General features: G+C 32.4%; 4 protein-coding genes across 13 annotated transcripts; 2 read left to right on the forward strand and 2 right to left on the reverse strand.

The window, feature by feature from the left end:
• The first annotated feature begins 1,107 nt into the window (after window positions 1-1,107).
• On the forward strand, window positions 1,108-4,841 carry LOC137830994 (Acyl-CoA N-acyltransferases (NAT) superfamily protein). Of its 3 annotated transcripts, XM_068638458.1 has the most exons (6): window positions 1,108-1,468; window positions 1,563-1,634; window positions 1,705-1,792; window positions 2,932-3,064; window positions 3,324-3,362; window positions 4,560-4,841. In XM_068638458.1, the coding sequence occupies exons 1-6, from the start codon at window positions 1,270-1,272 to the stop codon at window positions 4,638-4,640; spliced, it is 612 nt and encodes a 203-aa protein (XP_068494559.1). In that variant the 5' UTR covers window positions 1,108-1,269; the 3' UTR covers window positions 4,641-4,841. The 3 variants fall into 3 exon arrangements, with proteins under 3 accessions (XP_068494559.1, XP_090159314.1, XP_090159313.1); XM_090303187.1 differs by lacking the exon at window positions 2,932-3,064 and having other exon boundaries at window positions 1,135-1,468; XM_090303188.1 differs by lacking the exons at window positions 2,932-3,064; window positions 3,324-3,362 and having other exon boundaries at window positions 1,120-1,468.
• A 17,683-nt stretch (window positions 4,842-22,524) lies between these two features.
• Window positions 22,525-36,138, forward strand: LOC137830992 (zinc metalloproteinase-like protein). 3 transcript variants are annotated; one of them, XM_068638454.2, is made up of 13 exons: window positions 22,525-22,682; window positions 23,291-23,540; window positions 24,690-24,899; window positions 28,084-28,164; window positions 28,292-28,378; window positions 28,474-28,569; window positions 28,713-28,766; window positions 28,858-29,287; window positions 29,375-29,479; window positions 34,831-35,038; window positions 35,186-35,234; window positions 35,345-35,384; window positions 35,683-36,138. In XM_068638454.2, the coding sequence occupies exons 2-13, from the start codon at window positions 23,298-23,300 to the stop codon at window positions 35,838-35,840; spliced, it is 1,761 nt and encodes a 586-aa protein (XP_068494555.2). In that variant the 5' UTR covers window positions 22,525-22,682; window positions 23,291-23,297; the 3' UTR covers window positions 35,841-36,138. The 3 variants fall into 3 exon arrangements, with proteins under 3 accessions (XP_068494555.2, XP_068494556.2, XP_090159247.1); XM_068638455.2 differs by having other exon boundaries at window positions 22,582-22,682; window positions 28,858-29,218; XM_090303121.1 differs by having other exon boundaries at window positions 22,582-22,682; window positions 28,858-29,479.
• A 10,521-nt stretch (window positions 36,139-46,659) lies between these two features.
• On the reverse strand, window positions 46,660-50,022 carry LOC137830991 (thymidine kinase a). Of its 2 annotated transcripts, XR_016521791.1 has the most exons (5): window positions 49,815-50,011; window positions 49,561-49,705; window positions 48,727-48,848; window positions 48,243-48,627; window positions 46,660-46,784 (listed from the first exon to the last, which is right to left on the reverse strand). XR_016521791.1 is itself a non-coding variant. In XM_068638453.2 (4 exons), the coding sequence occupies exons 1-4, from the start codon at window positions 49,955-49,957 to the stop codon at window positions 48,363-48,365; spliced, it is 675 nt and encodes a 224-aa protein (XP_068494554.1). In that variant the 5' UTR covers window positions 49,958-50,022; the 3' UTR covers window positions 48,099-48,362. The 2 variants fall into 2 exon arrangements, 1 of the variants encoding a protein (XP_068494554.1); XM_068638453.2 differs by lacking the exon at window positions 46,660-46,784 and having other exon boundaries at window positions 48,099-48,627; window positions 49,815-50,022.
• A 12,561-nt stretch (window positions 50,023-62,583) lies between these two features.
• Window positions 62,584-65,598, reverse strand: LOC137831006 (uncharacterized). Of its 5 annotated transcripts, none has more exons than XM_068638486.2 (8): window positions 65,506-65,598; window positions 65,302-65,375; window positions 65,074-65,165; window positions 64,220-64,339; window positions 64,013-64,091; window positions 63,643-63,729; window positions 63,364-63,426; window positions 62,584-63,084 (listed from the first exon to the last, which is right to left on the reverse strand). In XM_068638486.2, exons 3-8 carry the CDS (start codon window positions 65,127-65,129, stop codon window positions 63,007-63,009), a joined length of 483 nt encoding a protein of 160 aa, XP_068494587.1. In that variant the 5' UTR covers window positions 65,130-65,165; window positions 65,302-65,375; window positions 65,506-65,598; the 3' UTR covers window positions 62,584-63,006. The 5 variants fall into 5 exon arrangements, with proteins under 5 accessions (XP_068494587.1, XP_068494590.1, XP_068494584.1 ...); XM_068638489.2 differs by having other exon boundaries at window positions 64,028-64,091; window positions 65,291-65,375; XM_068638483.2 differs by having other exon boundaries at window positions 65,291-65,375.
• Window positions 65,599-72,089: the final 6,491 nt, after the last annotated feature.

Raw genomic sequence — 72,089 nt, forward strand, 5'->3', positions numbered from 1 at the left:
TTGCGGGCCAGCCCGCGTTTTTTTTTTAAAATTAAATATTTATTTTTTTACATTTTGTTATTAAAAAATTGTCAAATTAAACCTATATATTTGTTATTATCAAACCTAATTTTTTTTCTTTCCTTTTCAAATATAGTCAAACATCAAAACATTAAGATAAATATCAAATATCACTATTCTTCCACTTCCAAAACATTAAAAATACCTAATTCCAAAACATTAAACATAAACATTAATTCAAAAACATTAAACATAAACATTATTGACATTCTTCCATTTCAATAACATTGGATGCCACCTTAGTAGAACCTTCATCCATTTTTTCATAATTATAATCTTCCCCGTCATCTGCATATATTAAAATAATGACAATTAATTAATTAATTTTTCATAAAAATAATACAATAAAAATAAGATAACTTTTGGCTCAATTGAAGGCTTGGTTATGGGTAACTTCTCCTTCTCTAAGTGGTGTCTTGCTCCTTTATCGTGTTTGAAATCGATTTAATTGGCATGACCCAGTTTAGGTTGCCCTGCTGCTACTAAGTGCCAATATTTTTTTCTTGCGGGTTTGCGGGCCAGCCCGCCCCGCCCCGCTACTGGCTCGCGCGGGTTGCGGGCTAATGCGGGGCGGGCTAATGCCGGTTGAAAAGATCATCCCGTCCCGCATTTTTTACTTGTGGGACGCGGGCCGGCCCGCACGGCTCGCCCCGCTTTGCCATCCCTATTATGATATAACTTTTATAAAAAAAATTAATAAAATGATCTAAAACATGATACTACATGTTCCACTTTCATCTGATAGCTTCTAACGTTAAATTATGATAATAATTTTTAAATATTTTATATTTTAACAAAGATAGTTTCAAATTATTTAAAGTCAATATTAATAATAATTTAATATATATATTTTTTTATGTTAACTCTCCAAGTATAAAACTGTGACGAAATTCAAAGTAGATTTTATTAATATAAATAAGAGGTCAATTATATAAGATTAGGATTAGGATTAGGATGAATGTTTATGTTATAACAATATAATAATATTTTGAATAAAAAATAAATTAAATAGAATTAAAATAATAATTTATTAGATGAATGTTTCTTAGGGTGTGTAGTGTGAAAAATATGAGCAGGCAATTAGAAAAAGATTTGTTTGATGCAAAGCATTGTATATAAATTTGTTAATGTGGGTGGGTGGAGTATATGATTTGAAGAAGTAGAAGGTATATAAAGAATTTGATTATTGAAGGTGGCGTTTGAGAATCAATGGGGGAGAGTGACAGAGGGAAAGGGAATGTGAGCTTGGAGGGAGAGAAGGTGATATTGGTCCCTTACATGGAGGACCATGTCCCCAAATATCACCAATGGATGAAGGACCCTTCTCTCCTTCAAGCCACTGCCTCAGAGCCTCTTACCCTCCAAGAGGAGTACCGCATGCAGCTCTCCTGGTTCCAGGACCCTACCAGTTAACTTCTCTCTCTCTCTCTCTCTCTCTCTCTATCTAACTACCCTAACCCTAACTCTTTCACTGTCACTTCATCCATTTTCAATTCTTGCAGAGGAGACCTTCATTGTACTGGACAAGGACTTGGTTGTTGGACAATTCTCGCACGGACAACCCCACCTTGAAGGTCACTGCCCTTTTCTATTACTATTTCCTCAGATCACTTTTTTTTTTATATAACCAAATTTTAACTGCAGCCATGGTTGGTGATGTGAATCTATTCATGAATGATTTGGATGATCCTCATGTGGCAGAGGTTGAAATAATGATAGCAGAACCAAAGAGGTACCTAAATGGACTTCCGTTTCATCCACTGATTGTAAAATGTAGCACAATTGTTATAGTCATATGCCCCTCAATATCTTCCTCTTTTTCTTTACTGTATAATGGTTATCATAATTGGTTTACCTGCTGCTGCTTCTTAGTCCTCGTTGCTGCCTCTGCTTCATAGTACACTTGTTTATCTTATATGACAACTGGATTTCCTTTCTTTGTTTGAGAAAAGAGAAAATTTTGGAGTGGATGAGGGTGCTGATATACATGTGTTGGAGAGAGACAGAAATTAAGACCATAGGCAGAGCCAATTGAAATAAGTTGAGATTGTTTAGTAGCAGTACACTAGCACTATCTATGTATAATCCCTGTTCAATGGCTTAATAGGTATCTATCTACACAAAAGTCTAAGGTGGGTAGGAATAGGCAAACTCAAAACCAAGTTACTTGAATATCACCTTTCTGAATTTTCATCTCTTTGTTCTGTGAACCGTATCTTTTTGTGAATTTTCATCTCAAACATCTGAAGAAAATTTGAATTTGTTCTGAATTAATTGTATTTGGCTTATGCCTATCCTTTTTTACTGGTGAAATTTGGTGTTTCTGTTGCAATTTTGAATGATACCTCTATTCAATAATTTTCCATGTTATGAGCAGAATATATAATTTCAGACCACGAACATACTTCTTGAAGTTTATGTTATTTTTACTTCCCTGCTCTGGGATCTATGCTCCGACTTTCAATTCACCTGATTATGCAAGTACAAGAGATAAAAACAGTTCCTCTGTCTTCATCTAACAGCCTAAGGTTTTGGGATGATTTGGTTTTTTGAAGCTTGGGCATGTCTGGACGAGTTTTTCTATACACACTTCTGGGAGAAAAAAGTAAAAGGAAAAAATGAAATGAGTTTCTCCATATGTTAAAATAAGAACATGCATAAGTTAATTTGTAGAAATTGCCTCATATAAGTTCTCTAAATTTTTATTTTTAACTTGTGCACAAGTTAATTTTAGCTTGTTCAGAAATTCGTTATATTTTTCTTCCTTTTTTTCTCTCCAACAAGTGTTTATAGAGAAGTTCTCCAAACAAGTCCTAAGTATTAAATCTCTTCATTCTAACCTCTGCGTCAACTTTGTCTTTGCTGGCATAGCCGTAGGAAGGGACTTGGGAAGGAGTCTGTTCTGATGATGATCACCTTTGCTATCGAGAAGTTAGGAATTAATATCTTTCGGACTAAAATTGGGGACTCAAATGGAGCATCCCTTGATCTGTTCCAAAAATTGGTTTGTTCGCAACTTTTTCTTTTATCTTTCCTTTTATATTGAAGGAATGTTGCCTCTTACAATTGTACATATAACTTATTTTTGAGCGGTTGTGAGATAATGATGCTTTTGAACAATAACATTTTTAAGTTTGCTCAACATATTCTTTAATTTTAGAGATAGGATCATTCAATAGATTGATTTCATGTACTCCCGTGTCTCTCTCTTCCATGGGTTGTTAAGTTTTCTAAGTTTGACTCAGCTCATGGATTTTGTGTAGGGATTTGTGCAAACTTCATATAGCAGCACCTTCAAGGAGGTGAGTGCATTTAAATTTCAATGGATTCCCTGACTGTCAGGCTAAAGAAACTGCAACATTATTATTTAAATTTAGCTTAGGAATCTAACTTTCCTTTTCTCAAATAAATTCGGGTTAAAATACATATGCTTTGTGCTTATTTGGTAGGAGGTACAAGCTAATTGATTATTGTAAATTCATCTCGGGAAAGAAAGTTTCCTTCAAATCAATCCTATTCTCAACTATTATAGACTTATGGTGATGTTGAGTTTATAACACATAGAAACCCAGGATTAAAAGAATTAAATTACAACAACACACTACAGATGTTCCAGCTTTGTACACAAGAACAAAACCATTCCCAAAATAATAATTAACACACTGTACGCATAGAAATGTTTGTGTCATTTACAAATAATCTAAATTGATATCGGATGTTTGCATATTTCTGCATGTTCACTTTCTTCCTATAGTAATGAGTCTTCTAAAAAATAGGCTAAATTTTATTTTTGCTCCTTTATCTTATTTATAAGTTGTAGTATGGTCATATATCTTTTAAAAACATCATTTAAAACTTGAGGCAATTTGTTCTTTCTAAAATAGTTACCATTGGCAATTTTAGGATAGGATTTTTTAAACCAAATTTTTTCTGATTCAAAACGTCATACTTGTTCTACTAAATTCACTTACATGGAAATTATAGAAATCGACATTTCTTCAAAACAAAAAGGGTCATAGACACGGTGAAATGAGTCCCACAAACAGCAAAAAAATTGAAAAATGCAATATTAGATCTTTCAGTTATTCGGGTGAATTTCATTGTGTATATGGTGATTTTTGTTTCAACATCAGTTGTAGGTTTTATCTAGGTGAATTTAACAGGATAAATTTGATGTCTTGAATTATTCAAAATTCTATCTTAAAATCGTTTATTAGTGAAATATATCCTATGTACGACTATGTTAGGGAGGTGTTGGTATTAGAATAAAAGTCCAACATTCCAACACTTTAACCAAAAGGAATAGATTTTAACCATTTTTCAGAACATCATAAACATTCCAACACTTTAGCTGATGTATATCTTGATATCTAGTGCCTTAATCGTGGTTTACTTTTGATTAACTTTGTGTTCTATATAATGTTTCCCATTTATATTACGAATCATGGTTGTCTTCGTCCTTCTCTAGACTGTAATAATCGGTCGTTCCTATTTTACAGGTCACTTTGGAGTTGCAGATAACACAGCCCAAGAAAGAGGAGATACTTGGTTTAATCAAAATGGTAATCAAACATACATAAACGTAGCAATATCACTTCCAGTTTATTTATTGGTAATCTGTAACTATATTAAGGGGAGACATGCTTATGTTTTTCTTTTTAGAAGGAACAATAGACACGATGCACAGGAGAAAATGCTTCTGAACTGGTTATGTTTTTCGGTTATTTAAAGTATCTTTCAACTTCCAAGTCCAATAAGATAAGATAAAGTCAATTATCACATCTCAACTATTATAAAAAATCTTTGAGCTCTGGAAAGTGAGATTTTTAGCTGTATTGGAACAAAGTACTTCATTCTTTTAATCAATTTTCAAAACATGATAGATTTGTATGATAGATTGATTGTTAAAATAGCGTGAAACTCTTTGTGAAATCACTTCTTTAAAACAAATAAGTGAAAAACGTGTCCTTGCATAGACTTGCAAAATTGGTTTGATGGGTCATGATAGTGTCCTATTAGATTTATTTAATCTCATATTACTATTTATTGTTTTTTCTTATTTACTTTTTTTAAATTTTTTTTTATAGAAATATATGTTAAAAATGTAGGTTCAATTATGTTTATAATTAATGAAATTTGGGATAATTTGGTTTTGATCCCTCATATTTAAAAACTTTGTTTAATTCCTCAAAATATGAAAAAAATCAGTATATAAGTTCTTAAATACTATATTAGTTTAATTAAGTTTTAATAAATTTGGGTATTTTTAATTAAGTTCGTATTAAATTTTTGTTTTATTGATTACTCAAATTATTTATATTTTTTAATTGACTTGTCGTTTAATTCTGTTAATTGAGTGATTGAATGTTATATTATTGTGCTGACATCCACTTTAGCTGTCTTCACCTGTGAAGTTTTGTGATTAACATAAAATGATATTGTTAATGTAAATTGACAAGTGTTTTTATGAAAAATGTGTTGGATTATCATAATTCTGGATGACTTTAACATCATTACCTAAAATGATCAAGGAACAATCTTTATCACCACCATTTATGTAGGTTAGGATGACAATTCCTTATTATCTAACATAGTTTTCAATGAAAGTTATATTAATTGCAATAACCACGTGGAGAACAATAATAATATGCAAGATAATAACTACGTTACCAAATTAATGAAAAAATTAAATAACAAGTACTGAATTGAAAAAAATATAAAAATTGAGTATTCAATAAGCCTAAAATAATTAATAGGAATTCAACTAAAAATACTTATAAACTTACAAGAGATTTGAAACTTAGTTAAGCCTACTATATTTGAAAGATTAATATACTTTAAATCCTAAAATATATAATTTTTAAATCATTGCTGGAATTATTTCTTTTTTATGTAGAACATAAATTGTTATTTATTATGAGCAAATATATCTTAATAAATATGTATTTTTTTAAAAATTTAAAAACAAATTATGTATAACTTAGATAACATGTTTGTTACTATTGTTAATTCTTCTTTTATTATATGGTAAATTCAAGTTATTTATTATGAGTAAATATATCTTAAAAAATATGTATTTTTTAAAAAAAAAATTAAAAACAAATTATATATAACTTAGATAACATGTTTGTTACTATTGTTAATGCTTTTATTTTATGGTAAATTGTCCTGTGTGTGATAAAGATAATATAAACGATTGTGATATGCGATAAAACTCAGATAAACAGACTATATGTTAGAAGTTTCTTAATAAAATAAAATGTGGTTAATTGAGTTAGTTAATTATACTTCTAATTATCAAAAGAATATATGTTAGAAGGTTCATAATAAAATAAAATGTGGTTAATTGAGTTAGCTACTTATACTTCTAATTATCAAAACTTTCCATTGAGAAATAGTTTAATGCTTTTAAACATGGATTATACCATATAGGGTGAATTTCCTCACGAATAAAATGTTTTAGGTATTTTACAAATTATGTAGAATGGTTTAAAATGAAAAAGGAACTTATCTATTGTCTCAATCATAAGTGATCATAGAGAATGTTTTCAATAGTCTTATGGTGATAGCAATATTTGTCACAACTTTTGAACCCTATGAACACCATAACAAAATGTTGTAATAGAGAAGAAAAATATATTATTATTGTTCCTGTCGGTTGACTCGCTCCGCCGATTGACTCAAACAGCTGCTACGGCCCTTCAATCTTGTCAGAGAATCATGCTTTCTTGTTCAAGAAACCTCTCACTTGCAAAAGACAAAGGGTGCCCTAGCGGCCGTTTGCACTTCGACGCTCAAGTCAGTATTAGGGCAAAGAAACACAAAGTGTGTATATTAGCTCCAGTCTCAAAAATTGCGTACCTTACTAGGGTTCTTAGCACCCTTTATATAGGCTGAAACTAGGGTTTACCTGTGTGCTGCTACCTTTGACTAGGGTTCCCTCGAGAATGCCCTTGTGTCGCTATTCATAGAATCTTAGTGTATCTGGCGCATGAACTTCCCTTAACTGGAGTGCAACGAATGACAGAGTGCCCGCTTGGGTACCAACTTGTGCACCTATTCTCTAGCGCCATCTGCTTCGTGGGTGCCCTAAGTATTCACGTGCCATGCATGCAACTTCCTTAGAAACCCTAATCCTAATGGGCCTTGCCGCCCCCTAGGATTATCCACACGTGTCGCGCCTTCATGCGTCATACACACCATGTGCATGGATCCCTCGTGACTTAGGCTTCTCACATATCTCTTGTCTTTAACTGGTATCTTAACAAAACTCTAGGGCCCACCTTATGCGACCCTCTACAACGTCCTGACGATCGATGTCCAATCTTCTCCTTCCACTGGTGAGGTCCGATATCGATCTCCAACATCGGGCTTAGGATAGCAATCTCAAAGACTAACCAAACCCCTGGTAGGTGCGTCTGGGGCCCACCTCACGTGGCCCCCTTCCATTACCAAGCATCAGTGCGCGATGTTTGAGGTCAGCCTCTGGGTCGATGACCGAGGACTGGTCGGGACAATTACAATAAATTTTCTAGAACAATATCAAATTATTATTTCAAAGTACTCATTAGCTGAACAAGTAAATATATATTATTATTTACAAAAGATAATTTGCATTAGACTTATCCTAAAAAATTCTTATGAATAGTACATGGGTTGTAAATCTTACATATCATATTTCTATATTTTATTTTATATTAGTGTTTCATCTCAAACACCAAGGAAAAAAGGGATGAGAAAACTATGTTCGGATTCTCTAAATCATAGGGGTGACAAAGTGAGGCGGGCTGGTCTGCGACCCGCTGAAAAGAACGCAGGACAACTTGACCTGCATAACTTTAAAATATATAATTTTTTATCTGCAACCCCATATTTTCCTCATTTAGCCTCATATTTCACATTCTGAAATTTTTAATAACATCTTACTACACATATCTCGTGAAAATAATATTATGAGACCATTTACCTAATGCATCTAAATAAAGAAATAAAAAAAAATTATTCAAAAAATTATTTTTTTTTAAAAAATATTTCTATGCGAGTTGGCCCGCAGGCCCGCGGGCCAATCCTTATGTGGGACGGGCTAGAAAAATCAGCCCGTAGATTCTATATGGGGCGGGCCTACCCAACTCGCTTTTTGCGGACCAAGTGCAGAACGAGCCTATGCAGGCGGGCCAACCCGCATTGCCACCCCTGTTAAATCATCATGCTTATAAAAGTTTCTAACTCTAGGACAATGATAATTGAAGAGGCATTTCATGTTAGATTCAATGACTATAAACTCATAAGGAATTATTAGAGTTAGGTGATGCCTTGTAATTGAGCCAAGTGAAAAGAAAGAACGATCATCTACCTAAACATTAGACAATGAAGTAAAAGTGTTTATAAAATAAACAAATCAACTAAATAGAGTTAGCTAACAAAAATGCTCATATGATGAGAGATCATCCATCTAAAGCTATGTTAGGAGATCCAACTGAATAAGTAAGAATAATATAAACCTTTCTAGATAACATTACATTCATGATTGTTTCTTCCTGTACCTCCATATATTCTTCTGACACCCCATACAAAACATTAAAATACTTTTTTATCCTTCTTGTGTCACCCCCATATTTCAGATTATATAATTCAGAATGGTATTCTGGATTATATAATCTGGAAGCTAATCTCATATTAGAAAAGACTTTCGGATCATGTAATCCAGAAATTAATCATGCATATGAAAAAACATTTTCGAGTTTGTAATCCGAAAGCTAATTATGAATTTGGAAAATGACTTCTGAATTACATAATCCAGAATATTATATAGGGATATTTTTGAAAATACGAAAATTTATGGAAATGAGAGAAGAACATATGGAGGTGTAGAAAGAAACAATGTGCTAGATAGACTATCTACGAGATGCTAAAAACAAGGATTGAGCAATTTTAGAAAATTGATGTTTGGAAACTTGTTGATCAAATAAAAGATGAGTCAAATTTTAGAGCCTTAAGGATTTTCCAAAACAAACTAGAGAAATAAGATAACATAATGAGAAATAAGACTAGACTTGTGCATAAAACTTACTCACAATATATACTCCAAACCTTCCTCATAATTCAAATCTATGTAGATGATGTTACATTTGATGTTGCTAAAGAATCTCTTTGTGAGGAATTTGCTAAGCTAATGAAACAATGTGCTAATATTCGGTGAACTAAAGTTCTTTTTGGGACTTCAGATAACGTAGACGAAGAAAGATGATAAAGATAACGTAAACGAAGAAAGATGTCTATATCAGACAAAGTACGTGAAGAAACTTTTGTAAAGGTTAAAATTGAACGGTGCCAAAGAAATGAATGCCCTATAAAGAAAACTACATGTTGAGTTCAAGAGGGAATGCATTGAACAATGAAATATTTTCACAATACAGTGATTAATTTTCAGTAAATAAAATTGATTGAGATTATAAAATAAATTTTATAAAAGTGTGAGATGTTGAGTTAAGGGTTCTTTTAAGTACCAATAATGTTAATGTATATGTAGAATAATATGTAAAAATGGAGATATGAGGAAGAAAAAAAATGAAGAATTATACTGGTTCACCATTACAAGATGGCTAAGTCCAATTGCTTAATCACTTTGATTATACCAATACACTATATTTTCACGTTTTACAAGAACACTTTAAGAAAATAAGAAAATATAGCACATAATAAGATCTTGAACCTTATAAGTTTTTCTATCACCACTTGTGAAACCTTGTCACAAGTAGCACTGTTGACAACCCTGGTCAAGATCAAATGCACCAAAATAATTATAAAAGGAACAAAATCACCTTGGCAAGTTATAGTGCAAGATAAGAAGAAAATATACAAAGTTGATCAACATGTGATATTTTCAATATATGATCTTGAAGTCATTGATTCACTTAATTAACTCCAAAAAATATTTTTCTTTTATCTTGTAAAGCTTATCTCAATGTTCAAAATTTATTTAGAATTTTTTTTCAAATTGATTTTCAAAGATAGATTGAGATAACTCTTATATAAACATGTCAATTTTAATGGATTAAAAATTGTTTTAATCAATCAAAATAGAAATTGATGTTAGAATATATGACCTTAAACGAGAGGGGGGTGAATTTTTTAAGAGGGATTTTCGCAAACTTTGAAGGTATAATGAAAATCAATGCTGAATTACAGAGAAAAGAATCAAGGAAACAAAGAACCAAAACTGTTTTAAGATGATATCAGAAAAACAATCGGTTGTTTTGTCGAAACAATCGGTTGTTTTTAAGAGCAGTTTATAAAAACAACTTAAAAACATAATTTAAAGAGTTAAGGGTAAGAGATAAGCACGCAAGCAATTTATACTGGTTCACTCTTACACCAAGAGCTACATCCAGTCCCCAGAAACCACTGGTTATTCCACTATGCAATCAAAACCAGATTACAAACACCACACACCAAAGTAGTGACCTTGAACCCCTCAAGAAACACACTACCTTTGGCAAACCACACCAAGAGTGTTGATCTTGAACCCCTCAAGAACACACAACACTCCTTGGCAACACAAATACAGAAATACAGTAATCAAGGAAGAAGGGAATAGAATACACCTGGGTATTACAAAGCTTAAAGTTCAGAATTACAACCCAATCCTATTCCACACACTTAAGAATGATCCAAAGCTCTTTCAAATCTTGGAAAAACTGTTTTGATAAACTCTTTCTGTTACTCCAAGATTAGGAGCGTAAAACTACCTTTATATAGACCAACCAAGTGGTCAAAAGCATTTAATAAAGGAGCCAAGTTAGTTAGGATCATTTAAAACATATTAAAACCGCTTAACAGAATTCTGTTAAGGTTTGCAGGAAAACAATCGGTTGTTTTGTTGAAACAATCGATTGTTTTGGTTTGACAGCAAAGTCAACCAAGTTTTTCAAAAACAGCTAAGGTAAAACAACCTGTTAAATTTTTGACAGCTTTTTAGAAAACACATCTTTTCAAAAGGTTAAAGATTCAAATGAACTTTGATCAACTTAAGGAGTGAATTAACAAGTTTCAAACAACTAGACAACACACACACCCAGCAGCAAGGTCTTCAAGCTTTCCTCTTGGATTTGGAGACATCAAAGCATATTGTTCAACAATTGATGCCTTCCAATTTAATGCATTAAAATGTTTTAATGGATCAAATATTATTTTAATAGGTTTACAAGGCGAATTGCCCTTATACAAACCACTTTACAAAGGTATGATGGGAGGAAACACAAAAAGAAGGAGGACCCCTATGAGGAAAGTGATGATTAAAAGAGAGAACAAATCCAAATGCTTCGAAGTTAGAAGAGATATTTATGAAGAAAGACATTTTTCTTGAAGAACATTTTTAATAAACTCTTTTCTTCTTTTTAAAATGATCAGAAAATAGTCTTTATGTAGACTCTAAAAAGATGGTTAAAACAGTTTGATCATTAAATAATTTTGTTAAAAACATTTAAGAAACAATTTGAAAAAATAACAACATTATGTTAAAATAAATTAATTGATATTTAAAATAAACGGACTGTTTTCTTTTTCTGTTAAAATCTCAACACAAAAAAGCAGTTCACTTATTGAATTTACTTACTCATTTTGTTTTACAGAAAAAACAAATGAAAACAAACCTTTTTAAAAATCCTAAGTGTTATTCAATCGGTTGTCGCGATAAATCAATCTATTGAAAAACTTATTGTAGTCATGAGACTTGAACATAATCTTTTTCAATTGATTTAAAACACAAATCAACTAACTAAAATTAACACAAATTTGAAAAACAAAACTTTTAAAAGAGATTTCAAATCATTTGAACTTGGATCATAACTAAGTGCAAATTAACAACTCAAAATCTACCGCACTAGAAACCTTTCATGAGATAGAGGTTTGGTGAAGATATCAGATAGTCATAATTATTATTAATGTTGGAAACAAACTGCAATTTTATGGACGGGACTCGAAGTCAAGTCCCTTAAGTGATCAAAGAAACTTTAACCACTACATCAGACAAGTTCTTTTGTCATATTATTATTTTTATTATACTTATTATTATTATTAATATTATCAATAATATAAATATTATTAACATTATTAATATATGAACTCATATTTTTCATGTTTAGCTCACACCTTCCATGCTAAATCCTCTCCACTCCTAGGTTTCCCTGTGGATGTCCAAGTGCTCCATACCAAGGTGATTTTCGTCCTCTAATATACCCTAGACGTTTTAGGGTTACATTGGGCTCAAAGAAGGCTAAATGTTACCCTAACTAGTCATTTTTAACCTTAACTAGACCTATTTTACTATTGGCCCAAATACAAGCCCAAAAACCTATGCTACTTAGCCCAAATATTTGGTCCAATTTATTTATGCTACTAGGCCCAATACACGACCCATGAAACCCTAAAAAACTTTATACAATTTATTTAAGCTAAAGCTTGGCCCAAAAATAATGTTGAATAGTTAGCTGAAACTCAATCTTCTTGTGTTCTTCTAACCAAAACTCTAGTTTATGTTTTGATGAGTTGGAAGTCTTCTTGGATATGTTTGTACATTCCTTCATCCTAGAGTAGTCCTCTTGATTGGGCCTACAAAAATAAAAAAAATCCCAATTAGATCCATATTTGAAAATAAATCCATAAACAAACTCTAGATCTTCATCCTCTTATTATGTGGTTGTGTGTAGCTGGGGGCTCTGCTATCAATGTATACAAGAGTGTCTCTGCCATCAGTAGCAGAGTCCCAATCTTCTTGTATTCTCCTTGCCATAACTCTAGTGGTTAGTCCTAAGTTGAGGCCTCTGCCATCATCCATTCCCTCTTGAAGAGGATCTGTCCTCAAATCGAAAGTCTCTACCTCATCATTTGTGCTACCTACAAAAGGTGTTAGATTTATAAAATTAAAAGTAGCATGTACTCTATATTCTTCATGCAAATCCAACTGATATGCATTATTATTGAATCTCTTGAGGACTTGGAAAGGACCATCTCATCAAGGATTGTACTGGACCAAAGCGCTCGGAGCTCAACACTCGATGGTCGGACCTCAGCACTTACCGTAGACAGGTCATCTCGGCTCGGTCAAGTTGGTGGGCCATGTGATTAGGCCCCATATGTATGTATTAGATCTTTTTTCGTATGACCCTTTGTGAATAAGGCCTAGGCGACTAGCGAGGGGTAGTTTTTTACCTAGGGGTGTGCTTAGTGCGTAGGGGACTAGCTTAAGTAAATGTTTTCTCTTAAACCTAAGCCCATGTGTGCTAAGGCACGTAAAGGTTAGGTTGCATGTATTCAGAAGAGGAGCGTAGCGCCACACTGAGGGTGACTACGTAAACAGATTTGACCCATGATGTTGGTATGAGTTGGTACTCTAGTGGTTATTCTGTTATTATTTTATGCACTCCCTGGAGGAAAGATTCTGTTCTGTTGCAACACCGTGAGGGTGTGCCCTTGAGCAAAATATTTTCCTGTTGAGTATGCTTTTAGTTGAGATTATATTCTCGTGATAGAAAGTTGTTACAAGAGGTAAACTATAAAATGGACTTGAGATCCCAGTTTAAGGTACGTTGTTTCTAAGACTTAAACTTACTACTTTTTAAATTCTTATAAGTCTTGTACTGACTTGATTGTCGGAGTGCAATCAACAGGTAGGGCCACCTCTGTTTCAACGGAGCTACATTCTAGAGCAGCAAGAGATAGGACAGATCGTGAAAAAACAGATGGAGCTAGAGTTTGTCATCAGAGTCAACCGGCGAGCAGGTTAACCGACAAGAACATTTGGCGCCTACTGTGGAGCTTGATAAAACCAAATCCCACCCGCAATTGTACTCAGGCTTTTAGGCGTGATGAGGAATACGAGTTAGGGTCCGTTAGGATCTGAAAGGAGTGATAACCCCACCATAAAACAGCTTATGGAGACCGTGAGTGCTCTCCCGGAGACGATGTCGGCATCAAGGGCTGACTAGGAGAGGCTCATGGCGGAGGTTCAAGCCAAGTAGGTGCTTAGGTAAGATCACTTCGTGGCAAAACTAGACGCATCACGAGTGAGTAATAAGGAGTTATGTAAAGCCAACGAGGAATTGCATAAGGACCTACATCAGCTGGGCGAACGCTGCACAAGGGAGCGAGGCCCGATTATTCAAACAAGGGCTCACCCCAGGCCATTCTCATAGGTGATTATGGAAGCTGTAATATCAGCTAGTTTGATAACTCCCAAGATTGTTTTTACAGGTACAAAAGACCCTGAGGCCTTTCTCACAGCATTCAATGCTCATATGATGATCTCGAGAGGAACGAACGCTATGCATTGCAGGATGTTTATAGGCACGTTCACAAGCACGACGATGCAATGGCTTGTTGTCCTCCCAGACGGTCATATCACCACTTTCGATCAATTTTCTGGATTGTTCAGGGAGCAATTCATCGTCAACCAAGCTCCGTCGCCTGTCCCTTTCGACTTCTTCGGTATAAATCATAGATAGGGAGAGCCTTTGAAGGATTTCTTAAATAGGTTTGAGGCATTCGTAGTAAAACTCCAGACTCAGGATGAGGTCTTGATGGTCCATGCCTTTGGGAAGGGGATCATGTCAAGGCTATTCAGCGACTCGCTGATCAGAAATCGGGTCAGGACGTTCGGGGAGATCCGACGAAGAGTTATTGTCCACATCGTCGCGGAAGAGGCTGTAACAGTGAAGCGCGGTAGAACATACCCAGGGCAGGCCAAGCCCAAAGAAGGAAGTTGAGCTCAACCAATGAGAGTACATGAAGCCGTGACCGAGAAGAGGTCATACACACGACGAGCACCTTACACGCTAAGAAAAAGCCAACCAAGTTGAAGGCGAAAGACGACCTGCCTTTCCAACCCAAGTTTAGAATGACGTACAAGGAACTGTTGGCCATGCCGGGAATGGCAGACAAGCTAAGGTTCTCCCCGAAATCTGATAGGAACTTGGGACCGCGCAAGGAGGTCTGGTGTGAGTTACACAAGGCATTCGGAATGATGTGGAGCACTGTATAGCCCTAGGCTACCAATTAGCAGGATTGATAAAGGATGGGTTCCTGAAGGAATACCTGGAAGGGATCCAGGAAGGGTCGAAGGAGGAGCTTCCTCCAGCGGAACAGGGGCACGAAATACATGACCACAGGGAGATCAATACTATCTCAGGAGGGGGATGCACCGCTTCCAAACGTAAGAAGTACGTTAGGGAGGTGATGACAGTAGAGGCGCGGGAGCCTAATCAGCCGGCCGAGCCCGACCTCTGATCTACCAAAGCTGATTTGGGAGACGTAGTCCCATATGAGGATGACCTAGTAGTGATCTTGGTCGTCACAGTGGGAAGAAGGGTACATAAGGTTCTCATCGACCAATGAAGCTCAACCGACGTGATGTTTTGGGTGACTTTTAACAAATTGTAGTTGTCACTTGATCAGGTGAGACCATACGACTGCTTGTTTGGTTTTGCTAGGGATCAAGTGGAAGTAAGGGGGCATGTGGAGTTGAGGACGACTTTCTCGGATGGCACCTCATCTCACACAATCAGTATCAGGTATTTAGTTGTTAACACAACTTTGGCTTATAATATGCTTTTGGGCAGACCCTCCTTGAACAGGTTAGGAGCAGTGGCCTCGACAAGGCACATGAAGATGAAGTTGCCCACCCTTGAGGGGAGGGGGGGGGGGGTAATCGTTATCAAGCCTCACCAGAAGGTGGCGAGGAAATGTTATGAGAACAGCTTGAAGAGCAGAAGGGAGTATGCACAGTCACTACCCAAGCACATGTTCCTGATGTAACCACCCGGGCAGAAATCACCAGCGAGGGGCAACCTGAGCCCACTGGTGAAGTTAAGGAGAGAGAGATCAAAGGGAAGAGGTTCAAGCTAGGCTCATCACTGGACCATGAGATGCAAGACCAGATCGTCGAGGTGATAGCGAGGCATCTGAACGCTTTTGCATGGACTGTCGCGGACATGCCTGGCATCGACCCTGGCTTCTTGTGTCATAGGCTCACTATGGACAAGAAGGTCATACCAGTAATACAGAGGAGAAGGAAGTTTAATGAAGAGAGACGTCTGGTCATCAAGGAAGAGACCTGGAAGCTTTTGAGGGCTGGCCACATAAGGGAAATTCAGTACCCTGAATGGCTAGTAAATGTCGTGTTGGTAAAGAATGTCAATGGAAAGTGGAGAATGTGTGTCGACTTCATAGACTTGAATAAAGCCTGTCCTAAGGATTCATACCCGCTGCCCAACATTGATTCATTGGTGGACAATGCTTCAGGTTGTCGACTTCTGAGCTTTCTAGACACGTTCTCGAGGTACAACCAGATCTGCATGCATCCTCGCGATGAGAGCAAGACCATGTTCATGACAGAGCTCTCCAGTTATTGTTATAAAGTCATGCCTTTTAGGCTGAAGAACGCCGACAGTTCTCAAAAACCATGACTTTGAAATTTTGTTGACTCATGGCACCAAGACACACAAACTTGGTCGACCCTCTAAAATCAACAAACTTGACTAAGTCCAAGCCCGGCCAACATGATTCCTCTTGCCCTCAAACTTTTCCCAGATCAATTTGCATGCTTTTGTGAGGTTTCGCTCGCAGCATCTCTCAAAAACCATTACCTTGAAATTTCATGACTCATGGCACCAATGCACATTAATTTGGTCGACCCACCAAAATCACCAAACTTGGCTAAGTCCAAACACGACCAAGATCAATTTCTCTTGCCCTCAAACTTTTCCCACCTCATTTTGGATGCATTTGTGAGGTTTTGCTCGCGGCATTTCTCGAAAACCATGACTTTGAAATTTAGTGACTCATGGTACCAAGGAACACAAACTTGGTCGACCCACTAAAATTACCAAACTTGACTAAGTTGAAACCCAACAAGGATTGATCCCACTTCCTCTAAAATTTTCCCACCTCATTTTGGATGCATTTGTGAGATTTCGCTCGTAGAACTTCTCAAAAACCATGATTTTGACATTTCATGACTCATGGCACTAAAGCAAACAAACTTGTTCGACCCACCAAAATCCCAAACTAGGCTAGGTCCAAACCCCACCAAGATCAATTCCTCTTGCCCCCAAACTATTCCCACCCCATTTTGGATGGATTTGTGAGGTTTCACTCACGACACTTCTAAAAAACAATGACTTTGAAATTTCATAACTCATGGCATACAAACTTGACCAACCCACCAAAATCACCAAATTTGGATAAGTCCAAACCCAACAAAGATCAATTCCTATTTCCCCGAAATTTTTCCCAACTCATTTTGAATGCATTTGTGAGGTTTCGCTTGCGACATTTCTTAAAAGCCAAGACTTTGAAATTTAGTGACTCATGGCACCAAGGCAGACAAACTTGGTCGATCCATCTAAAATTACCAAACTTGGTTCGCTCCCAACCCAACCAAGAACAATTCCTCTTGCCCCAAACTCTTCGCACCTCATTTTGGATGCATTTGTTAGTTTTTGCTCATGACACTTCTTAAAATCCATGACTTTGAAATTTGATGACTCATGGCACACAGACTTGGCCAACCCACCAAAATCACCAAACCTTTGATAAGTCCAAACCCAACCAAGATCATTCCTCTTGCCCCGAAACTTTTCCCACCTCATTTTTGATGCATTTGAGAGGATTTGCTCACTACACTTCTAAAAAAACCATGTATTTGAAATTTCATGACTCATGGCACCAAGGCACACAAACTTGGCTGACCCACCAAAATAACCAAACTGGACTAAGTCCAAACCCAACCAAGATCAATTCTTCTTGCCCTCATACTTTTCCCACCTCATTTTGGATGCATTTTTGAGGTTTCGCTTGCGGCACTTCCCAAAAACCATGACTTTGAATTTTCATGACGCATGGCACCAAGGCACACAAACTTTGTCGACCCACCAAAACCACCGAACTTGGCTAAGTCCAAACCCAACATAGATCAAGTCCCTTTGCCACCAAACTTTTCCCACCTCATTTTGGATGCATTTGTGAGGTTTCACTTGGGGCATTTCTCAAAAACCATGACTTTGAAATTTAGTGCCTCGTTGCACAAAGGCACACAAACTTGGTCGACCCACCAAAATCATAAAACTTGGCTATGTCCTAACCCAACAAGGATCATTTCCACTTTCCCTAAACTTTTCCCACCTCATTTTGGATGCATTTGTGGTTTTTCGCTCACGGAACTTCTCAAAAACCATGACTTTGGCATTGCATGACTCATGGTACCAAAACACTGGAAATTCATTAAAATAGTGTGCCAATTAATTGCAATAAAATTTTCAATTTCGCTACTCAATTCAAATTTTCCAGAACCATAGAAATCTCTATGAATTTCCAAAATGAGTCAATCCAACGAGGCTATCTCATTAATTACAATATCCTCTAATTCCTGTAACCTAAACCTAACCATTCAAAATGAAGATCACTCTTTATTTGACTAGGAAGAAGAAGAACGTATAACCAACATAAACTTCCTTAGAAAAAGGGTTAGGCTACAAGTTATCCAGGAAAGCACAAACAAGGCTTTCAAAGCCCTACTGAAAGATGTATGAGAACCTGAAGTAGACCAAATTGAAGTGTGGCTGATAAACAAAACTCCGGAGATGATAAATACATCCACATATACTAAATGTAGGCAAGTCAACCAGCACATTGCTAGGCTTGAAGAAAGGATAAGGAAGAACATAGAGGAAGATTTGCTTATTGTCCAACAGATGGAAGCATGTTGGAAGACAAGACTAGACAATCTAGCCATTATCTTCTCTGACCAAATTAATCAGGCTCTTAGTGGAAATCCCTTTAGTAGCCAACCCTTTCAGCCACCTCGTTCCCTGTAGATATGATGATCTCTTTCACCCGCTCTTTCTGCTAGTGTTAGAAAGGGGGAGAAAGTGTTTTAAGTGTTTTTGTTTTTCTTGTTTTTGTTTGTTTAATTTCAAAGAATTTTGAACAATTTATATACACGAGCTATTCTTTTATTAATTGTGCATAAATCTCATATATACTTGATTGATATAAATCGTGACAAAGCAAAAGACATTACCAACTACATTGCACTTATAGTTTTTTTCATCATAAAAAAGGGGTAGATTGTTAAGTCTCTAGACGATTTAGTCAAGTTTAGACAATCTCACAATGAGAATCTCTAAGCATGTTTTGAAGATAACAAGAAATCTATAATGATAAGATAACTCCCAAAATACTTTAAAATGATAAAATGAAATGCGCTAGACCATAGAGGCACACAAACATTAACAAGAATAAGCTTAACATCAGAAAGAAGTAATAAATGATGATCATGCTATGAAATAATTGCATCAAAGGTCCCAACAAGATTGTAGATGATGTCTACAAATGAACTCAATGAACTATATTGTCAGGCAAGACACTTGACAGACATGAGAAAATCAACAACGCATCAGACAATGATCAAGTCATACACATGATAGATGATGACGGGCAAATGAACAAGGAATTTTCCAAACTCAGAATTACCATTCCATATATATGTTCAAATGTTTGTTATATGCTTTTATACTCTTTTTGATATTATGAATTCATTGAAAATGTTTTTAATCAAAACAAAAAACTGAAACTGAAAAATAGAATATGTTTTCAATATTGATACAGGACGTAGTTGCTTCCATGAATACATTGTGCTTTAATGATTCAGCAAAGGAATATAAATTCCTAAATATTTACAAATTGATTTCAAATATAGTTGTACTGTTATTGATTGAATCAAAATCTACATGAGAAAATTTTCAAAAAAACAAAGTGTATATTTGATTATACTTTAAAGGAATATATTATAGATAAATTTGGACTTATACTTGAATTTGAATTAAATTTGAGATTAGAAAGGGTTGATAATGTTTCTGAATTTATATCTAATAATAGAAAGATTTGATCATTCAGAAATAATTTAAGATATTCATTTTAGCAATATCCATGCTTTAATATATAAATTATATTGATTGCTAAGTCTCACAAAATATTTCTAAATGTATTTTAGGAATATCAAAACACACATGTCAAATATAGAGTTTCCATACTCAGTGTCTAACTATGAGAAATCATGAAGTTGATGAGCGAGATTAGTGCAATCAAGCATTAAAGTGTCACTCAGTCATTTCCTAGATAAAGCATGTGCACAAAAATCAAATATAAAGGCAAATAAGCATTTAGAGCTTGTATCAAAACATGAAGGTGAGCCTTATTTATAGGGAAACAAGGAGTAAGTTTCGTGTGCAACAAGCTACCCTAACCCTAGCTTGCATAGTAAGTTAGGCTTAGAGTATGCTCATCTTCCCATGTTTCTCATAAACACTAGTTTGCATGGCAAGTTAGGGTTTGTATGAGCTCTTGTCATGCGCCTTCTAACCCTAGATTTAGGGTTTTTTATACCTATTCTATTTTATGTTATGCATGACTCAGAATATAAAACCATAAACTGAAAATCCTACTAAACTATTTATAGTTTATACAAGACTAAGAGAAATAATGTTTCTAGTTGTACATTATGGTATGCTCATCTCTTAGTCTACGTTGTGGTGGATGAATATGGTTGGATATGGCTGGATGGTCATCCATCAATACAAGTCCATTTTTAATTTCTATAAGTTGAGGGAAATTTATTCATAAGGGAATACTCCCTTGGGTTATAGGTTCTAAAGGACTACTAAGTTAGGTGGAAAAGTCAAGATGAACACTCTAGTACTAGTTTAGTAATTTTTTTCATTTTTTTATGGTAGAAGCTTCACGTAAGTAAAGCCTTTTTACCTTAATTTAATTATTCTACAAACCAAATAATATAATCTACAAAAGGTGGATTCTCCCTGCACCATACCATTTTTTACCTACACCCAACAACACTTTGTGAAATCTACTGTGTGCCCTTAATGAACTATGTGAAATGTTTATTGTATTTTTAATGAAATAAAAGCTAGGTTTCCACTACCTAAGGCACGACGACACCAAACACACACCACTGAGTTCCTAAGGCATAGCGACAGAGAGGAGGAGAAAAGTTGTGGTTGTGAGAATTGATATTCAGTGTAGTGCAGTGCAGTAAGTTTTTGCAAATTCAGTGACTTTCAGATATCTATATTTGGAAGTGTTTTTTCTATTCCGGACGTGCATATTTGGGGTTGTACCTGATGCTTATGTATGGAAGGTTATAGTTATTTTTTTGCCTCTGGATATGGATATTTGTAGGCATTCCAGATGTGAAAATCAATAAGTGCAAGGGTTCCGGATGTTGAAATCTGGAAGTCAGTGTATGTGCATTTTTTTGTTTTTGATTTGATGGTATTTTATGATTAGGAACATGGTGAAGACTAGAGGATGATGATCTTCTAATATGGTTCGTGTGCGACCAACTGCATCTGTGAGAAGAAGGCATGGTGGTCCGAGTACTTCAATTCCAAATGAGGACTTTGAAGATTATATTGAACAAGAAGAAGTTGAATTGATGAAGAAGTTGTTTTGACCTTATGAACACCTTTTAATGTTGATTTTACTTATATTCTTTAAATTGTCTGGTTTAAAGGGTTTTAATCCATTAAAAGTACCAAAATCATCACACTGCCAAATAAAAAGCCGAGGATGATTGACTTCCGGATATGTATATCCAGAAGCATGATGGTGTCTTTCGGATAACGATATCTTTAGTCAAAAAGTACAATTCTAAATGACAACATCCATAAACAAATATAATACTTTCAGATGTCAATATTTATAAGCGTTTCACTTCCAAATATGAATATCTGTACGCAAATATATGACAGAAAAAAATTGGATTTAAAAACTGATGTTGGGTGTATATAGAAAATGATATAATGTAGGGAGAAATTGCCAAAACTTGGTCAGACGACTGAACCACCACTAATTTGGTGAGATGGGTTGATATTTTAAACACACCAGTTTGTTTTGCCTATACCGCCTGATCCGTAAAACATACTATTCTTGTTTTGAATTAAAAATTAGAATCATATCGTAGTTTAAAAAATTAAATTTTTTATATTATATTGATTGAATGATAGAATGTAGAGTAGTATAATAACTTAAACTTATTAACACTTATAAACTAAATTCTAATTATTAATTAGAATAAAATAATTTAACATGTAAATATAATAATATTTTTAACTTATTTAATTAAAGATATCAAATGACTAATTAAAGACTAAAGAAAATATATAAAGATAAATTATATTTCATTAATCAAATATTATAAAGTTATAAAAAATGAAACAAAATATGAAATTCTGTAATTAACATTCATTATATTATTAAAAAATTATGAATTTATTTAAATATAAGTATTAATATAAATTATACTCATAAAAATTGATATAGGGATCGCATGAGTCTAATAAGCAGTATAATTTATTCATCCATTTATTACTAACTTTGACTTCCACTTATTTCGTAATGGAATAATTAATAATTATTTATTAATTAATAACAACATATAAATAGGGATCTAGATTCTTCCACTTGACGCGGATGTGCTTAGTGCACACGTCCATCTCCCTGTCCTATAATTTTCATTGACCTTCCATCAATTTTTGACTCCTTCGCCTCAGGTAACTCAATCTTCCTCCTGCTTATGTTCTGTACAAATTCAGTTCTGATCATGCCAATTTTCTCTTTTCTCTATACAATTTTATGGATCTGTTTTCGTTACAAAATATGTCTTTGTTTTATTCTTAATTTTATCGGTTTTCTGGTTAGAGGTCGGCGTTGAATTGTGAATTCTCAAATGGGTTTCTTTTAATTCTCCAGAATTTGGTTATGGAAGTTGTGAATCTCTTAAAATGTGTCAAATTACTTATACTCATTTTGAGTTAATTTGTTGGTTTGGTATGATTAAATTTTGTCAAATTTGGTTGTATATGTATCTACATGAAGTTTTTGAGTTTACTCTCTTATGAATTATGGTTCAATTTTGTTGTGTTGGGATCCCTAGCTGTTTTCAGAGTTTTGGAAGTGCCCTTATAAAAATTGTTCAATTTAATTTTCCAAATATATGGAAAGGGGAATTTACTCGGTAATTTAACCCTACGTGTATCCCTGTACTCACACCTAGACAGAGAGAGAGATTTGTTAGGTGTCTATAGTATTCCTTCTGGGACATTGTTTGTACCAAAATATAATCAGTGGAAATTGACTAGACTTGTTTTGATTCTTGTAGATTGAATATGCAACCTCAATCGAATCTGCTTAACATCTCTGTTACATGGAGGGGAAAGAAATTTGTTGTAGAGATGAATATAGGTGCCAATGTGAAGGATCTAGGACAGGAATTGCAAAAGTTAACGAATATCAATGAAGATACGATGCGGTTCATTGTTCCACAGATTTCTGGTAGAGCGTCAAAACTGCTGGCTCCATTTTCAGCGGAGCATGCACTTTTAACTCTGCAGGAAGCTTCAATTGCTGAGGTACTGCCATTTACATATTTGGTATCATGTGGGTTAAGATTTAACTACATGCAAAATATTTTTCTTACCGTCTTCATTCTCAGGGATATAGTTTTTATTGTTCTATGAATCATTGCATTGCATTGTATTTGCTGCTTTCCTTGATGGTTTTTTTTTTGTGCTACGGTTTCCCCTTGTCCATTAGACCAGAGTTTCATAAATTTTTTGTGCTATTTATCTAAAATTTAGGTATAAATATTTTTCTTGAACCAAACTATCGTTAACTATCTAGGATGGAACCTCTAATCCCGGGATATGAAATTTGATTGTTTGACGCACATTCTTCAGCAGAATTGAGTGGATGTGTCTCTTTTAACATGCTATTTGATAGGAGCCCGAGCCTTGAACCCATTGATCAATTGTCATGTGAAGTTGTCAACAAAAGGTGGCCCAAATATGATGGAATGGTGGTAAAAGTTACAAGTTAAGCTTACTAAGAAGCGTGTGAGAACATTGTGAGTGAAAGTTAGTTGTTTTAGTAGGTCCTACGGGGCATCAGAAGGGGAGCTTTAGTTACAGACTTTTTATCTTAAGTGTACATTGGGGGAGTGACATTTAGGAATATCTTAGGCATTTTCTTTAGCCATTGTTGAGGAAGCTTTACTCTTTGTAATGAGCATTGCTCTTGGGAATATCTAAGCTGAGATAATCCTTCTCTACTTTGCTTGCTGTGACTGTAATTATCCATTTTTTTTATTTCCATTGACTGATTTTCAATTATTATCACTATTCTACAAACTATTTTATCATTTTATATTTATTCCCTTCCATCCTGGATTGCAATTGTACTCGATTTTTTTAATATAGAAAGGAAAAAAATGCATGTTACTACTTTTTGTTATTTGATTAAAGTGTCAAACTAATTTTCACTCGTCCAATTAGCCTTTTTCTGTTGAGGAACACTTTACAGTCAAATGGTGGTGATATTTATGTTATGATCCTACTTCATTTCTTCACAAGGGGATTCATTGAATTGGTTATCCATATACGTCCTTTCTGTTTGTTTTATCAATGCTTGTAATTAGCATTATTGAACCATTTGAAATGGTTGATATGTTGACTTAATTATTTGGCGTACTATTCCCTTAAGCCCCTATTTTTATTCCCCAGGCCAGGTCAATTATCATGATGGGTGTGTCAACAAATGAGGTTGAAGAGGTTCTTCAAAATTCTAAAACAGATTTAAGAATAGTTGGATTTGAGGATGAAGAGAAGAGAATGAAACAGAGAATTTCACATGGACCTCAGATTTCATTGAAACTCCCACAAGGGCAGTACATATTTTGTGAATTTCGCACACTTCAAATTCCAGGATTAGAGGTACTATATTGCTTTATGATTTTTAATGTTTGTGTTCAATAGAAGAATCACACAACTCATATTTATCTTTTATATCACTTTATACTCTTGCATTTACATTGTTACTAGTAACTAGTAATAGGGTTTTTGGTAAAGTATTCCAAAACTGTAGACATCATTTTACTATATGATTATTATTGAAATGATAAAGTTTTAGGGATAGAGGGAGAGAATAGAGGCAAAATACTGTGAAATTGGTATTGATTTGATATGACATGACTTCTTAGAATGTGATGATAAGATATATAAAACCTAATGCATTATATCAGTTTCCACGTCTTCATTTTGCCTATACTTCTAATAGTCATTTGTTACCTTTTTGTTCATTGTAATAAACCATGTATCATTTTGTTTGTTCTTCTAACATATGTACCACTATTACCTAATGCCTTCACTTGGCATCTTAGGTTAGTGCATCAAAATTCTCATGTAAGGTGCCTTGTTTTTTGAGAAGTGTAATGTAATATGTATCAAACTTAATTTATTTCTCCTCTTGAATTAGTATAAAGTGACTTGTGGGGACCGTTTTCCATTCCCTTTTTCAAAACTTTTTCTTACTATATTTTTGTTGATGTGTATTCTCGCTTCACTTGGATTTACTTAAGAAAAAACAAATAGAAGGTTTTTAACGAATCTAAAGTCCATGGTTGAAGGTAGTCTTGTGAAATTGTGGAAAACCTCAATCCTGGGGTGTACAACTTGCTTCTTCTAGCCACTTCACTAGTCCGTCCTATTTTTCATATTTCCACTTTAAAGAAATGTATATTAGAGGTAGTGGCACAACAATGAGCTTTGGTAGTTGATTGTGAATTATATGCACAACCAAAGGAGGTTCTCAACACTTAAACAAATAGCATGGGGGAGCTGCAGGTTTTCATAAATTACAAGATTACTAGAGGTTGAGAACACTTAGGAAGTGGCATAAGACTTTTAGCAACAATCCCTCTTTTCGCCTTGAGGACGAGGCAAGAGGATGGGGTGTTGTCAGGACTCCAATAAAATAGTGAGGAAGTAAATGGTAAGCTAAACAGTAGAACTTTACCATATGCTAAGGTGTGTGTGAAAAAGAATAAGAGAAAGAGGAATGACATGGGTGCAAAGTGTGGCATGAATTGGAGTGTGGCATGAATTGGAGTAGTGGGTTTTGTAACTAATACTTGAATAATGAGAGGGAATAAAGAAATATATTATTAATTTCAATTTTGTTAATTATATTCTCAACTCTATTTGTAGTAATCACATTCTCTTAAGAAAGGAAATATAATCTGCTGGAATGAATGTGAAGATTCTAAGGATATTTTATTCTAATTACTATGGAGATATTATGGTATCTTTATCCTAATAATCCATTATTTACAGCACTCACCCTCTAGTTGATAAATGAATATTTATCATTCCTAACTTGCCTACAAGATCTTAGAATCTACGTTAAGGAAGTCCCTTAGTGAAGATGTTCCCTAACTAGAGTCTTGTAGGGACATTTGTAACCATTATTGCCCTGTCAAGATTATCTCTGATGAAGTGTTTGTCAATTTCAATATGTTTGGTCCTATCATGTATTGGATTATGAACTACAATCATGACTGACTTGTTATTACAATACAATTGCGTAGGGATGTAAACTTGTATTCTCATGTCATCTAGTATGATCTTCATCCAAAGTCCTTCATACACTCCCAGAGCTCAAAACTCAACTTTCTCGCTTGAACGAGATACCCTATCCTATTTTTTTCCTTCTCCACGTGACTAGACTTTCTCCCATAAACATACAGTATATAAAGGTAGATGTCAGTAATAGAACATGCATAATCTACATTAGTGTGTATCTTCGTGGTCAAAGTGTCTTCTTTCTTGAAGATTAGTCCCTTTATTGGGCTTGACTTCAAGTACCAATGAATTTTCTCAACTACTTGCATGTATCTTTATCTTGGATTATCCATAAATTGGCTTATCACACTATTTTGCATAAGCAATGTCTAGTCGCATGTGATAAATAAACAAGTTTTCCTACCAATATAGGATATTGGGTCTTTTCTACATTAGTGTTTTCTTCACTTGATTTTTTCAATAGGAACTCTTGAGGTTCTACATCTCCACTTGTTTCTTTGAGGAGACTTGTTACATATTTTCTTTGGGTAATGAAAATTCTCATTTTTGAATAAGCAACATCTATTCCAAATAAATACTTAAGTTTTCCCAAGTTTTTCATTTCAAATTGGGTTGTCAATTTTGACTTTAAAGCCACTTTCTCTGTTTCATTTCTCATGCAATAATCATGTCACCACATAAACTAGCAATCAGGTGGGTTTACATGTAACGGAGTGCTTTATACATAAAGTATGATCTCCTTGGCTTTTCTTATATCTTAAGGAGATCATTGCATTTGTAAATCTTCCTAAGAAAAAGAGATATATTAATAAGGAACAAAACTAATATCTAATAATGGGAAATATTTTGTAAGAAATTTCCTTGTCAAACTATATGATGTCTCCTTATTTAATGTAATAAAATCATATTATAGACATAAACAAATCATATCTCTAACAAAATATAAGGCTGGAACAGAGGAGAGAGTGGTCGATACTCTCTCTAGTGATGCTTGGTTGAGAGGCAGAATTCATGATTCATCACAAGAAGCTGGGTTTCATGCAGGATTTGAACTATAGAGGTTCAGGATGCACTATATGGGGAGGCTAGTATTAGATAAAGACTCTACAGGAATTTCATAATTCCAACATGGGAAGCCAACTCAGGCATTTTATAATTTACTAGAGGATTTCAAGCTTATTATACTGGAAAGGAGGAATAGAGGGGTAGATCCAAAAGTAGAACTAAGAATGCGATGTTTGTCTAAGAAACAAGGCTCAAACTCTGTCCCCTGTTGGTTTACTGCAACTATTATATCCTTATACTTTGATATTTACATTGCAACTAGTGATATATTGTGTTTTGGTAAAATTATCGTATATTATTTTTTGGGACTGGAAAAGCATAATCTATAAATATGATATTTTGCCTTATTAACTGATTGTTTTACTGGTTATTGATTTTCTATTACATTCTTTGCTTCCTTTCCCATAATGTAAAATTTTTAATGGAGGTTTGGCAACTGATCATGGATGATTTTGCTTTCCCTTATTTTTAGTTGAATCCTCCTGCTGCTGAAGCACTTAAAAGAATGCACATGCTTGCTGCAGATCCTGGAATTGTTGCTGTCATGAACAAGGTACGCTGTTCATACCCCAATTAATTGACTGAACTGATATATATATATATATATATATATATATATATATTTGTGCTATAATGAAAATATGCTGTAAGTTCTGAATATTTTTTTTCATCTTTTACAGCATCGATGGCGTGTTGGAATTATGACTGAGATGGCTCCTGTTGGTTATGTTGGTGTGGACCCTAAATGCATTCTAGGTTTTAACAAGGTATTGGATTCTACAGGATGACAAAATATGACATTTTAAGTGTTTGGCATTGTCCTGTTGTTGATTTCTCCTTGTTGTTTTCGTTCTTATTACAGAATCATGGAGAGGAAATATCACTGCGGCTACGGACTGATGACCTCAAAGGTTTCAGGAAATATGAAAGGATCAAGAAAACTCTACTGCATGAACTTGTAAGCTATAGCGCACATCAGATGAACAGTTTTTTTTCTTCTGTTGATCCTAAAGTAATTAAATATGAACATAAGGAAAAACATAAATTTCTACTGTCTATTTGACAAATGGAAGTTATTGAAGAAAGTTATTTTAATTTCAGGCACACATGGTATACTCTGAACATGATGCAAACTTTTATGCACTGGATAAGCAGGTGTGTGCATATATGCTTGAGTGTTTGGGTGTCAATCCATTATTATGCTCTCATTTATTGCCATATGATAATTTAGTTTGTTCCTTGACAGTTAAATCAAGAAGCATCTAGTTTAGATTGGACTAGATCTGCAAGCTACACTTTGAGCAGAGTAAGGAATACTGCAACCTATGAAGAAGACATTATAGCTGACAATAGCAGTATTCCTCATAAGCTTGGAGGTAACAGGACAGATCAGCTAATAAGTGCACGTGAATCTTCAATTGTTGCTGCTTACAACCGGTTGGCTAATGTTTCTCCAAACAAACTGGGAGGGTTTGAATTAAATCAAGAGCTAGATCCTGGTTATTCTAGTCATAGTTTGAGTGAAAAAAAATCTGATTGTGCGATATCTGCCTCCAACGGAATTGAAGATATTGAAATGGCCATCACTGATAAGAAAGAACATAGAGGTGAGCCGGACCCTGATGATCATATTATCAATGGAAAATATGAGCCTGATCCTGATGATTCTCATCATGGTAAAGTTGTTGATTATGATGTTAGTTCAGGAATCACTGATAGCAAGAATTTTGAACAACAACCTAATGATTTTGGTGTACTGCAAGGTTTGCATTATGAGTCAAGTACTGGCAATATGTTAGCAACATACACATCCATTGCTAATCCAGATACTTCAGAAGCATCTACAGAATCTATTGCTCCAATTATAGGTAATTGTTCGCCGATAATATGTAGTTTGTGTAGGCATATCCAATCAAGGATGAGCATTCTAAAATCATAAACCTAACAATGATTACATGGAACAATAAACAAAAATTTCAAACATGAAAACTATTGGACTAAAGTATTGAGCACACACACGCACACTTATTATTTACTAGAATAATTTTATTTATGGACATATTTGAAGAACATACACGAACTGGACAAGGTATTTCCTACTGAGGTGCTTCCACCTTCAATTCCCCACATAAACAAGTTTGACATTTTACTGAGGTGTAATTTTGCTTTTCCTATCATCCACTATTATATCGGGGGCCAAGTCATGTGTCATCTTTTGGTTTTAGATATTTTGTTATGTTCATTGATTACTAGATGTACTTGGATTTATCTAATGAAAGATCGTTCTGAATTTTTGGCTATTTTTATGTCATTTTAATGAAGTCAAAAATCAGTTTGAAGAAGTAATCAAAATCACACAGAGCGATAATGGAAAAGAATGTTTCCTCTGATATATCTAAACTCTTAAGCTCACACGGCATTTTGCATTAGTTTACTTGGCCTCGTACACCTTAGCAAAATGGTATAACAAAAAGGAGAAATACACATTTGGTTGAAACTACTCATACCTTATTGCTTGGTGCAAATATGCCTATTCAGTAATAGGGTGATGTTATCCTAAATGCTTGTTTTTTCATTAAATGAATTTCTTCCCTTGAAAATAAAGTTTCCTACTCCACTACGTGTTTTTGGTTGTATATGTTTTGTTCATGATATGTCCTCCAGCTTAGATAAACTCTCAGCTGAAGCCATTCAATGTGTCTTCAAAAGGGATATTGATGTTACTCTCATAAGACCAAAAAATATTATGTTTGCCAATGTCACCTTTTTTGAACCAACTCCCTTCCTTCCTCTTGATAAATAGGATTCTAATTCCCTCCAACATGTTTTTCCTATGCCTTTAGTTATGGTTTTGTTCCTTTTACTCCCAACACCCAGAATACCATACAAACTCTTCCTGAACCATCGTCACTACCCCTTATTACCTACCAACACAAGAACAAAATGACTAGTCGAATACCCCCAAGGTAAGTCCTCTTCAACAGGTCCTTCTCAATCATCACCTAATATCACAACTCCTGATCTTAATGACTAAAGTTGGCCCATTGTCCTTTGCAAAGGTACTTGATCTACTTGTAATATTTATCCTATTTACAATTTTCTTAGCTATCACCAAGGTAGTCAAAATTGAGATATTACTTAGGATCGAAAAGATAAACATGAATCGTGAATCGGAAGATAGTAACACGGATCGTAAGATCCTAAAAATTTTATGAAAACATATATACACATACATATAACCGCGAGAGGTGCCGGTGCGAGGTGTGTCGCCACGAAAGGTGCCGCGAGAACTGTGAGATTGCGAAACTCAAGGATCCCACACAAGTTGCGATTTGCAATGTCAATCCCACGCGATTTGCCAGAATCGTACTTTTCTGATGATCGCAAATCGGCAACATGAATATATATTGTAAAATCATACGATCTTACGATGCAACTCACGATTTTGACTACCATGACTACCACAGGTTATCTCCTTCCTATTTTTCCTTTATTTTTTTTTCTCTTCTATTACTATTCCTAAAAATGTGACAGAAACACTTCACCATCTTGGGTGGCGACAAGCTATGATTACTTAAATGCAAACTCTTAAGCATAACAAAACATGGGAGTTAGTTCCTCTTCCATCTAGGAAGAAGACAATAGGTTGTCGTTGGGTCTATTGCATTGAGGTTGGACCCAATGGTGAAGTTGATCTCCTCAAAGTGCAATTGGTGGCTAAAGCATATACTTAAATCTATGGGCTTCTTGACTACAAAAGGAGGTGGCATCAAAGTAGAGTCAAAAGTTGGCCCAACTGGAAGGTGTAAATGTTGTTGATGATGATAAAACCAAAGGTGGAGGTGGTAGGGCTAGGGACTCACCAAAGATGCCGGTGGTATCGAAGACAAGAGGGGTGGTGGTAGGGCTAGATAGTCTCAAAAGGTAAGGAAGTGGACTCAAAGTAAAGAAGAGAGGACTCAGAGAAGGTTGCGTTAGCAATGAACAAATAACAATGAAGGGAGGTGAGAAACATTATATCCTTTTTTAGACCTAGGGTAGCCTAAAAGGACACACTTGTGAGACCAAGTTGACTACTTAACTGGTCCAGGACTAAGATTGTGGACAAAACAAGTAGATTCAAAGACTTGAGGAGAAAAGAGTTTGAGGAGGGAACAAAATGGAGTGATGTATTTTGTTATTAGAATTTAAGCCCAACTCAATCTCTCAAAATCAGTTTATAAAGTGAGGCTTGCACTTATTTATATATTATAATTTTATCAGTTCTCTAGCCAATGTACAACAAATTGAAATGTGAAAAGCAACTTAGAATGATATTTTATCAAAAACAACTAAGTGCATTGAGTATAATCATCAATGAAAATTACAAAATTATAAAAATCCTAAAGTAGACCTAACACGACTCTGTCCCTAAATATTCGAGTGAACTAGAAAACAGAAGGAGACAAAGCTTGCTTGGGGATACTCTTAGGAAACCAATTACAACTATTTTTCCTAAATGACACAACTAACACAACAAACTAGACAATTTAGATAGACGTGGTACAATATGTTGAAGCTTCGTAAGGTTAGTATGACCCAATTGTGCATGAATGAGAAGAGGGGAATCCACCACCAAGCTAGCATGAGAAGATGCTCGTAGTAGATGAAGGCCGCCATGAGACTCACATTGATGTCAATCATTTGCTTGGTTCGGTTTTGTAAGAAAACAAAAACTTAAGTAAAAGAATAAGGCAATTAAGAGAATGGGTGAAACAACTAAGGGATAATAAATTAAACACAAACCTAGGAACATAGTGGAGATCGTCAAGGGAGAGAGAAGGGAGAAGACGGATGGTACCAACACCATGAGAGAGTGTAATAGCCATTGGTCATATTGACAGAGGGTAAGAGACCACAAGTGGAAACAGAAGAGAAAAGAGACTTATTGCCTCATATATGATTAGTGGCACTAAATCAAGACCCAAGGGTCAAGAATGGTGGAGTGAGTGAGACCAGCAAATGAGGTGCCTCTGGGGTCAAGACCAACAATGTTCTACATTGCAAAGCGTTTTTTAGAACCTCTTCTGACAACAAGGAAAGTGAAGTTCCATATGTTGTGTTTTGGTAGGAAGAGCAGGTTTTTGGGAGAGGGAGACTGTGTAAAGTTGTTGCACTGCATGGTGGGTACTTGAAAGGGGACATGAAGTTTGATGAGATGAGATTTAATCCATAGAACTTCAGAGGTAGTGTTAGCAAGGCTTTTGTATTTATTTAGCTTTAGTGCTAGAGTGCCACAAGAGTGTTTCTTTGACCATCATTAAGCAAGGTTAGAACCAAGATATATAAATGATCCAGAGGTGGATTTCCCATCGTCAGGGTCTAAATCTCAATGAACACCTTAGTTGGCAGTAAAATTGGTATGGGCTAGTGGGGAGAGCAAGGTTGAAGAGTCATTCCATAGTGTAAAGTTCAATTTAGGTAGCGAAGGATGTGTTTTATTGCTTTCTAGGGCTGAAATAGAAATTATAGGGCATTTGTTTATAATGTGGCTTATTTCAGGGCATGTAATGGTGGCATACTGAAGGTTCCCAACATTAGAGTGATAGAATTAGGATTCAACAAAAGGATCAATGCATATCTACTAAGTTTAGTGTTAGTGATCATAGGTGTATCCAAATTTATGGCATCTTCCATCTTGGCTTTGGATGGTAAGTCTCTATGAATACTTGGTTTGGAATTCTAAAAGTTAGCCATTTTAGATCTAGCTAATAAGACATTCAAGATTGCCAACTTCTTTTAGTGCAAATTGGGCTTTATTTTTCAAGATGCAATGCTGAGAGGTAGATTGTTTCCAATAAATGATGATATTGTCAACATTAATGAACACGGGGACATGATTTTCTTGAGAAAAGGGGAAATAAGGAAGTGTTGTGGAAGTAGCTCAAACAAACTCACTAGATTGTCTACCAACACAAACGAATCCGCAACTAATAGCTAGATGGCTACCAAGGAAGAGTAAGGAAGAAAACACACAGAGAAATTAACATAGTTCAATTGAAGTTTTAACGAACTTCAATCCACATCAAGGGTCGGAAATCCACTATAACATAGATTACAACGTGAAGTTACTCTCTAAGTGAACTCTCAACTCTTGGTTGGTTAAAAGAGTTAAAATAGGTAATACAAGGTTCAATTTATACAGAAATAATTGTCAAGACTAACTTCCTTAAATCATCCTAAACTAGAGGAAAAGTCACGTAAACAATGCTCCCTCCTCTAAGCTTGAAACGTTAAAACGTTAAGTAGGCAGACTCTCTTATGACAAACAAAGCAAGTTACAATTGATGTAAAGTAGATGTTCTGACACACTTAGATGCTTTGAAGAGATGAAGAAGACAAATGAATTGGTCAAGACAGACAGTCTTGTACCACCAAAAGCTCTTGAACTATCAGATGGTCTATTGTATCAAATGGTCTAGGAACCTTAACATGATTTTACTAAGTCAATCTTCACAAGAAGGATCATATTTTCTGGAGGTAAACCCAAGATGTAGCAGTTTCAGCTGTTGATACCATGCTTGCACTGTCTTTTTGAGCCTATAGATGGCTTTATGCAATCTGCAAACTAGAGATTTATTCTTTGCTTGAAATCTAAGGGGTTGCTGAATATACACACTTCTTCAGTAAGAATACCATTAAGAATGGAATTATTGAGAGCAATTTGTCTAAATATACTGTTAGGGTATAAGGAGGAAAAGCTAGTTATTGTATTTAGAATATTAATTAGCTACTTGTATCTGTGTTTGTAACAAGCTCAGTGCATAAGACATGTACACTCCAACTTGAGGGGGGCGTTAAAGATTTTAATATGCAAATAGGAAAATATTAGATAGGCTTAATTTTAGTGATTATGTTTTATATTTCTTTTGTTTCCTTATATTGTATCAATACTATTGCCTATAAATAGAGAATCATGTGTGTGCTGATAACACAATGTTCCTTTAATCCTTTAGCTACTCGGATAGGACAAGGATCTTGTGGTATGAGGTCTCGTATCTTGAAGCATGCTACCCTTTACTTTTTTCTTTTTACAAGCTACTTACCCTTCTGTCCCAACCGTTGCTTCATTCAATTAGCTCCATGCTTTAGTTAAATATTGGATATGAAGTTAATGAAAGAAATGCTTATAACCAACCTGAACATGGGGATTCTTATGTTGAAATAAATGTGATGGCAGAAACTGTTCCCATTGATGTGGTTCCCACACCAGAATCGTCTACATTGCAAACTAACGAGCCTGATCCCGATGATCAAGAATTTCAGAGAATAAATGATACCTCAACTGCTGTTTGTAACCGTTTGTTGAAGGCTATGGAAATGCTAAGAAGTGAAGTTAGTGCAACGCAAGCCACTTCAATCCTTCAAACTCTCCTGAAAATAATTAGGTATTGTTGAACTATCATTGGTACCCTCGATGAGTATAGAATGAACGGCTTGCTTTACAAAGTTTCAGAAAGTAATTCTAGTTATTCTATGTGTAGTTATGCTTTAAGCTTTTCCTTTTCCGTATATCTGCTTCTATCTGATTGCAGGAATGTGATTGAACACCCTTTGGTGGAAAAGTACAAGAGATTACGGAAGGTACATATAACCTATGTTACCTTTTGGCATGCTTCCTGAAACAATGCTATAATATCTTAAGATTAACTTTAAAAGAATTGATTTTTATATAAAGAACATTTTGATTGCAGGCTAATCCAGTCATTGAGAGGAATATTGTAAATAATAAAGGTTTGTACTTTCTGACCATGAGTTATAATTTAGTAGTACTCGTGTAGAAATGATTTTCTTATGTACAGTGAAAGAACCTAGATATTAGGCATATGATTCTGGTAAAATCTAAATAGTAACCTCCTCATTATAGACTATTTATTTAGAACTAATATATCATACAGTATATGTTGTAGACAGGCAATTGTATAAGCATTTATTACAAATTCTTAAAAGCAACTTTTTCTAGAAGCAGATGCTAAAATGATATATGCTGAAATTTGGGCTATTATTATCTTTTTCATTTTTACTGCTACAGCTGCCTTGGAAATTCTATCTCTGGTCGGCTTCAGCGAAGATGTTATGTTTGACAATGTTGGAAAGGAAGATGCTTACTTGGTGTTAAAGAGGAATGATCCCGGCTTATTGTGGCTTGCTAAGTCAACCCTTGAATCAAGCACAAACTTAGCTTGCTAGCCTGGAAAAACGGTTCTGAAAGGCAAAACAAAATTGTACGTCCAAATACAGAAGATTTCCATTGTATGATGAGTTTGTAAAGTTTGTCAGTTTTTGTATTTTTAGTGACTGCCCAATAGATAAAATTGAACACATGGAAACATAGTGAGAAGGAAGAAGAAGTACATTTGAAGTGCAAACAGAAACCTGGTATGATATTGGTGGTATTATTGGAGAGAGTTGTTCATTGCACAAACTTGTGTTGTATTTTATTGAATGTATATACATTTCACGAATAAAGGGAATTCATTCAGTGACATTTGGAAAAGAATATTAGGATAGGAGACCAATAATGAAAAAGGGTCATCTATAACTGCATAGGATTGATTGCTCAGTATCTGCTATAACCCTACTCATATACATCAGTAATATAGCATGCCCAAACTATGAAGGCAATGCTTACGTTGTTTACTTTATGATTCTGTAATTTGTAGCTTATCCTATGCTTCTGTACTTTTTATTATTCTTGATTTATTATTTTAGTTGAAACCTATTTTTAGTTCCATATAAATTAATAATAAATATTTTTCAACTTTTCATCCTATTTTTTTTGTTTTTTCTAGACCTATTAGAATTACTTTATTTCATTTGTTTTCGAGATAAATAAAATAAAAAATTTATGACGGAGTAAAACGTTAATTTTTTGTTAGATAATGAAAACAAAATAAGATAATAAATGAGAAGGGTGGAGGTTAATTTTGAAGGGTCATTTGTTTCTACTTGGTATGAATTTCGACTTGCACCCCTACAAAAATTTTACCCTTTTGAGAAAGACCGTTCTGGTAAGAATTTAATATCTTTGTGAAAATATTGTTTTAGAAATAATTTAATACTCTTTCATTTAGAAAAGATTCAACATCATCTCGTAATAAGAGTTAGCCAATTTCTCCCAACACTATATCATTTAAGGCATAATTTAAAATTCAAAATATTGTCATTGACTTCATGTTTGTTCGATGCAGAAATCCAGAAGTGGTTATTATATACTTTGGATTTAGATATTCAAAAAATTATTTTCATACTTCATTTAAACTTCTGGATTAGTCATATCAAAAAGTGAATTATGAGTTCTGAATTTTTATGTACAGAAGAGTATGCTGTAAATGATGTTGAAAATCAAGATTTGGAAGGTCATTTATGTTGTTTAAATAAGTTTTTGGAAGATCAAATCTGAAAGTGATAAATAAGTTATTAGTTTTGAACTTACATATATTGAATTTTGTGATTTGACTTACATAGATATGAATAATTAGAAGATAAAATCTTTTAAGTTATTAAGGAGAAAACTGATATTTCACGTCGATGTGTTGGTTGCATGTTTAAATTGATCTGGTACAAGAAGAATGAGCCTACAATACAATGAGATTTTCAAGAGAAATTATAGTTGGCTTTTACTTGCTGCATCCTATTATTATTAATTGCATCATCATACTAGCGTAAAATGACCAAAATATCTTTTTTTACTGTACCACGCTGTTGTCGTTGTTGTTGCACTTCTATTCTCCATTATACACTTTGAGATGAAGAAAAAAATAGAGAACTCGTATTGGAAAAAAAAATTGTTCCGAAACGAAGCTATTATTTACGTCATTCTGTAAAGTATTTCATGTGTTTTAGAATTTTTTTTAAAAAAAAACTTGTTTTTGAAAAGTATTGTTTACGTTTTAGAAAACTTTTTCTAGAAATTTTGTTTTGAAAAATTCATTTTTTAATGCAATTCTCGTGTTCCATAAATTTTAGAAAACTTGTTCAAAAAAGATTTTCTAAAAATTTTGTTTTGGAAAATTCATTTCGTAATGCAATTCTCGTGTTCCATAAATTTTAGAAAACTTGTTAAAAAAGATTTCTAAAATAGGTAAGTTGGAAGTCGCTTTTACTTTTGTAAAATGATTATTTTAGAAATTATGTAGGAAGAAAAGGTCTAATTCATTTCGAATGAGCTTTTGGAATAGCTTTTTGGAAATATCATCCTAGAAAAAAATTATCTCTGAAAAAGTAAAATTTTAAAAATATTTAAAGATAATTTGACAATTTTAAGAGCATGGTATAGTAGATTTGACAATTATTTTCTACATAAGGAGTTTAAAGGAAGTGAAAACGAAAAATGAAGTGTAACTCATTATGATGATTTTGGTCATTGGCATTATTATCACCTACAACAAAAATTAAGTCATTTGACTTAGAAAAGTTGTATATGCATGATAAATCTAGTGTTATGGATTGATAATATATAATCAATCATTGTAATTGCAAATAATCTTGAGAAAACCAGAAAAATCGAATCCAAATTACATACATCATGATAATCAAAGCACTTTTTGAAAATAAATATTAACTCACGTCAAGAGTGACAGTTCGTGCGCGGGATAACATATTATATGTAATTCGATAACGGTTCGATAGCAAGTGGCCTGATAAGCCCAACAAATACTCGCTATGATAGATTCAAAATGGCTTTTATACCAGAATCTTTGCAAATATGTCTGATTTCAAAGAGAGGAGCAGGAGGAAGTGAAATGGTTTTCAGGTGTCAAGCATGCAATAATGTAATAGGATCTTTCATGGCAATAAATAAAGACCCAAGAGCATGGATTATTAATATGCTGCTTTTTGTTTTGAATTGTTGATTGCTGCATAATTTGTGACTACTAGATGTTTGCCAATATTTTAAAGAGAAAATAAAAATTAAATGAATTAAGTTTCTCTTGGTTTGTTGTAGAGGTACTTTATTTACTTTTTCAAATAAATTATTTATAAGTTAATTTTAATTTGATGCAGAAACTTAATTATTTTACCTTTTTTATGAATATATTTATTTAAGGTTATGAATGTTAATGATATGATTTAATCTTATGTAAACAGAGAAATATGTATGTTTTAATTACTTTGGGTTATACATGTGTTCTCATATTCACAATTACAGTAATCACGACTTACACAAATAATTAATATTTTAGTGCGTGACATCAACTATCCTATAAATCATCTTCATATTTTCATATTTCATTTTTCTGCTATTAGATGCTAAAAAATATAATGATATTTCATTTTTCTGCTATTAGATGCTAAAAAATATAATGATTTTGCTTTATATTATTTAAAAACCTAACTTGAAAGTAATCGTAATATGGGTTAGTAAAAAAAAAATTAAAAATTAAACTAATAAACTTCTCGTTCCATAGTTTTCCTGACATTAAAATTGTCATTAAATATATTTAATTGTTCAGAATATTTATGTTTAGAAAAGATACAGATCTGGACAACATTAATTTGAAAAACTATTCAAGATATCTGAAAAGTAGTGATGAACAAAGTGATTTCATGATTTTAAATTTTAACATTTTTTTTACCAAATCTCTTTACTTAAATATGTATATATTATATATGTATATTTAAAAGATTTCATTCAACATTTTAGTAAAAAAAACTATTATGTATTCAATCTGTTCATTGACTGTCTAATGAATTTATATGACCGTCTAATGAATATATGTTACAAATGTTCAAATCATCTAATGGATTGTATATCATACTCTAGATACTCACTTCAGTTGTAGAAACAAATGTTTAGATCTTTTAATATTATATCAAATCATTAAAATAGTTTTTCTTATCATCAAAACATAAAAATTAGCATGAAAGACCATCTCGTGTGTCATTCTTCCCACGCATAACTTATGTGTATTATTTTTACACTGAAATTGTGATAATCCTGAAGACTTCACTTTTACAAAATAAATTTAATCTAACGATTTTTCTGTAAATTTATGCACTATATTGAAGTCATATTTGAAGATGACGACTTCTTAAAATAAAGTAATGTACCAATTAGTTATTTACATATTTTTTCAAATATGTTGATTCTAATAAATTTGGTGCAAAATTGCACTATTGTGTAGAAATTCGAACGTGGAGTTAAATTATTACACATTTTACTTTGTTAGTTTGTCCACCTTAGTTCCATAGTTAATTTTTTTTTATGTTTTTACGGTTGTATATAATTATTTATATATTGAGTATGATTTATTTTTTATTTTATCAGTTATAAATATATTTTTTGTTTATTATAAAAAAATTGATAAATTGGTAGTTGACTTTAATAATTAAATTACAGTATCACCAATTATTTAAATTAAATATATTTATTTATATATTTATACTTACAAGTTTATAATTTGTTTTCTTGTTCTATTTTACTTTTTTCCATATAATATAACTCTTTATTTACTTATATTAAATAAGAAATACTTAACTTTTAAAAAAGTAACGTCATTTGTTTTTATTAAAGTTTAATATTTTAGAAAAGACTAATATTTAAAATATAAAAAAAACTTGTCACTGACCTTATTAAAGTATTTTTTTTTTTCAATTTCTTTTTAATCATGAGTTCCACAGTAAATCAAATATTTTCTTACATTTAGTAATTTAATTAAAAGTAAGAAATATCAATTAAATAGTTTAATTTTGACACTATTTCTTTTATATTTATCTTTATATAGAAGATGATAAATTTTTAAGATAAACATTATTAAAAAGTCGTACATTGCATTAATGAAACTTTTAATATCAAAGAAACTTGATACAAAAGAAATGACAAAAGAAAGTTAATTATGTTTTCCTCAGGAGAAATTATGTATAAAGATGACCTTGGATATGACTAGTATGCTTATATAATATTTATTATTATAATTTATAACATATATTTACGTATAACTCATGATTTACATAATCTTTCAATTTAAATCTAATTTTTTTCTTATTTTTTATTTTAAAATTATAATTTATATATTTATTTTTTTATTAAAACTAATAATAAATTTATTCACTTATTTTTTTTTATTATTACATACATATCATCAATGAATAACCTAATTTTTATTTATAATTTTTTAAACCATTTAGTTAATTATTTTTATAAAATATTCAAATAATTTTATTTAATTTTTACTATTACTTATTTTAATATCTTTTTAACAAACAAAAAATACAAACATTTAATTTGGTACAAACATTATAATTTATTATACTTTTTTCATCCGAATTTTATCATAAAAATATATTTACAAATATATTCTAATTTATTCTCCGCAATTCAAATTTACTATAAAAATACAAAAAAAAAAGCAAAATAATGTTACAATTTTACATTTATTTTACTCTTAATATTTACTTACATCAAAATATCAATAAAATATTTTATTTCATTATCTTTGTATTGATATTTCTTCATAAATCTTTATATATTTAATTTTTAATATTCAAATTTTCTTCTATTTTAATTTTATAAATAATTAAATTCACTAAAAAAAACTAATGCAAATGTTGCACTTGATGTTTAAAAGTGAGAAGGAAAAAAAATACAAAATAAATAAATATAAAAAATAAAGAAAACAACAATAAAAAGAAAAAGAAGAACAAAAATAAATAAAGAATGATAGAAAAAAAGGTGCTAAATAGAGAAATAAAAACTAAAGGGTGCTAGATAGGAAAATAAAAAATAAAGGGTGTTAGATGAAGAAATAAAAGTAGAAATAATGTTATCTGAGAAAAAATCTTTACAAAAAAATATGTTTTAGAAAAAACAATTATAAAAAAGAAAATTTGGAAACATATTCCAAAAATAATTTTTTGGAATTCATAAAAGTGTTACGTAAATCTAAATCCATAAAGATGTTCTAGAAAAGTGGTTCTAAAAATATTTTTTTTATGGAAAATAAAAACTAAAAGGTGTTAGATGAAGAAATAAAAGTAGAAATAATGTTATATGAGAAAAAATCTTTACAAAAAATATGTTTTAGAAAAAACAATTATAAAAAAGAAAATTTGGAAACATTCCAAAAATAATTTTTGGAATTCATAAAAGTGTTACGTAAATCTAAATCCATAAAATCCATAAAGATGTTCGAGAAAAGTGGTTCTAAAAATATTTTTTTTATCTTTATTCCCTTTTATTTAAAAGTATTTTTGTGATTTCATATAAAAATTGGGTCCATGTTCAAATTTTTGGGTGCATGAAGTAAATGCCCTAACACATATTGTGGATCTATTTTCGTGTTTTATTGGATTTAGCAAATCAACCACTAATATGTTATGATGTTTTTACAATCATGAGTTTTCCTAATGTTTTGGAATAGAGGTATAATAGCTAAGTTTTGATGGATATTCGGTGGTTGTTCTCCTTTTGAGAATGGAGGTGTGACGATTATTAATATTTGTCATGAAAATAATGCATATGAAGAGCTTGCTTGGAACTTTGCTTATTGCAACAAGTCTTGGCCTTTTCTCCAGGAAGCCTGAGTTCTTAAATCAAAATACGAGTTTAGAATGGTTTATAGATCCTCATCTTGTTGGCCTGGAATTAAGCAGATTTATTCTACTATACTTGATTATACTTCTTGGATTGTTGGTACATGTACTTTTATTAATTTCTGGAATGATAAATGATGTTGTACTACTTCTTTAGAAAATATTGTCGGGTTATCTGATGGTGCTAGCATTCCGAATACAGTCTCTCAGTTTTTGACAGGTTGTGATTGAAATATCCCTTTGTCTTTACAGTAGATGCCTAATTTTTTTTTTATCATATCATGGTCTTAATTGTATTCTAGATGAGTCTGGTCGTTTCACTCTTAAATCAACTAGGACTTTTTTTCTTGGAACTAGGAGTTCCCTTTGGTTAAGGTAAATTCATTTAGTCTTCATCTATTCCGTCTTCCAAAACTCTAGTACTCTGGAAAGTTTTTTATGTGAGTTGATTTTAGGATTATTCATTTGATCAGTGACACTTTACTTAGATTTAGATTTTAGAACAAATATAGGTGAGAAGCCTAAGGAAAATTTCCACCGGACATTAACTTAACAAGTGTGAGATGTGAAAGTTCATTTCCATAAGACCAAAGGAAAACTAACTTGAAAGTAATCGTAATGTGTTAGTAAAAAAAAATTAGAACTTAAACTAATAAACTTCTTGTTCCATAGTTTTCCTGACACTAAAATTGGCATTAAATATATTTAATTGTTCAAAATATTTATGTTTAGAAAAAATAAATAGATCTGGTCAACGTTAATTTGAAAAATTGTTCAAGATATTTGAAAAGTAGTGATGAACAAAATGATTTCATGATTTCAAATTTTAACATTTAAATGTATATTATATATGTATATTCAAAAGATTTCAACTTTTTAATAAAAAAACTACTATGCTTAAATGTATATTATATATGTATATTCAAAAGATTTCAACTTTTTAATAAAAAAACTACTATGCATTCAATTTATTTATGTGACCGTCTAATGAATATATGCTATGAATGTTTAAACCATCTAATAGATTGTATATCATACGGTAGATACTCACTTTAGTTATAGAAAGAAATGTTTAGATCTTTTAATATTATCACAAATCATTAAAATAGTTTTTATTATCATCAAAACATAAAATTTAGCATGAAAGCATGAAAGATCATCTCGTGTCTCATTCTTTCCACACATAACTTATGTGTATTATTTTTACACTGAAGTTGTGATAATCATCTGACGATTTCACTTTTTACAAAATAAACTTAATCTAACTACTTTTTTGAAAATTTATGCATTATATTGAAGTCAGACGACGATTTCTTAAAATAAAATCATGTAACAATTATTTATTTACATAATTTTTTAAATATCTACATTCTAATAAATTTGGTGTAAAATTGTACTATTTGTAGAAATTCTAACGTGGAGATAAGTTATTACACATTTTACTTGGTTAGTTTGTCCACCTTAGTTTCATATTTATTTTTTTTATGTTTTTTACTGTTGTATATAATTATTTATATATTGAATATGATTTATTTTTTATTTTATCAGTTATAAATATATTTTTTGTTTATTATAAAAAAATTAACTAAAAAATTGATAAATTGGTAGTTGACTTTAATAATTAAATTACAGTATCATCAATTATTTAAATTAAATATATTTATTTATATATTTATATTTACAAGTTTATAATTTGTTTTCTTGTTCTATTTTACTTTTTTTCCATATAATATAACTCTTTATTTATTTATATTAAATAAGAAATACTTAACTTTTAAAAAAAAAGTAACGTCATTTTGTTTGTATTAAAGTTTAATATTTTAGAAAAGACTAATATTTAAAATATAAAAAAAAAAAACTTGTCACTGACCTTATTAAAGTATTTTTTCTTTCAATTTCTTTTTAATCATGAGTTCCACAGTAAAACCAAATATTTTCTTACATTTAGTACAATTTAATTAAAAGTAAGAAATATCAATTAAATAGTTTAATTTTGACACTATTTCTATTATATTTATCTTTATATAGAAGATGATAAATTTTTAAGATAAACATTATTAAAAACTCGTACATTGCATTAATGAAACTTTTAATATCAAAGAAACTTGATACAAAAGAAATGACACAAGAATGTTAATTATGTTTTTCTCAGGAGAACTTATGTATAAAGATGGCCTTGGACATGACTAGTATGCTTCAACCTGCACTAGAAGTTGGTCATGACAACCCTTTTGTTCAGCCTCCTATTTGAACTTTAGTTGTTAATAACTTCTTCCATATTATCATCTGATGATGAAGACATGGAGGAAGTAAATTTATGATGTTTGTCCCTTTGTTGTTGTTCCTTTAAATGGGGAGAAATGTTAATGAAAGTGAAGAGCATAAGTTAAGGGGAGTGTTGATCAAAGAAGAGATAGAGATTGTGTTATGGGGAAGTAGAGCTAGAAGAGAGGATTGAATATGTCTAATGTGTTTGTTGAATGAAACAATAGGTTTTTTATGTTTTAAAACTCTACTAAATGCTTTAATATATTTGTTGTAGTTTGTATTGGATTTAAGGTTATATCAGCTTGATATTATCTAACATAATAAAAATTCATTATTTTATATAACAGTTTGAGAATTCATTAAACTTGTGCTATATATTATGTAAGTATGCATGGTGTTGAAAAATATTTTGTGAAGATTTAATCTGATGAATCTTGATTTAGAAAATATCATGCACAATCCATCACAAAGTCAATGCATCCATAACATCACAAGCATGTGTATAGTCCACTAACATCTTACACTTTGCTTTAACATTCTCATTAATATGAAACTAACACTGAATGTTGGACGTCTTAGTGTAGCCAATGGACTCTTTTAAATAAGTCATCTCGCATATCAAACACTTACACAAATAGATTACAACTTAATTATATGTCATGTCACACATTTTTTACACAAATGAATCCAATGACACTTAGATCATCTATTGTAAATGGTCAAATATAATCTCCTTCAACCACTTCATGTTCAAATGTCACAATTTATTATGTTTCAATTATTCATGTTAAACAACTTATCTCCTTCATCTGACATTTACATCCCACAATTGGGATTCCATCTTTATATTTAACAAACCACTGCTAAATCCATCAAAAAATATTATTAAACAACAGAACAATTTAAAAAAATGTTTTTTTTAATTTCAAATTGTATAATCCATAATACACAAAATGCATTCCAAATTGTACAATCCGAAATAAAAATATGTATTTCAGATTGTACAATAAAAAAATATAAATATTTAACTTATAATGTTCCAGATTGCACAATTTAGAAGGTTATCAGATTGTGCATTCCAGAACTGAAACATCAACATGAAAATGAAGCACTCACCGTCAACCACCGTGTAACACCACCAACAACCACCTTCAACCTCCACTAACAATCACCAAGCATGATGGGTTGTGTCTTCATTTCGATTGGTTTTCCTTGGAATTTTGAGATGATTGGCGAAAGCTTGATGGAGGATGGAACAGGGATTCTAATGGAGCTATGGATTCCTTGAAGGTGCATGAAGAGTAGGGAGAGTGATTGGTTGGGTCATATCACTTGGAGAGGTGAAGAAGAAGACCAAAAGTGTCTATCCTAGAGAGGTTTAGGCACGAGAGTGAGAATGCTAGCAACTTGGCAGCATAACACTCTAAAATTGGTTTTATTAAAATGTGATTCTAGCACCTCCTTATATAGGTTTGAGGTCCGACCAAGGGTTACAAGAAAAGGTGGAATAATTCAAAATGGCAAAGGTTTGAAAGTGGTGCCTAAAATGAAGTCACATTGTAAGCATGACTAGATGTGCTTCATATGACTAATGACCCGCCTAGGTTAAATTAGGAGTTTTAATGAAACCCTAATTTAACTCAAGTTTGTTTTTAGATGCCTAATTTCAACCCTACTTTAACCTAGATTGGTTTTTAGATGCCTAATTTCAACCCTAATTATAAATAAGAAAAATTACCACTAAATTTCCTATTCTACTTTAACAAGAAATTAAATTCTACTCTAGAGAAATTACACTAAGTGATGATATTTTAAAACATATATAGAAAGTGTCTCTGTCATTAGTAGTAGAGTCTGAATCTTATTGAATCTTCCTTATCATTGACCTAGTGGTTGGTCCTGAGGTGAGTCTTCTACCGTCATAGCACAATCACCACTGCCATTAAACATACTAATCATCGTCACCAACCGTTAAATTTAACCTCACACAACCATTTTTCATAATGTCAAACCTAATTTATTTCAAAAAAATAAATTTGGAATTTCTAAATCTATGGGTGCATGTTTAAAACATAGTAATGCAGATTAAAGGAGCCCTAGGTATTCCTTCGTTAGATGCGTACCTGATCATTTTGATAAAATAAAGAATGATTCTATAATATCATAAAGTTGTTAAACTTTACTTACATGGGTAACAACCAACCAATTTAAAAAATCATCAACGTCAAATCATACTAAATTAGTTAAGGATATCTTGTTCCATGACCAACCATATATGTCAATGAAAGTCAATCATAATGTGTCTCAATGTTATAACCTCTAGGTCTCGAACTAACTAGATGAAGAAACTTAAATTCTAACTTCACAAAACCAATTGATCTATACAATAATAAAGGATCCATCTAAAAGATATAAACAAATTCAACTTATAAAATTACTTTTCTCTCGTTATAACTTTTTTTTAAGCAATTTTGTTAAAATTAAACTTCTTGAATGTTAACATCTAGAATATCACCAATATTTGCAAATCAAAATCATTATATCTCAAATTAAAATTAATTTTGTTAATAACATAAACTTAAAAAAATATATAATTCATTTAAAAATATTTAAATTTTTATATTTTTTAAAGAGTCTCAGTATCTTGACATTCATACGTGGCAAACTCTCTCTTGACAATTGTCAATGTAAAAAAATAATAATAATAAAATAATAATTTTTTAATGAGTTCAGGGGTTTCAATGATTTAATAATCTATATAAAAAAAAGGATCCATCCAAAAAATATAAACAAATTCAATTTATAAAATTATTTTTCTCTTCTTATAACTCTTACACAATTTTGTTAACTTTTTGAATGCTAACATCTAGAATATCACCAATATTTGCAAACCAAAATCATTATATCTCAAATTAAAATTAATTTGATTTATAACGTAAATTTAAAAAATATAAAATTTATTTAAAAATATTTTAATTTTCATATTTTTTAAAGAGTCCCAATATCTCACACGACAAACTCTCTTGACAATTACCAATGTGAAAAAAAAAAATTAATGAGTTGTGAGGGTTGAATGATTTACATTTTTTTGAAGGTAAATCCATAAGAAACATTGAAATTAGGTTTGCTCCATTACGATTTTTTTTTTATTTCATTGTCCATAGCTTCTCCATTGCCTTTTCCCCTCAAGTTTTCCAATTTCTTCCTAACAACGTTGAAGGTGGTTTGGGTGTGTTGACATTGCAAGTGTGGTGGTAGGTTATTTTCAAAGTTTCAATTTGGTGTGGAAGGATATATTGCTTAGTGCATAGTTGCCATTTGTTCATGTTGCAACCATGGTAGTAGGATTTTGGATTACTCATTGATGGTTCTAGTCACCAAAACTAAGTAATCATAGTGATAGGATAAAACCAACTTGGTATTATACAAAACAAAATACTTAAACAACCACATCTTCAATACTACAATATATATAAAAGACCCTTATTCATGTTGCAACCATAATAATCAATGTTAGAGTAACCATTATCAAAGCAGTTGTGGTCAACTGGATAACCATGATAGTAGGAAAAAACTAACTAATAACTAAAGACAAAAACCAATATTGCACAAAACAAAAGATTTAAATGACTACATATATCAATCTGAGTAAATAACTACCTAAACTTGTTATAGCTTCATGACTTCCAGTAAATGGTATACATAAAAAAAAAGGATAAACAATAAATCAACCATAGGTAGCATAAAACATAACCAAGGAGAATTAAGAAACTCCATCTATACATAAACTTTTAAATATAAACAGAAGGCTGATAAAGCAAATACATTAGTGAGATTCAGACCAACATGAGTCTGACCAATGAATGAAGCATGGTGGGGGAACACATGCAAGCCAATTTCCAATTAGCATTAAACATCTGCAGTTGGCTCAAGAAGGGAATCAGTTTTGACAGCTTGAGATTGGAGAACAATCCTCTCAGCAACCTGACTGTTCATATAATGAAGGCGACAAACGGGCATATAGACATCAGCCCCACCAATGAGTTCAGTCTCTTGGTGCTCTGTCTTCCTCAAGGTGAAAAAAGCACGTTTGCCACATAGTTCGCAACGAGCTGTTAACTTGGTAACAGAATCAGCAAGAGGAATTATGTGAAGCACTGAGCCAAAGCTTCTCCTGAGAAAGGGTAAGGTGAAAGATAAGAATTTGAGGAAAAATAGTTCATAAAAAAACCTACAATGAGATGGGACTTATATGTGTATGTTTGAACAATACCTTAAGTAATCACCATCCAGGCCTGCAACAATTACAGTTTTACCATCTTCATCAGCAGCCTTGCAGCAAAACTCGTATAGGTCCTCAAAAAACTGAGCCTCGTCTATGCCAATAACATCCAACTGCATCCACCAAACATTATCAATCACCTTTTCTTAACTACCAAATATTTCAGTGATCCTTTCTGTTAAGGACTGCACATTAAAACCCCGTAGATCAAAGTATCTATAATTTTAACAATTACAACCAAACCCAGATTTTAAAATGTGGTCCCCAACCTCATTTCCTACCCTAATATCAAGACCCTTGGATCCCCTATTAGCAAAATTGCAATTACTTCACTTGTATTTGTAAGGCATATCTCTCACAATGCCAAGACTTGCAACAAAATTATGATAACAGCCATAACAAGATACTAAAACCCTAATTATAACCAAGGAATTTTGATCCTCTCATATCGTTAAATAGAATGCTTTAGTGTTGTTAAGGAAAAGAAACGGACACAAAGGGATGGAATTGATAGCAATGGTTGTTTGATTCCCTACTCGGTTTTTTTAATAATGGCATTTTACTCGATAATCATTTTCTAATCTGAAATACAACAAATGATAAAACCGTCCAAAAATAAATGTTAAAAAAAAGCAGAAATATATGGGTATTCAGTAGACAGATAAATTGGGCAAATGATTTTTTTCCCTAAAAAACTCCACTTCAAATGTTACCATTAAAATAAGAACAACTCTCATTTTCACCATAGCACATTCAAAGACCACTCGAGATCGTTGTAGACTTCCTTAAACAAAATTCAAACGAAACAAAGAGAAGCAAAAATACCTTCTGATAAGCATCGTGGCCATATTTTTCTCTGAAAGACAACAGATTGGGTAACGCCCAACAAGGAAATTTAATCCCATCGTGCGTCACAACCGAGTCAGTCGCATATCTTGTATCCTTGCTTGACTTCAACATCACCACATTCCTTCACGACAAAAACAAAAACTTTGAACAAAACAACCAATAGAAAACCACATAATCAACAAAAAAAAATTGAAGAGAAAAAAAAGAAAGTTGGGAATTGAAAAGACAACCTGGCAGCGTTGAGCTCGGATTTGATACGACGAAGAAGCGCAGTGGTCTTGCCAGCGAACATGGGGCCCACAATAACATGGACCTCACCAGATGAGTGAGAAAGGGCTTTAGAGTCTGGTGAGAGGGAAAAGGAAGAAGCCATTGAGAAACAAAAGGGGTGTTTGGGTTCTGTTGATCACGAGAAAATAGGAGAAGCTTCACTCCATATTTATAGAGCGGTTCTGTCATGAAGAGCGTGGGTTTGATTTTGATAGGGTTTAGAGGGAAGATTTAAATTGTGGAGGGAAAATATGAACTTTCACACACATTACATTTCAATTGCCGCCAAACATGTAACAAACAATATTAATATAATACTTTTCAAATAAAAAAATATTAAAATATATCTAAATCTTAGATTTCCTGAAATATTTGTAATACAATAAATTCTTATTTGTATTTTTTATATAATAATTAATATAAACTATATTATAGTATTTATGTCAAGGAATTGAGTTAATATAAAATATTTTAATATTATATTTTAATAATTTTTTTAATAAATTTAAAATTTAGACTGAAATTAAAATTGATTTTTAATTTTATATAAAATTTTTAAAAAAAATAAAAAATTGTGGATGTAATTTAAATAGCGAAAACGTCACATCCACCAAAAGGTTACTTTGACTATTGCTTCCACAATTACTTGGGGGAAAACTATGCAAGCATTTTAGTATTAATATGTTAATTATTTTGAATTTTTATATTATTTAATATTCAATCCATACAAATTTTAAAATATATGGGATTCCCCACTTTAACTGCTTTAAATTGTTTTTCTACTTTATCCTTGTTTAATATTTTGTTTTATCAATTTATTTTGGTTATTTGGATATTTTGGATTCTCCACTTTAACTGCTTTAAATTGTTTTCCTATTTTATCCTTACTTAATATTTTGTTTTATCAATTTATTTTGGTTATTTGGACATTTTATAATTTTAGAAGTTAATAAAACAGTTTTTTAATTTTATTTTCAAGAGCAAACACCTTAATTGTTGACCCTTCCAACATCTAAATGCAAGCGCACACACTCTTCCTTGGCTGCCACTATGCCTCCCGCCTCCTCAAAATTCTAATTTTGAGATTCTGAAACAGTGTATTACTGTTCCTCTTCACATTTCATCACAGCCACTTCACCATGTATTCCGTCTCCTCAATGCTTCAAAAACTCTAATTTTTATATTCTGAAATATGTATTGCTAATTTTTTTCATATTTCATCTCTTTTATTTATCTTATTTTGTTTTTCCTATTTCTTTAATGTATACATTTTATTTTATTTTTTCCAATAGAGATGTTTAGTTTATTTTATAAATTAATAACTTCAATTTCTTTACTCATTAAGAACCACATTATTAAAATAATATTACATTTGATTTATTGTGATAAAAAAATATAATTATTTAATTATTTTAAACATATTTAATTAAAAATATATATATCTATACTATATATAAAGAGGATTCTCCTCTTTAACAGCTCTTAATTTTTTTCCTATTTTATTCTTATATAAATATTTGATTATATTATGAACATTGTTGTCATTTCTTATTTTCTCTAAAATATGTAATATATATGGAGGAACAATTTTAAATTGAAATAGAGGTTGGAGACTTTTTTGGATTGAAAAAGTGGTTACTTTTCAAACAGTTGCATACAAAGAAGAATGTCTCTTCAAATTTGAGAGAAAGAAAAATATTAGTGGAAATACTGGAGAAGATAAACGGTTTTGAATTGCAAAAGTGGTTAATGTGTGAGACATTCTTAGGAAATAAAATTTGTAAAGAATAAAACACTTAGAATGATGATCAATTACTCGCATTGGTTAAGCCAATTCACACAAAGTATAATAATTTCTATACCTATATATAAAGGATTCCCCTTTTAACTGCTCTTATTTTTTTTTCCTATTTTATCCTTATATTAATATTTAATTTTATTATTGTATTATGGTCATTGTGTCATTTCTTATTCTCCTCTTAACTGTTCTTAATTTTTTTTCCATTTTATCCTTACTTAATAATTTATTGTATTAATTTATTTTGGTTATTTGGACATTTTATAATTTCAAAAATTAATAAAATAATTTTAAAATTTATTTTATTTGTTATTATTTAACTGGAGAGTGGAGAGAGTGGAGAAATTGATTGGTTACTTTTCTGTTTTAAAGATCTTCTTCTCTATTAAATAAAAAATTAAAGATATTTGTAATATTTTGTGGACCACTTTCCACTTTCTCTCTCATGTATAGGTACCTACTCCCCACTATTTTATTAACCTACTCTTTAACAGTATACTCTTTAACTTCTCATTTTAATGTTATTAAGAAAAATTGTTTTTGAAGAATAAAAAGATACTAAAAAAAGAAAAATAAAAATTGCGGATACACACTACTCTTTAATTGTATACTCTTTAACTTCTCATTTTAATTTTATTAAAAGAAATTGTTTTTGAAAAATAAAAAAATACTAAAGAAACAAAAATAAAAAATGCGGATACACAGACACGTCAGTGCCTGTGTTCCTGCTAGTAAGAAGAATAAGGATTATTCGTACTCCAAAAGTTTTGAGACTTGATGCTATGATATCTAATAAATGTGTATTTTATTTATTACGATGAGATTTCGATTATGTGTAATTGTTTAATATTTTTTATAATTATTTTTGACATTTTGTTATTATTAATTGATATTTTATTTTAAAATTTATATAACATTTTTTTAATATTAAACTTTTCATAATATCAATTTTTATTTGTTATATATTTTTTTTGGATATCCCACATCGACTAGAGATAAGAACATTTCATTGTATATAAGTGAGTGCAAATCTCAATCTTATGAGCCGATTTTATGAGATTGACTTAGACTTTAAAGTCTACTTTATAACAAGTTTTTGTAAAAAATTATTAAATTACTATATTTTGGATATAATGCATTAGAAAAACTCGTATAAGGTTAGTAATACGTCATAAATAAAGATAGTGAAAAAGGTATAAACAGACTGATATAGGCTTACTCAACTAATCATGGTCAAATTCTTCTTGCACATTACCAATTGTTCCACCAGATCCCTTTTTTAAATTTCCAAAATTGCTTTTCATTTCAAAATTGAAATTTAAAATTTAAAAAATACATTTTTGGTCAAGAAAATTTAGAATATATTATTTCGTTCTATAAATAAAATTCTAAAATAGAATTCGAAAATCAAAATCTCATTTTGAAAAACAATTATGGAATGCAAAAAAATGACTATTTTTCTCATATAGCACTATTTCCACTTTTATTTTCCCATCCAATATCCTTTGGTTTTTATTTCCCTATTTTGCACTGTTTTTCTCATGATTTTATTTTGTATTTTTGAAAAAAAAAACCTCTTAGAATAAAAGGAAAAAAAGAAGAATAAAAATAAATTTAAGAACCAATAAATAAAATAAAATAAGTTTTAAAAAGGAATTAATAAATTAAAAAAATAATAATTTTAATATTAGACGCATTAAAAAAATAAATGTATTGGCTGTAAAAATAATTTAATGTTTAAAATACTTAAAAATGTAATTTTTGAAGAAAGAAATGAGTTTTTACAAAATAAAAAATAAAAAATACCAACGTGACCCAACATTACTGGAGAGTGTCTACTCCTTGTCATTAATTATGTTTCATTTCGCACAAACGATTTGATGTACCATTGAAGAAAATATTAAATGAATGATCATCTCTAATTTATTTTCCTTTTTATGTTCAACATATACTACATCATTTCTATAATTAACAACAATTCACAACAAATAAACATGAAAACATTTAAAAATAATTCACATTTATGTTATTTAAATATCATGTATTGTCTTTTTTCCATCTTTAATCAATATATAAATTGTATTTTATTTAGTGTTCACCACATATTTCATTTCTCTTTATAATTTTTTATATTTCTTTATAATTAAATATGATTATATAATATTTATTATTATAATTTATGACATATATTTATGTATAACTCATTATTTACATAATCTTTCAATTTAAATATATTTTTTTCTGAATTTTTATTTTAAAATTATAATTTATACATTTATTTTTTATTAAACCTAATAATAAATTTATTCACTTAATTTTTTTTATTATCACATACATATCACCAATAACCTAATTTTTATTTATAATTTTTTAAACCATTTAGTTAATTTTTTTTATAAAATATCCAAACAATTTTATTTAAATTTTACTATTACTTATTTTACTATTTTTTAACAAAAAAAAAATACCAATATTTAATTTGGTACCAACATTATAATTTATTATAAATTTTTTCATCTGAATTTTATTATAAAAATATAATTACAAATGTATTATAATTTGTTCTCTGCAATTCAAATTTACTATAAAAATAAAAAAAACCAAAATAATGTTACAATTTTACATTTATTTTACCCATAATATTTACTTATATCAAAATATCAATAAATTATTTTATTTCATTATCTTTGTATTGATATTTCTTAATAAATTTTTATATATTTAATTTTTAAATTCCAAATTTTCTTCTATTTTAATTTTATAAATATTTAAATTTGCTAAAAAAAAACTAATACAAATGTTGCACTTGATGCTTAAAAGTGAGAAGGACAAAAAATACAAAATAAATAAATATAGAAAATAAAAACAACAACAATAAAAAGAAAAAGAAGAACAAAAATAAATAAAGAATGATAGAAAAAAAAGGTGCTAAATAGAGAAATAAAAACGAAAGGATGCTAAATAGAAAAATAAAAATTAAAGGGTGTTAGCTGAAAAAATAAAAGTGAAAATAATGATATATGAGGAAAAATCTTTACAAAAAATATATTTTAGAGAAAACAATTATAAAAAAGAAAATTTGGAAAAATATTCCAAAAAATAATTTTTGGAATTCATAAAACTGTTACGTAAATCTAAATCCATAAAGATGTTCCAAAAAGTGGTTCTAAATTTATTTTTTTTTATCTTTATTCCCTTTTATTTAAGAGTATTTTTTGATTTCATATAAAAACTGGGTGCATATTCAAATTTTTGGGTGCATGAAGTAAATGCCCTAAACATGTTGTCGATCTATTTTCGTGTTTTATTGGATTTGGCAAATCAACCACTAATATGTTATGATGTTTTTACAATCATGAATTTTCCTAATGTTTTGGAAAAGAGGTATGATAGCTAGGATTTTATGGATATTTGGTGGTTGGCGGCTAGAGCTTTGATGATGGGTTTTTGGGTGTGTTTTGGGTAGTTTAAATTTGTAATCCACTCATAGAATTGATCCAAAGTTATTTGATTTTAATCCTTTTGAAAAAGATGTGTTTTCAAAGAGAAGGAGATAAACAACCTATTGATTCTCGTTTTAATCGATTGCACTTTGACGATTAAGTCAGTACTAGGCTAAGAAACAATGAGTAAGTAAGCACGTAGTTTCAGTTTTAGAAATGGTGTACCTTTACCAGGGATCTCAAGTCCCTTTTATAGACCACTTTTAGGTTACTCCTCGTAACAACCCTTCTCTCACGAGAACCTTATCTCGAGTGAAAGTAGGTTTGATGGGAGGAGAATCTGTTACAATGTGCACAATCTTCGTACAACAACCGCACAAAATCTTCCTCCTTGGAGTGCACAATCTTAACAGCATGGGCGTCAGGGTACCAACTCATGTACCAACATCATGGAGCCCATTTGTTTATTATAGGCGTACTAACCTTCACATATCATGCATGCAGCTTATCCCCCAAAAACCTTAGGGCTCTTGGGATTAGGCGTTTTTAGGGAATATTTACTTGTGCTAAACCCGAATGTACTATACACACCACGTGCACTTTTTCGCTGATCAGGCCTTATATATATATATGAATGAACCTCAACACATGCATTCCTGGGACCCACTTACGTGGCCCATTAACTCGACCAGACCACCGAGCTGACCTGCCTGACACAGGCGCCGATGTCCGATCACCGAGCACTGAGCCCAGCGCTCTGGTCTAGTACAGTTACATAATGGAATACCAGTGGTTTTCTGGGACTCGATGTAGCTCTTGGTGAAGAGTGAATCAATATAAACATTCTGTGTGAATCTCTCTATCCTTACACTCTTTAAACTACTTTAAATTTGTTTTCATAAAATGCTAATAAAAACAACCGGTTCATTTTCTGCATCAAGCTTAAAAACAATTTTATATTTGGCTGGACAAATTTTCCATTGATTAATTCTTCATAGTCTTTCACTCTACCTTCAATACTTGCAAAAATCTTTCAAAAACAATTCACCCCCTCTTGTTTTAGCCCTATAACTCTAACAATTGGTATCAGAGCAAGGTTCTTAAAAGTGATTCAAGTTTCGATCCTAAACCTTTTTTAAATGGCTGAAAAAATACCTTTTGGGGAGGGTGCTTCAATAAACAGGTCACCTCTATTTTGTGGACTGAATTATCAATTCTAGAAGGTTAGAATGAAAATATTTGTTGAATCAATTGATAGAGGAATCTGAGATGCTATTGTAATTGGCCCTTTTATTCCTATGCTTGAAAAAGATAAAGTTTTTTCTGAAAAACCTTGGTCCCAATGGACTGAGCTTGAAAGTAAAAGAGCTTAATATGATTGCATTGCCAAGAACATCATCACTTTTGCTTTAAATTTTGATGAATTTTTCAGGGTCTCAAAATGTGCATCTGCAAAAGAGATGTGGGACATCCTTGAGGTTACCCATGAAGGCACAATTAATGTGAAGAACAACAAGGACAAAAACTAGCCATAAAAAAGGTACAATACCAAGAATGTTAGTGAATTTAATTCTACAAACTACACTTGTTTTGGATGTGGTAAACATGGACACATCAAGGCTGAATGTCCAAGCAATGTGTGCAAAGAGAAAAGGGGTTACAAGAAGTACAAGAAGAAAGGCAAAGCAAGAAGAGCATACAATGATGATTCATCTTCAAGTTCTTCATCAAAGGATGATGAGGAAGCCAATCTTTGTTTCATGGCAAAGGAAGAATTCAAATCAAGCAGTGTAAGTTCAAGCTCTTCCATTAATGTTGAAAATTATAGCCAACTTCTTGAGGCCTTCAAAGAGACTAATGAAGAAGCTAATAGGTTGGCCCTGTTGAACATCCGATTGAAAGGTTTAAACAACTGGTTGGAAAACAGAGTCAAAACTTTGGAAGAATAGTTGAACAATTCAAAAACAGATTTTGAAAGTTTGGAAATGATTTACAAAAATTATTCTTGCAAGTGTGATTCTAGCTTTTGTGAAAATTGTGAATTACTTGAAAAGAAAGTTCACTACCTTTTAAAAACCATGGACAAGTTTTCCAAAGGCCAATCCAATCTTGAAACTATTCTTGCTTCTCAAAAATGTGTTTTTGGAAAGGCTGGGTTGGGGTTTAATCCAAACAGCAAGAACAAATCTTTTTAAAAACCCTTTTCAAGTTTCTTTGAAAAACAACCTGTTGTTTTGTCAAAATAACCGATTAAAATTTGCTTCTACTACATGAAAAAGGGGTCATACTGTTAGATTTTGCAGAGTAAGGAGGTTTTCAATTCCCAAAGGTATTTTGAAATGGGTTCCTAAGGTTTCTAAGGTTCCTAAGGTTCATACTAACATCAGTGGACCTAAATTCATAAGGGAACCAAATCTTGCTTCTTAATCTTTTCTTGTAGGTATCCTTGGCAGTCAAGAATCACTTTTTGGCTTAAAGAATGACTGTTAAAGGGAAGAACATCAAAAGCAAAGTCAATCTTTGTACCTACACTTTTCAATTGTATATGTCTTGCAGGGTTCTTTGAATGTCAAGAGACATCCTTGGCACATGCATAGTGGTTGGTCAAAAGAGAAAATTCAAGAATAAAGATTGTATGTGTGTTTTCATTTCTCAATTTTTGTAAGTGTGCCTTATGACCATATGAACATCTCAAAGTCTTCTTTTTGGGTGAATCTATTGGGGTTCTCTGAGCAAAGGTATGAACAAATTGCATACTGCATTTTTCATCAATTTAAAAGGTATTTTTTGGTTACGAAAAATATTCTCTTTGCTGTCACAGTAAAAAAACCGATTGTTTTTTCTAAACAACCGATTGTTTTGCCTCTGGCACTCTGTATAATGTTGCCAAATTTGCTTATGCATGGTTAAACCTATTTCTTTTTTTCAAATCTTGCTTTTGGAAAAATATACATTGAGTGTGCCTCAGAATCTGATAATAAAAGAATATATCCAGTTGTTTCCTTGAAAGCTCTATATCATTTTCTATTCTTGAAATATCAACATTGTTTGTACTGCTGGACTACTGTATTATCATTCTAATTTCTGCTTTGTACAACCCTTCTCATTGTCTATTTGTGAGAACAAATAGGGGGAGAAGTTTATGCTTGATTTGGTTGTATAGATAACTTTAAAGCTGTCCATTATGTTGTTGCTATTCTGCACTTGAACACTTCACTTTTTCTGGTTTTTCTACTAATGTTGTATATGCAGAAAATTGTTTTGTGTGTGTCTTGTTATCTTGGTGCTATACTTGCTTTGTATATGCATCAATTCTATGTTGCAAAACCTTTCAAGTACATGTGCTATGATGAAGAATAATCAAAGTGATGCTTATTAATATGGTTCAAGAGCATACACCTTACTCAAATTCTTGACAAGTCAAAATTCATGACATATGTAAAGTAAGTTGTATATGTTGATCCTATGCTTTTGGCTACATAATACCAAATGAACTTCTAAACATTTTGAGGTAATGCAAAGGTATGAATGTATTTCATTATGCATTTCACATCACTTAGAAAGATGATTTGCCTTGAAAAAAAAACATTTTCTTGATGTCTCAGAAAAACAACCGATTGTTTTCACAAAACAACCAATTGTTTTTCCTCTGACACTTTTGAATAAAGTTGTTATGAATTCCTATGCATGATTACAGCTGTTTCTTTTCTTTCAAAACCTATTATGCGTCAAATATGCATTCTTTGTTCCTCTAAATTAGATAATAAAGGGATATATTCTTTGTTTTCCTTGAAATTCAAAGCTTTCTATGTATGGCAATCACATTGGTGGTCATGGGTTAATGAATATTTATGTATGTGATTACATTTGGAGTCTTCATCTTGCTTGGGTTTAATATGTTGTCTGCTTGCGAGATATTGGGTTGTGTGTGTTGGAAGAATTGCTTAAGGATAAGTGGTTTTGTTATAGTTACTGAAATAAAATATATGTGGCTCTATAAAATTCAGTTTCTGATTGAGCAAATACCATACCAGCTTCCTAGACAAAATTATATTTTGTTGATGGTTCAAAAGATTTGAGTGTATGGTACTTTAATTCTGCTGCTATCATAGCTTTGATACACCATAACTTTTTGCTGCAATCCTGATATGGTATCATAGGTTTGTTGCTGAAACGGTGCTGTCACACACACTGGTTTTCTGGTTTTCTTCTTAAGAAATGAGTTTCTTAAATTCTGGTTTTATCCCTTGTCTTACTCTATTTGTGAAGACAAATACAGGGAAATTTATGTGGTTTTCAATGTTGAACTGTTGCTGCTATTAATTGTTTATAATTGTTGTTGCCTTACCTGTTGTTTCAGTCTAAATTTGCACCTCTTTCACATTGGGTTTCACACTGATTTTGATGGTTTTCTTTATGGAAATCACAGGGTGAAATCTGGTTCATTGGTACTAGTAAAACCTGGATATAATTGCTCTCTGGTACATTTATGTTTTGCAAGTGCTTTCAAATTCAAACAGATCAACACAAGCAAACCAGGGATTTGTCTTCATCAAATAGGGGGAGATTGTTGAACATTGGCTTTGTTGTCTCCAAATCTATGTGGATTGCTTGAAGACTTTGATGATGGGTTTCTGATTTTAATCCTTTTGAAAAAGATGTGTTTTCAAAGAGAAGCAGAAAAACAACCTGTTGATTTCTCGTTTTAATTGGTTGTTTTTCTTTCAGCTTGTTTGAAGGGTTTTTAAACTGTTTGACTTTGGTTGACTTTGGTTGACTTTGTTGTCAAACCAATTCAGTCGATTGTTTCAAAAAATCAACCGACTATTTTTTGAAAATCCTTAACAAAATTTAGTTTAATTGATTAAATCTGTTTTGTTTGTTTTAAAACTGATCCGACTTTTGCATTAAATGTTTTTAACAACTGATTGGAGTATAAATAAGTGGTCATACGCTCCTGGTTGTTATGGATTCAAATTAACAATTTCAAAATCTATTTTTCCATAATTGCTTAAGGCTTTGGATTTTTTTTCTAAGAGTGGAATAAGACTGTTGTGTATTCTTTCAATCCAATTTGTGATTGTATTAGGTGTATTCCATTCCTTTCTCTATTTGATTTGTATTTCTGTAAAGAACTGGTGTTGCACAAAGTCAGAGGGTGTTCTGATCTGTGTTGCGTTGTAGCCAAAGGAATTGAGTGTTCTTGAGGGGTTCAAGATCACTTCTTTGGTGTGTGTGTGTCTATTTTGTAATCTGTTGTTGGTTACTATTCTTGCCGGTTGACTTGGTCCCCGGTTGACTCTGGGAACAGGTTGTAACTCCGTCTGCCTCTGTTGGATTTTGCTCTTTTCCTGGGATGTTGGAACACGACTCTGTTTGAAATAGAGGGGGCCCTACCTGTGATTGCACTATGACGATTAAGTCAGTACTAGGCTAAGAAACAATAAATAAGTAAGCACGAGTTTCAGTCTTAGAAACGGTGTACCTTTACCAAGGATTTCAAGTCCCTTTTATAGACCACTTTTAGGTTACTCCTCGTAACAACCCTTCTCTCATGAGAACCTTATCTCGAGTGAAAGTAGGTTTGATGGGAGGAGAACTTGTTACAATGTGCACAATCTTCGCACAACAACCGCACAAAATCTTCCTCCTTGGAGTGCACAATCTTAACAACATGGCCGCCAGGGTACCAACTCATGTACCAGCATCATGGAGCCCATCTTTTTACTGTAGGCGTACTAACCTTCACATATCATGCATGCAGCTTATCCCCTGTGGGCGTACTAACCTTCACCTCACTAGAATACTTGTTTTAATTACTGTGGGAAAATCAGGTTTAGGGTTACTATATTTTTTCTGAAGGGAATGCATGTGTTGATAAGTTGGCTAATTTAGGATTTATTCATAGAGAATCATTTGATTGGTATAGTAGGCTTCCATCTAGTCTGTTCTTAGAATTCTTTATGAATAAGTATGGTCTACCTATATATCATTTTTGTTAACATATGAGTTAATACTTTTTTCATGTGATGACAAATGATTGTTGTTACTTGAGGTATCAGCCTAGCTGAGATGTCAAGTTGCATAGTGAAGCCTAACATGAAAGCTTTTATAAAAAAAATAAAAAATAAATTTTTTTGAAAAAGAGGCTCTAAACTTCAATAGAAATCAAAAATCAATTGAGATTTCAAATTTGAAATTAAAAAACGATTACCTTGTTTGTGTAAGTGGCCTTTCTTCGGTAAGTTTTGCAGCAAGTAGATCACCCCAATTTAGGCTTGCATGAGAGTAAAACGGAAATCTCAATTTTCTCTGTTTAGAGCAGTTTTAGGATTGTGTGAGAGAAGAAGGAAAACCTAGTTTCCTCCATTCAGAGCAGCTCAGGATGCGTTTACACTGTAAATGGAAAACCTAATTCTCCATTAGAGGAGCAACTTTAGGGTTGTGTAAGAGAAGAACGAAAACCTAGTTTCCTCCGTTAAGTCCATTCAGAGAAATTTTTTATTAGGCCAACTATCTTCCACAAAACCCCGAAGAATTGTCTTATGAGTGCCAGATGTACAATTTCTCGTTTTAGGAAAAACAAGTTGAATTATTTTTTCAGAAAACTGTGGTTGTGACTCGTGTAAAATCTTTTTGATTATGCTCTCTTCAATTGTATTAAGTATAGATTTGTCCACCCTTGAATTTTGCTGGAATCATGTAGACCACTTAGTTGATGGTTAGAACCTCTCATCAACTTTGTCTTCCCAAAGTGTAAAGGTTGATATATGATGGTTAGGCTTCATCAAATATAGGTAAATTCCCACCAAAGAAAAATGATGTTGAAGGGTGAATCACTTCTGTTGGTTTTTAAAATATTAAACTTTGTCACATAAGTTACACTATGAAATTTTTAAATTAGTTCTTTAAATTTTCAAATCAAGTAAAATTTTAAACTCCATTTTCTCTCTCTAAATATATGTAGATATTATTGCTACTTTTGGGGATTTTTTTTTATAGTTTTAGAAACTAATGCAAAAATGTTATATACACTTTTAATAATAAAAAACTGTTTTTTATGCATAACTATGAGAGTATAGTTGTATATTTATTGCTTGATGGAAGCAGTACAGAGTTGTTTTAAAGTTATTACAAGATGTAATGTTTAATAACTATATTATCAACCACAAATATGTTGTTGAAAAATGTTAAATTCTGAGTATCCAACACATATATATCACCATTGCAATTAGGAGGTTAGTTTCTCACTAAATTCATAGAGCACTCGTTATAAAAGTATACAATAACACAGCCATAACTCTTTTTTATACATAATAGAATATATGGCATATCAGAAAAAATAAATCCATCTTTTAAGACAAACAGTTTATCTTGTTTCTCAAAGAAGCCTCTATCCTTCAAGTAGTTGACAGAAAAAGTATGAAAAAAAACCCCAAATCTGCTGCTACATGTAGCACATATTAAAAACAATTAAGCTAATGCACCTTGTGGAAAATAATCACTTACTTCCTAAACATAGCATAAACAAGTGTTTGCATAATATCCAATGTTTGATAACTTAACCGTAAGACATTTTTAGGGTTTGATGAGAAACTTCATGCAGATTCTCCTCTAGAAGTTGGAGAACATAAACAAGTATCCAATGTTTGATAACTGAACCGTAAGACATTTTTAGGGTTTGATGAGAAACTTCATGCAGATTCTCCTCTAGAAGTTGGAGAACATAAACAAGGAAATACTAAGATGCCAACACAAGGGAACAATGAAAAGTGCCCGAGAAAGACTTCAACCAAATAATATTGACACTTAGTTGTGAAATTGTGATGATATACTGATAGATCAAATAGGTAGAGTGTGATGAGGTGTAGCTCTTCAACATGTGAAACATAAAACCCTTCTGCTGGAACCTTACTTTGAATCTGATGACCACATACCGTGTCGTTTGAAGAATTCTCTAAATCCATAAGCACTCAAGTCGTTGTGGAACTGCAAGTGCATAAAATTAAATTGAAATTGGATAAAATATTACAACATCTCATAGATGCAAGTGAGTACACTTTGCATACACTCATTGTAAGTCACAAGTTTTCTAGTGACTTTATGGTAAATTGTTAGTCTTAGTAACTTTGCATACACTCATTATACTTCTTTGTTTGAGAGGAGTTAAAAATTCAAAAATAATAATAATCAGTAATAGATATCAGTTAGCCTGAAAAAGGATTCTCAAGGAGGCATCTAGACTTATTGAGAACAAAAACAACTTACTGGCAACACTTTCACACTGTATTTAGTAATATTCGGATCGGCTACCCTTCCCTGTTTATCTGCCTGTATAAGAGAACACAAGTCTCAAATTACAAAAGGATTTACACGGGGTGGTAGTCAATGATCAGATTAACTATGAATAGAAACCATATTACTGCTGCTGAATACATTCTTTCTGATAAACCATTCCATTAAAAGAAAATTTTATGTAACTTTTCCGGTAGGAAATTTATGCAGTGAAGTGATGAGACAGTGATGAATAGGTAAGGAACACCATACTTGTGTTGGACTGTGAAATATTTCAATGAATGGATACTCCTTCTTTTGCCGAGTAATACAAAACCCAGGATATTTCGGACATTCAACCTGCAAAGCACCAGAACAAAACCCTTTCACAAAATGCACTGTAACATGCTACCAGAGTGCACAGAAAATACATAGACCAATCCCAAGAAAATAATAATAATCATGCAATAAAATACAAAGAAAGGAAAACTGACGAGATGAACTGTCCTGTGAGTATATGTGTTTGTGTTTTTGTGATTCTAGTTCAATCTAATGAGACAGATGCTATGCTTCATTATGAGAGATGTTATTGATACGATTGCAAACAACAGCGTGAGCACATTAATTACGAAAAATAACTTACACGCATAAATTTTACATGAGGATAAAACTCAACAGCAGCTTCTTCCAATACTTTGTCAAGATGTCGTGTATAATTCCCCCTGCATTATCAAATAACTAGTAGTTATTAGTTATTACTAAATCTTTTCACTTTTCCTTTACATTAAAACTAAAGTCAAGTTGAAATAGGGGGAACCGAATAAGAATTCAGAAGCTAACTCCAGATCACCTGATGGTGAATGCAACAACCACAGGAAAACCTTCATGAAGAAGTGTGACAAACTCACGCTCAGAGGTAAAATGAATAACCCTGGATGGTCCAAGATCCTTTGGATAACCAGTATAGTACCTTAAGTTATCACAAATATTCCAAGAAAATTAACACCTTACAGTAGAAAGAGAATCAGATCGGGCAAAACTATCACATGAAAAAGGCATTATGAAAGTGTGCCATGCCATAACAACACACCTATTTCTAGAGTTTATGCAAACTACCGTACCATAGTCAATCCCTACTGAACTTCATTAGTAATATATGAAGATTTGAAATTAGCTTCCAAAGATTTATTGTCATGATTGGAAAAAAGGATTAAATTTATTTTTGGTATCTCAATATAAAGATAAAATAAAGAGACATAAACGAACTTTTCAATAAGCCAACAGAAATTATTAAATGACTCAGTTATAGCACAAGGAGTCACTTGGCAGAAAGTACATATTATACCATGAAGAAATTAAAACAGAGTCATCCACTCTCAGAAAACCCAAATAGAACTATATAATTCACCTACTACCCAAAACCTTTTTTGTACTACAATATGCACTACCCATTAAACAGCTTAATAGCGTAAGCGTGCAAGGCTTCCCCCAAGTTCCCGAAGATGATAATTTTATAATTTTAAGATGATAAAACATGATTTCAAGATATGTTTTGAGAGAACAAAAATGTATTTTATTCTTGAAAATTTTATGACTGAAATTGCTATAATTACACTACACACTATAATAAATAGGATTAACAAAAACCTGTCATATACAACAAGTTTACACTGGCAGTTAAGCATCATATGCAGGAATTCGTACTTGCAAGTCGAACGGAGATGACTGATCATCCGATCAAAAAATGATGGATCCTCCATTACACAGTGAATGCAACAGGCTAAACTATCCAGTTCCTGCAAATAAATACATGTTACTGACAGACTACATTAATTCCATGTTAAAAAAACACGCTTGAAGCTACAACACTAGCTCAGGTAATCAATTAAGCACGCAAAAATCATGAAAATGCACTATCAACCTCACTAAAACCTTTCTTGCTTAATTTGTACTATGACCACAACTCCTTATATACAAGGATTCAGTTGAAGCATTTTATCGAACACCTACCGGGCATTGCACGAAGTGTGTAAAGCTCAAATATGAGAAAAAGTAAGGAAAGAAAACAAAGTGGAATACAGAAACATGAGTGAAATGAAATTTTTCTAAGTTAATTGGAAATTTAAATTCTTATACCCTCCTTGCGTCACTTTTCCCCCACCCAAAAGGGATTTGGACTATATAATAACCCTGATGAAAAGATTGTGCTATTAGCTTTTATATATTTTGTTTTATGTTTTTATTGCAACCTGCACAACTCAGCAAGTCTTATTGGGTCTGAATGTCAAATTTGGGAGCTTTCATTTCTTGCACCCCATAATTACTAACTTGAACCCCCATAATTTTTTAAAACAATGTTTTACCCTTTATAATGGTCACTGTTGGATTACCTATTCTGAAAGTATAAATTGTGTGAGAATTGATTTTATTAATGTTTTTATTTTCTACCAACAACAGGTTAGAATAATCGTTATAATTCAATTTTTCATTTTAAATACACAATAAATGAAAAAAAGAGATTCATAGTATGAAAAATAATGAAGAAAGTCAAAATAATATTAAAATTAAAATTAAAATTTATATTAACATTTTTTTCTTATTTACATTAAGATTTGCTTGGCATGTACTGGTCGGACGTGCTCAGGGCTTGACCCGAGCACTTATGCATATTATTCTAGCCCAATTAGTTTAAGAAGGTAAATACTTAACTCGACACAAAAAAATAATAAGTCTAATGATTTGTTAAGAATCAACCAAATGGCTAGCAAAATATATTAAACAACCGAATAAATAATTGAATCAGTTAGGCACAAATATTTACTCTAAATTTGATTAAAATAAATCGTCAGAGATAATGCTTTACCAACATTCCTAAAATAAAGGGAATATATTAACATAATATCTTTATGGTTGTTAACTCCTAAAGGGAGGTTCTACGAGTACTATAAAAGGGCCTCAAGACTCTAAACAAAAGTAAATGTTATTCCATACACTAGATACTATACTCAGAGTTATATGCTCTCACTGACTTGATCGTTAGAGTCTTGTTAACAGGTGGAGCTCCCCTCATTATGGATTTCAAGCATCTCAAAGCAGCAATAGTGGAAAAGAAAAGTTGGCATAGAATCCACCACCAAAACCTGATCCAGGTCAGCCGAAAAGAACATCCACCAAAACCTGATCCAGGTCAGCCGAAAAGAACATTTGGCGCCCACCGTGGGACAGGTAAAACTGATCTTGCTAACTACCCGTGACACAAATGATTATTACCATTTAAATTTGCGGTGATATTTTAAATTTGTTATCATATTATTATAAAAATCACATATGTATTTAAATTTGTCATCATATTATTCTGAAGATAACATAAATGATTATTATCACTTAAATCTGCTATGATATTTTAAATTTGTTATCATATTACTCTGAAAATCACATATGTATTTAAATCTGTCATCATATTATTCTGAAGATAACATAAATGATTATTATCATTTAACTCTGTTGTGATATTTTAAATTTGTTCTCATGCTATTATAAAAATCACAGATAAATTTATATTTGTGATCATATTATTTTGAAGATAACATAAATGACTATTGTCATTTCACTCTTTTGTGATATTTTAAATTTGTTATCATGTTATTTTGAAAATAAAAAATATATTTAAATTTGTTATCATGTTATTATGAAGATAATACAAATGATTACTATCACTTAAATCTGTTATGATATTTTAAATTTGTTATCATATTACTATGAAAATCACATATGTATTTAAATCTGTCATCATATTATTCTGAAGATAACATAAATGATATTATCATTTAACTCTGTTGTGATATTTTAAATTTGTTATCATGTTATTCTGAAGATAACATAAATAATTAATTATCATTTAAATCTATTGTGATATTATTCTGAAGATAAAAAATATAATTGTTATTATTAAAATTTGTTATCATATTATTATGAAAATAACAAATATATTTAAATCTATTATTGTTCTCGCTGGTTGACCTCGGTTGGATTGAATAGAGAGCTCCGCTTCTGATATGTCTCCTCTTACTGCACTTGGAACGTGGCTTCGTTCAAACAGAGGGGACTCTACCTATTGATCACACTCCGACGATCAAGTCAGTGAGAATATTCAAAATAAAAAAAATCAGTTTCAGTCTTAAGTCTCTAGAAACAACATACCTTTTCCGGGGGACTCAAACCCCTTTTATAGATATCCCTTCAATAGCTTCCATTAACAAGAATATTATCTCACATAAAGCATTTAATCATAATAGAAAAACCACCTATTCATGTGCACCTCTTATCTTCGGGTGCTAACAACAGGAAAATATTATGTGCACCATTATTCTCCGGTGCTAAAAACATTATTCTCAACAACTTTTATTTGTATTTAATTAGCATATGTGTTATAAACAAACAAAATATTCCTTCTATTTTAGCTATCTTTTTTGAGCTGTCTTACCAGCGTTTGGGCAAAAACCGAGCTGACCATAGCAAAGTGCTTGGACCGAGGTCCCGAGTACTCCTATCCAGTACACAAGTCTCCCAGGCTCGAGCCGAGCTTCACTAGGAGAAGAGGCTTACAAGCATTTGGCGGCTGACATGATGTTTTCCCCAGCGGGTAGGTGGGGGCGCGGTTGCCGAAGCCCTTCCTGACGAGACAACTCACCACATTAAATCTGAGGCGTCCACGTGGCATGTGCATCAACGACCAGGAAGCACCGTTTCTTCATTCCCCTCTTTAAACACTAAAAACCCATTTCTCTCCTCTTACTCTTCACGTAACCTTTATACTTCAGAAACTCTTGCTCTCTCGAACCTCCTTTACACCAAAAAGCTTCCTTCACACTTCTCTTCCCAATCAGCTTATAACACCATGTATTTTCCCTCCATTGATCTCTACCGTCGAATATTAATTCATCTTACCGATTACATTGTCTGAATTGGAATTTTCTTTCGATTCGCTTTCTCTGCCAGCCCTAAACAATGCTTGTATCTTGTTTGTGTTTGTGCTTGTGTTCTAGCTGTTTTCTGCAATGGATTACAGTGTTATGTTGCCCTGGGCCAAAAAACACCTTTTAAAAGAAACCTCTTATTGTGACGAGTCTTCGAACCCTAGTGGTCCATTTTGTTTTTCTATGCAACGTTTTTCAAAAAGGTTCTCCTACGTCTCTCTTTATCCATCTTTGAAAAAGAGCTTTTGACCGAGCTTAATGTCGTCCCTGCCCAACTACACCCTAATAGCTGGGCATTCATTCGTGCTTTTATTATTTTGTGTGCTCATTTCGGCATCTCGTCGTCTGTTGAAGTCTTTTTATACTTCTTTGAAGCTAAATACACAAGTAGTAAACTGTGTAGTGTAGGAAGCATTTTGGATGGAAACCTTCTAGAAACTAGGGTTGTGTATGGCCGGTCATTGCACCCTAGAATTTAGATTTAATTTTGGTTTTCTTTTCCTTGTAATGTAGCTTATCATTTACGTCCCAAACTAGCCTATAAATAGGAAGGCTAACTCATTGTATTTGACAAGTTTAATTGAGTATTGTTATGCTGCCCATTTTGTGCACTAGCTTTACTTCTCCTAGAAATCTAGGCTATAAACTTCAATCCTTTCACCTTTCTCCCTTGAGCTGGCCGAACCACTCAAACATCACACTCCTCATGCACCTTCAAAGCCAACACAACTCCTAGGAGGGCTTTGTTTCACTCACCCATTGCTTCCGCATCCCTTTTACTACTTTGATTCAAGAAGAACACATGAAAATGCCATCATTTGGTATCATGAGCTTTTGGTTCTTCAAGATGAGTAGCTTGGTCTTTTAATTTCAGTTCTTCTTTATTTCATCTTTGTCATTTCAATTCCTTACTTGTCTTGCTGTTTTTATATTTTAAATTGTTCTTGGTGTGCTTATGGAAGATCCAACCAAAGCACAATTGTTCAATTGATCTTGAACAAATTCTGTGCAGCTTGTGATAGGATTCCTTACACCATTGTGTGGCTGTTTTTCTTTTAGGAAATTGAGTCCTTATTGCTTTCTTATAATTGCTCCATTTTATGCTTTGAGTCTTTATTTTCTGAATCTATAAATGTTGTGTCAAGTCATGTGAATCCATAATTGTCATCAATTCTTAGTAGTCCTATTTTTTGGCTTGATTGTTTCTTGTTTTGGGTCTCTTTATATTGCTTTAATCTGCTGTTATTTTGATCCTTTGGTGCTTTTTATTTTTAGTTTGAGTTCATAATTGTGTCTTAGTTCTTACACAATTTCCATTCTTACATTTCCATTGTGTTAATTTTGGTTACCTTGCTGTTTTCTTCCAGTTTTCCAGATTTCCCCTGTATCATCTCTCTGTTCTGGGCTGTTTTGTTTAAAAAAATATTTCCACCCATAGGAAAATTCTGATTTTCTGGAAAATGCAAGTTTAAAGTGTTATAGAAAAGACAAAAAAAGAATGGGGTCAAAAGAAGCAACAGAAAAAAAATGATAAATCTTACAAAATCAGAGTGCAAATCTTGAGCGCTCCAGCTGGCCTAACTGCACACCAGATTTGCAAAAATTATTAAAAAAAAATGGTGCATGCGTTTTAGGTGATTCCAAAGCCAAAATTTAGATAAGATCCTGAATTTTCTTGCATCCAAATTTCAGAAACAAATTTTACAATTACAGCTCAGCATAAATCGGGGAACAAACACGTTTTCTGGCCCACAACATTTTCCAGTGGTGCTGTTTTTTTTTTATTTGGTCATCTAATCTAGTGCTTTTCTTTAGGAATTCCTTTTGTGTGCCAACTTTTATTGAGTACCTTTAATTGTTTGCTTTAATTTCTTGAATCTCTTTCTAAGTTGTCATATTATAAATCCTTTTGGTGGTACTGTTTTCTTTCAATTAAATTTGTTTCTTGCTTTTGTTCCTTGACCTCTCTTTTTGGGTGCTGGAATTTAATTCTCTCTTGGTGCTTATGTGCATGGAAATTGACTTGGTTTAAGGTTAAGCCCTTGTGAATAGGTGCTGGAAATTGGAGAATTAAAGCCAACTTTCTAAGGAGGAGTCAAAGCTAAGGCGAAACAAGCTTCTTGAAACAAACACTACAAACACCTAGAAGATCAACAATCAAGACAACAAAGAAAGTGCACTAACCAAAAAGAGGAACAACAAAGGGGGTTTTCTTATCTCCTTTACAACTTGGTTTATTGTTAATTACCTCTTTTAAATTACGTTTTAGACGGTGAGTGTGTCTTCAAGGGCTCAAAGTGTCCAAGAAGCCTCACCTAGGGCCGAATAGCATAGTAATTTTGCTTAGTAATTTGTTGCTTGTTTGAACTTGTTTTTCTTTTGTTTCGGTAGAAACGTTTTGCATGCTCAGTATTGTTTAATTTTGTGCTATACCGACTAGCTTTGCTGCATATTTAGTTTACATAGTTTTCTTGCTTTTTGATTTCTCAACTTCTTGTGTTCTAAGTGTATTACTAAGAGAAAATTTTGTGTGAAGTCATTGGAGGAAAGTTTTTGGCAAGGAAAAGGCTTGGTACTTAAGTAGTCCATTGTGACTCACCTCCCTTACCTGGAAAACTCCCTTCTCTAACTTTCCTAAACTTTCTCCAAGTAAAACACCTATATACACAAAGTTTTAGCCATGTCTTCTTCTTCTCACTCTCCAAAGTCTATAGAAAGTGAAGTAAAATCTTTGAAAACTCTTTTAAAAGAAGTATCCCAAGCGGTACAATTGATATCTTTTAGACAATTGGAGAATGAGAACAAAATCAATGAGTTGGCTAAAGCTCAAGAAGAGAAGTCACAAAAATCACAAAAATAAAAAAAAACTCATGCATCCCATTCTCAAAGTATTGAGTCTCTAGGGGAGGGAAGCCGTAGAATCAATGATTATTACCAACCACCCCCTAGAAGAACTAGGCAAAGGGAACAAGAGGTGCCAAGGGAAACAAGAGTAGACCTACCTCATTTTCATGGAAAGGAAAATGTAGAAGTATATCTAGATTGGGAGATGAAGGTAGAGCAACTTTTTGCTTGCCATAGGGTAAGTGAGGAACGAAAAGTACCCTTAGCCACCCTTAGTTTCCAAGGGAATGCCATGTATTGGTGGACCTCTCTTGAAAGAGATAGACGTCTTCATAGGGAACCTTCCATTACATATTGGAATGACCTTAGGGGAGCCCTAAGACGTCGACATATACCCTCTTACTACCATAGGGAGTTGATGGACAAGCTCCAAAGACTCCAACAAAGAAATATGAGCGTAGAGGAGTATAGACAAAAGATGGAGCTCTATATGATGAGAGCCTCTATTAGAGAGGAAGAGGAAACCACCATAGCTAGGTTCCTTAGCGGCCTATCACTTGAGATAAGAGATAGAGTAGAGCTCTTACCTTATCAAGACTTGAATGATTTGGTTCAACTTTGCATTAAAGTTGAGCAACAAAACTTGCGCAAAACCTCAAGTCAAAAGGTGAGCCCCTATTCTAGCTTTTATCCCAAGAAAGAGTTTAGAAGGGAGGGTAGTACATCCAAGGAAAAACCAAAAGAGCCTACCAAGCCCTTCACCAAAGAAACCTCAACCCCACCCATCCGAGCTAGAGATGTCAAGTGTTTTAAGTGCTATGGTAGGGGGCATGTGCAAGCACAATGTCCAAACCAAAGGACTTTGTTTTTAAAAGGTGTAGACGAGTACACTAGTGGCGA

This window comes from Phaseolus vulgaris, chromosome 6 (assembly GCF_051622355.1).
Source record: "Phaseolus vulgaris cultivar YP4 chromosome 6, ASM5162235v1, whole genome shotgun sequence".
Taxonomy (NCBI): Eukaryota; Viridiplantae; Streptophyta; class Magnoliopsida; order Fabales; family Fabaceae; genus Phaseolus; species Phaseolus vulgaris.

Coding starts and splice junctions, on each gene's coding strand:
- LOC137830994 (XM_068638458.1), top strand. CDS start 1,270: ATGGGGGAGAGTGACAGAGGGAAAGGGAATGTGAGCTTGGAGGGAGAG. Junction 1,469..1,562: donor CTGGTTCCAGGACCCTACCA/GTTAACTTCTCT, acceptor CAATTCTTGCAG/AGGAGACCTTCATTGTACTG. Junction 3,363..4,559: donor ATAGCAGCACCTTCAAGGAG/GTGAGTGCATTT, acceptor CCTATTTTACAG/GTCACTTTGGAGTTGCAGAT.
- LOC137830992 (XM_090303121.1), top strand. CDS start 23,298: ATGCAACCTCAATCGAATCTGCTTAACATCTCTGTTACATGGAGGGGA. Junction 28,165..28,291: donor TTGTTGCTGTCATGAACAAG/GTACGCTGTTCA, acceptor CATCTTTTACAG/CATCGATGGCGTGTTGGAAT. Junction 35,235..35,344: donor AGTACAAGAGATTACGGAAG/GTACATATAACC, acceptor TTTTGATTGCAG/GCTAATCCAGTCATTGAGAG.
- LOC137830991 (XM_068638453.2), bottom strand. CDS start 49,957: ATGGCTTCTTCCTTTTCCCTCTCACCAGACTCTAAAGCCCTTTCTCAC. Junction 49,706..49,814: donor TCCGAGCTCAACGCTGCCAG/GTTGTCTTTTCA, acceptor TTTGTCGTGAAG/GAATGTGGTGATGTTGAAGT. Junction 48,628..48,726: donor CTGGATGGTGATTACTTAAG/GTATTGTTCAAA, acceptor ACCCTTTCTCAG/GAGAAGCTTTGGCTCAGTGC.
- LOC137831006 (XM_068638486.2), bottom strand. CDS start 65,129: ATGGAGGATCCATCATTTTTTGATCGGATGATCAGTCATCTCCGTTCG. Junction 63,730..64,012: donor CTCATGTAAAATTTATGCGT/GTAAGTTATTTT, acceptor GGTGCTTTGCAG/GTTGAATGTCCGAAATATCC. Junction 63,427..63,642: donor TATTTCACAGTCCAACACAA/GTATGGTGTTCC, acceptor TCTCTTATACAG/GCAGATAAACAGGGAAGGGT.